The sequence below is a fragment of the Mesocricetus auratus genome, unplaced genomic scaffold (genome assembly GCF_017639785.1).
Source record: "Mesocricetus auratus isolate SY011 unplaced genomic scaffold, BCM_Maur_2.0 Super-Scaffold_100676, whole genome shotgun sequence".
NCBI classification, from domain to species: domain Eukaryota; kingdom Metazoa; phylum Chordata; class Mammalia; order Rodentia; family Cricetidae; genus Mesocricetus; species Mesocricetus auratus.
Genome location: NW_024429266.1, coordinates 99,515,697 through 99,587,785, shown reverse-complemented (window position 1 = coordinate 99,587,785; position 72,089 = coordinate 99,515,697). Strand labels below are relative to the sequence as shown.

Genomic DNA, 72,089 nt, shown 5'->3' with positions numbered 1-72,089 from the left:
CTTTATTTCAATCCTCGCCCCTCGCCCAAATCTGTGAGAAGTGTTGTTGAGCAGGGGCTACAAATGGAGGTCCCACCAAGATCAGGAAAGCAAGGATGTCCTGAGAGATCACCCTCGGAGGTTATGAGGGTGAACTGAAAAGGGCTACCAAGTTAAATCTCCAGGCTTTTGTCTTACACCGAGATCGGGAAAGAAAGGGGAACCTGAGAGATCACCTTCAGAGGCTGGCCAGCAACTAAGGATTTATGAGGATGTATTAGAAAGCGGTACCGAGTTAGTGCTACCAGAGGTAACCTCCAGGCTTTTACCTGAGGGATTACCCTTGGTTGGAGGGTGGATTGAAAATGGTTTCATGGAAAATGAGTACCTCCGCTTCTAGGGCTGTATTGATAAAAGAATTGTTAAAGAGACAAGGTACCAATATTAAGCAAAAGACTGCTAAAGATTTATTTTATTTTAACCTTGAGAGTACAAATGTATATATTTAGAGATGAGACAGAGAGTTATTAGTCAGATGATTATATATTTACTTGGGTATATTTTAGTAGCCAGGAGAGCTGAAATAAAGCAGAAACAAGTACAGAAAATTTTAGGGTTTAAAACTTTAGAAAGGATTTTTTTCCCTTTTGCAGAAGCCACCACCACAGCTGTATCAGAGCTGCACCGGGGCTTGGGGAAACAAATGTTCAACTGCACATATTCAAAGGACAGCAGAAAGTATCTGCCCCTGAACCGGTTAGCAGTGCGATAGAAACCTCGGCACCTACTGAGCAGCTAGATGATAAAGAACATACTGGGCAGAAAGATTGGGATGAGCATGAAGAAAGAGTTACTAAGTATAGGATGGAGAGTCTTCACCTCCCTCATTTTTGACTAGAAATACAGAGAGGCAGAAACCTAGTGGTAAAATTCAACAGAGGTTAAGAGGATCGAAAGATTTAGTGGAATTGCTCTCACAGGAGATAAGAACTTTGCAGGTTTCTTCAGATCAGAGAAATATTCTTTTATCTATGACAATATCAAGCATATAACAGCTTAAGGTACAGGCACCCCTCCTGCGCAAGCTAGGGTTAGAGAAGCAACGGACGAAGGAGAAGACGTACAGGCATTTCAGACATTTCCTATAGGGATGCTCAGGGAATCACAGGCAGAGCGTGTACGCCAATACCATTTAAACTCAAGGGACCAAAGATGGCTCATATTCAATTATAGACCAACAGCAGTTTTTGCCCAGATGCTAATAGAGAATATCGCTGTAGAAGCTTTAGCCCCAGGAGATTGGAAACGGAGAGCCAAGGCCTGCCTACCAGAAGGAACTATTTGTTGTGGAAAGAAGAATTTACAGAGCACTGTTAGATCACAGCTGAGAAAGATATAGCCTAAAACCTTCCCGTTTCTTATGAGGGGCTCACCGAGAAAGGGCAACACAAGGATATAGATCAAAGTTGGGTTTTAAGATAGCAGTGTATAAGCAGATCGGCACAGCTGCCAAGAGAACTTAGAACAAGCTTTCAGCCGCTAGGACACAGGCTAAAGGCTTTATAAAGAGCAGGCAAGAAACTGAGGAGCTATGTCAGAATTTTGTCTCTAGGCTAATGGAGGCATCATCCAGAATAATGCGAGATAGAGGTGTTGAACTTTTGATTGAGGCAATTGGCCTATGAGAACACCAATGCAGCATGCCAGGCCTCGCTAAGAGCTTATAGAAAGTGACATAGGTGAGTTTATTAAGATTTATTCAGCTATCAGGCCAGCAAGAACTTCAGTTAAGGATATGTTATTCCTACAGAAAAAGAAAGACATAGGGAGGAATAGAGGCACAGAGCATTCTAGAAGTTACTTTGGATGTACTCAGAAAAGGTACATGCTCAGGCAATGTCCTAACAGAGGAGAAAATAGGGGACCAGGTTGGTGCCTGAGATCTAGGAGAGGAAAACAGCCACAGATGACTTAAAACAGGCCAGCCCAGGCCCAGAGGGGAAAGGCAAGGAAGTCCAAGGCCAAAACCTAGGAAGCTCGCAGCCTTGAGAGCTGCTGCCATGGCTGATGCCAAATGTATAGAAAATGCTATTAATACAGCCAGTCAGAAACTGTTTTAAGTTCTTGTAGAGAAAGAAAGACAACATGGATAAATTTGGATTTGTTCAGATTTTGGATGCACATGATTCAGGGATTGGCTATAGCTGCTGTATTACAAGAGATTTCAATTAAGGATGTTTCATTTCAATAAACTAATCATAAGCTAGGCAAAAGGAAAGATGAGAGATGTGTGCATGGTCTGTGTGTGTGGTGTGGTCACACCAGTATGTATAAAATACGATTGTGAATGTGTGAATGTGAACTACTTGGATTACTTTGGATATGATTAAAAAGATACTTAAATTGCTTCAGATATAGTTAAAAAGCTACCCAAATTGCTTTGGATATAGCCAAAAGGAGCATCCAGCCTGTCAGTGTCTTAACAGGAAAGGTTGGTGATTTGAGCCCTCAGAGCCAGTTGGTGAAAAAAGAGCAGAAGCCTGCAGCATGGCCAAAGAACAAAGGGAGTCTGTATGGATGATTCTATAGAGTTTAGCAGAGAAGATACAGGAATTCTCCTGAATTTTTATGGTCAGAAAAGGAAATCTAGAGAATAGAAGTTAATACATGATTTAAAAAAGGGTTTTTAGAAGAAGCCTCAGGGAAACTGCTGCCCTGTTAGACCCCACCTACAAAGGAGTCAGTGTAAATACAAATTAGGCCATGTCAGCTAAGGTACAAATGAGGCCTTGTCAGCTAGCGACAGCTTTACAAATTGGATTAGAAAGAGTACTCACAAACTTCAAGTAATTTTCAAAAGTTATTTGGAACATATGTTATAGCCTAGATAAATTAAGCCTCAAAAATTTCAGGAAAAGAATAAAGCTCGATGTTTGCTGAGATGCAAGGAGCAGAGAAAAACCGGACCTGAGATTGTGGGAGCCTGCCTAAGCCAGTTCGAGAGAGATCCACTGAACCAGTGCTCCTGACCCTTGATGTCATCGAATGTACAGTCCGAGGAAGAAAGGAAACAGTCGGTTTGAGATTTCCAGTTCCTCAACAGATCTACTGCCTCAACTTCCCAAACCCGGGAGTTTTCATCCCAGAGCCGACAAAGAACTGGATGACTAGCAGTTTGCCCTGGACACACCTTGAAACACAGAATTCATTTTGCCAGCTTTTCCCTTTGGGGAAAAAAAAGGACCCATTTAGAACAATTGGACACTGGTATGGACCGTGATGAGTAGCAAAAGCCCCTTTTCAGTATTTGAACAGAACATGGACAAAGAGTTTTGCAGTCAACATTCAAGGACTGGGCAGGATCCCTGTCCTTGGGGGTGCTCTGCACTGCTGGAGCCGCTGACATTACACAACAGCCCTCAGAAGACCTATTGGGCTTTCATGAGGAAATCTGCCTGTCCTGATGCCAGAATGCATCAGCTTGAGAAGATGTGGTGAAATATCAGCTTTGGTGGCCCGTGTTCCTGGTATCATGCCTATGCCAGTGGAACACCCGAGAGAACCAGCTCATCCTTACACGACACAGAGAGACTTTGACATCATGGCGGCCATTGTGGCCACTACTGCAGCTGCCACCACGACAGCCACACTTTCTGGCTTTGCTATCTCTCAGCCAGTTGACACGGCAGGCATGCTGAATAAACTCTCAGGGGAGGTTGCCTCTGCCTTAAGTTCCCAAAATAATATCAATTCTCTAGTACAGTTGTGCACTTTAAAACTTCATCAGCAAATTTCTCTCTTAATTTTCCCAAATCAAGATTTTTGAAACCAGGGTGTCTCCACTTTTGGGAGACTTCCTCTTAAAGGGACCACAGCTGACAGATCGATTAAGGTTTGGAATGGGTCACTAGTCCTTGGGATTATGGCCCTGGAAAGCTCAGCTTTGGTCTTAGTCTGCCTTTGCCACATAAGAAGGCCACAAGCCCAGCGACATTTTCAAACAAATCAAATCATGCTTTCCTTGGCAGCAGATAACCAACCCCTCAGTGCAGGCCTGGTGGAGCCTGCAAGACAAATGAGCAATCAATGACACTTAAGACTTGGGGACATCTGTCAACCTAACATAGAGGGTCTGCAGAGCATGGGCAGGCTTCTCAATGTCAGATAAAGCAGATGTCAACATCCCAGGCAACCTAAGACAGATGCTCGTTTTTGTTTATATATATAAAGAGGGGGGATCTGTTGGGCTCTTCCCCCATAAGGATCTGCTGACCAGCTTGTGAGTAAGAGCTTATCTAGCAAATACTTCTTGTTTCTCTCCTTCTAATAAGGTCTGAACGCAAGTTCCTGTTACCTGCCCATCCTTATTGCCAGAGGTGACTGAGAACGTGAACTTCTGACCGGGGATAGTTTTCCACCGTGCCCACTCACTAGTATGGAACTCTCCCCTCTTGTTGCAATAAATGGCATTCTCCTTGCGCGAATGACCCTCTGTCTCTTTTCTTTATTTCAGTCTTCAGGTCGTTCGCCAGAATTCGTGAGAAGTGTTGTAGCGCAGGCACTACAATTATACACATGAGTAATAAATTCATTATGAATATAGTGTATACTCAAGTCTATTTTCAAATACAAAATATTTTCCCTAACAAGTAGAAGGCACACTGATGTTTCCCAATTTTTCAAGTGGTCAGAAATTACACTACCTACAAATCAACTATCTGAAGGCTAAGGGAAACAGGTAATGTTGGGACTTTTTTTCCAAAGAAATTATAATTTACAAAATTGACAGTCCCAAACCCTTCTGCTCAAAGCAGCCTATAACCAAGTAGCTGTAACAAATATACTATGCCAATTCCATAAGACTATTTGACAAACTCAAAGGACTTTTCACATTCAACAATGTTACAAATTGTTTCCGAATTTTCAACTTCACTCCCCCCCACACACACATAAACACACAGCAAATTACTACAAACAAATAAAATGTGAAACAAATTAAAATTCTTTCTGGTAACTTTGAGCGACTGCAGTCAGGAGAAGCAGAAGAAAAAAGGTTGTACATACCCATTAAACAAAGAAAGGAAGGAAGGGAGGATAGAGGGTAAGGAGGGAGGGAGGGATGACATTTTGATACCTAAGAATCAGGAAAAATCAGTGTTCCTTGACTCCTGGAACTGTGGTTGTGTTTCTGTGACAATGGTGACACTACATCATTGTGTCCTTGATGTTGCCATGGTGATATGCAGTGTGCCCTGGTGTCCTGCACTGGCATCACTTTCTAAAGCACTGGAATAGTGTAGAAGGCCGGCAGCTGAGCATAACAATTCTGGCCCTGTTCTGTCCCAGGGAAACTACTGTGTCCTGGGTGAAGAGGCACCGGGAACCGGCACCTGTGCTGAACTTGCAGTACTGCCGGGCGGGGACACTGAGTCCAGACTGTGGTGTGAAGGCACCTGGGTGGTGAGCTGTCTCGATGGTCACCTTACAGGTAGGTCTGTGCTGCTTTAGATTTTTTCCTCCCGTTACCTTACTTTTCTAACTATAGTAAACGTACCCTAAACCAGGCCTGGCAAAAGTAAACAAAGGCTTTTCCTTAGGCTACATACCAATTCCCAACTCCTCATCGTGTGTGTGTGAATATGCTGGGATTCCCCCCCCCCTTTTTATCACGATGGGACAGAACTGAATTGTTCATTAAGAGGGGATTAAAATTCTTAGTCGCAGACAAAGAGACTGGCTGTTCTTGGCATTAACCGTTTCTGATGTAAAAGTTGAGTTTATTTGAAAGGCTGTGCCAGACTTGCCCTGTGAAGAGGATCGTGACCCTGGGATTTGCCAATTGCTTGTTTGGTTTACCCAGGCTGCTTCTTTAAGTAGAAGAAATTGCATAAGGGCGTGCTTATGCACTACTTAATATGTTTACTTTTTCTAATGAACCGCTTTGGAGAAGAAAAATTTATTTTCAATAGTGTTAGAAGACATAGTTGGTTATAAAGATGGAAGGAAGACGGGGAGAGAGGGACAGAGGGAGGAAGGGAAGGGCATAGCAAAAGAAAAAGACACCAGATAAAACTTACTTACATCATTTAGGAAATTTCCTGTATTAAATATATATTTAAAAGGTTCTCTTGGCCGTTTGAATAGCAAAACAATAAAACAAAAGGATGCAGCTCTAGGATGGACACAGGTAAGCAGGTGCATGTTTTCCCTGCAAACCTGAAGATCTCAGGTTCTGGAGAAACAGTGAGAAAACTGAATACTGACCAGTGACTTGAGTTTCACCTGCTGCAATTAGGAAGTGAATCCGTGTGAACTTGTCTCAAAGTGGAAAATAGACATTCTGTTCCTTCAGTTATACATCTCTCCACATGAAAAAGTCCACACACTACAGCATAAACACGCACTCATGGTCACTGCTGCTCTAGTCCAATAGTTAAAAGAATCAGCCTGGATGCTCCTCGGCTGATGTCCGGATGATGGAGATGCGGCAAATGTGCGCATGAGAATCCATGCATTAATGAAGAAAATTGAAGTGAAAATTTTAGGTAAATGGATGGACTGGAAATTAACTATACAGAGTCACTTAATTCAAGACCACAATGTCAAGCATGGTGTTACAAGTGTTTAATCCAAGAATGTTTGAGGCAGAGAAGAGTGATCTCTAAATTCAGGGCTAGCCTGGTCAAAGGATTTCCAGGGCTACAAAGATAAAACATGTCACTGAAAATAAATAAACTAACAAAATCAAGGAAAGGAATAATGCTATATTAACTGTAAATTAAAAATAACATGAAAGGACAGGCGGGGGTGGCGCATGCCTATAATCCCAGCACTCTGGAGGCAGGTCTCTGTAAATCTGAAGTCAGCCTGGTGTACAGAGATATCCCAGGGCTGAAAGGGGTAAACTAACCTCAAGGGCTTCACTTCTAATAGTTTAGAAATAAAGGGACCAGACACTCACTCAGCCCCTGCTTTAGCAGCCATGACAGGTTACAGAAAAGACATGTAGGCCTCTGGCCTCCCAGAACCTAAGGCCAAAACTGAACACAAAGAAACTCCAGACATCCACCGCCCCTGCCTCCTAGATAGATGTTTGGTTCCTGGGAACTGTTTGACCACAAAAGAAACTCCAGTGGGGAACAAAATCTCCCCTGTAGCCTCCAGGATACAGTTCTGAAAAACTATGAACAACTATCTATGAACAACAGGCCACATGTAAGCAACAAGACAATGCCATAGAAACCAGAGAATGTTCTCTTTCAGCACTACCAATGAAGATAATTGTTACACAGGTATTTCATGCCAAAATATGACTTTGAGAAGTTTTCCTAATTGTTCCCAATGTCAACCAATCAGAAATCAACCTGTACCCACTGATATAATCCTGTAACTTTTGGAAGTTCACTTTCTCTGGAGGCCGCTGAGTCAGCTTGCTATATGGGGGTCCCTGTCATGGTTGAACGAACAATTAAAACCTTGCTTTTGCAGTTTAGTAGATCTGTCTTCCTGGAGACTTTGCAACTTGAACACAACATTTGGGGACTTGTCCGGGATCCCTACCACCTCAGACCCCTAAAAGTTTAAGTTTCCAACCAGACAGGCAAATGTTCTGTTTGTTTGTTTCTGTGTTATATGTTGTGCTGGCCTGGCAAGTTCTGTGTCCTGAGTTCTGTGATAGGTTTATAATTTTACAGTTTTGTGATTTTTATGTTTCTGCTTTTGGTTTGATGGTGGACAATCTCAAACTGTAAGAAACAGATCAAGAAGACCTTGGCAGATGTGCTATAAGGTCAGATCTGGAGCAGCTGAGAGATGTCTCAGCTTCTTGATTTCTTGTCTGGGCAGGGATCCCGCCATCTGAATCAAATTGGGTATAAATCCAGCTAATTAATGCACCATCTGAATCTGAGTAGCTACTGGGGAGTTTGTGTCGCGACTGTAAATCTGAAACTTGCAAGTCTTTGAAATAGGCCCCTTTCATTTGTCTAAGTGTTGTGTTGGTTTGTTTGTTTGTCTTGTCTTGACAGTACTGACAATATGGACCTGACTGGGATGCAACCTAACATGGGACAGACATCCTCCTCCTCTCTAGATCTCTGCTTGACCCACTGAAAGGACATAAAACAAATAATCTAGGATTGTGGCTAAAAATGTTGGGAAAATTTTTTTCTTCCTTCAGGAACACTGGCAGCCAACCATACTCTGTGCTCACCAGCGCTGCTCCCCCTCCCTTCCAGTCTGTATACTTTATGCTTTTACTTCCACAAGGGGAAAAATAGGTTTTAGTCATTTGTGGTGACTACACACAGTGGCTCCCATAAAAGATGGATCACCCCAGCTGCTGGTTGCAGACCACCCCTGGTGCCTGGACACAGTATTTCTGCGCTGCACTGTGCCTTGGGTGGCTAGCAGCCAACTCAAGCAGAATGGCCAAGGCACAGGTTTTAATGGGTTAACGTGATGTTGCCATCCATACGTCCTTGGTAATAAAATGTTCATGGATTTTGCCCATTTTCTACTTGGATCATTTGTTTATGTCACTATTGAATTTTATACAGGTTCTCTATCAGACGTGTGGTTGCTTAAACTTTTTCACATAACTTGTACCAGAAAAAAGTAAGTACATTTTACCAGCCCTTCAGGCATGGCCAATCACTGACAAAAGAGATGTGGGGCTGTAGAGCAAGAGACTCCTGTTTCTAACTTGTGCCTTCCCCCTTTTAAGGAACAATAAAATCTACTCTGTTAATTAGAGTTTTCTGTTCTAAAAAATTATGTAAACTTTATAATTTAATAGTCACCCAGGTAAAAATGGTTTTAGACATAAAAGGTATTTTATGTTTGTACTCTATAAGTTACTCCCTTCCCTCAGCCTAGACAGAAGGACAATCTAGTCAGCTTCTGCCAACAAACTCTGCTACCTAACATAATTCATTTACTTTTTTGCCTTTTGTTTTGGTCACTGACAGTTTTCTTCTTTCACTGGTTCTGCTATACATGGCTTGTTTGCGAATGTCATGCCTTTCCAGGGCCTGGTAAGGCACATGTTTCACGAAAAAAATCCTGCCTGTTCCATCTACAGCGGATCGACATTCTTGTCACCGACAGTTTTAAGTTACTCTGTCTCTTTAAATGCCCTGTCTGTTTGCTAAGGTAAAACTAGTTACAGTCAGTCAGGAGGGCTCTGAGTAAAACATCCCTCCACAACCTCTCGGTTTGAATCCAGTTCTCCAGACAGATCCTAAACTAATGTCATTGTAGCCATACTAAGTACAGAAAAATTTTATAACAGGGATAAACGTTACTCAGTCCCCTGTATATGTTTTCAAAGGTTAAAATTAAAACAAATAACTGAAAACAAAGTTGTCTATCCAGATTTACCTAGACAACACTCTTAATACTTCCAGAAATCTACAGAAAATGGCATTTAAAATTTGACTAAAAAACTTATAACATCAGACAGAGAATCCCAGATCCTGACAGTGACCCAAAGTCTCCAAAGAAGATTACTGGACACCTTTATGTCTACACAATGCTGACCAGGGGGCAGGATGCCCTGATGAACACCTGCTGCCAGGACCTGGCCCAGACCATGGGCAAGTGACAGGACATTGGAGAATTGATTGCACTCCTTTTGCCTAGACAAAACAAGGTCAGTCTTCTCCGTGTCCCTCTTCTGTAGAGGGAAAAACTCTCACCTTGTAGGCCTGGTGAAGATTGATGTTGTGCTTTCATACTTCTGTCTGCTAATGGAGACTTGGGTATGGCTAACTGTATATGGACTGGACCCTGTCATTTTTAAATAGACTCAAAGCTGTATAAAATTTATCCTTCTCAGATCTCTGATAGTAGTAATGGTTAGACTGTAGCCAGCTTAATAGCTCATTTTATAAAGTTCTGATAAGCTGATAGAACAGTGACTACCTATTGTTCAGTCACAAGCTCAAGGTTTTTAGATTTATTTTAGTTGTCATCTAAATATAACCTAAAGGGCTTTTCATCAGACCAAAGGCACCTCTGTAAAATCTATACCTGACTCACTGGACAGAAGAAAAATGTACAAGCTTCTAACTCAAACCTGTAGTTTTTACTAGGACTCAAAGGTATGAGTCTGTTCCTGTTGCTTTACAGATACCTGATCTCTGCTTTTTCTACAATGTAGATTTTGGTACAGATTGATAATACTGGTATGTCTAAAACTTTTAAGTCCTTTTTTGGTTAATATTCCAAACATGTTTAATCAACCAATCAACATGGCCTAGTTTTTTTTATTGGTATTCACTTCAGTAACTTGAATCCACAGATATAAGCAGTATATAACCAGAGTCACAAGTAAACACAGATTATACACGCTCATAAAGGTCACATGTGCAGGTACATGAATTAGAAGCATGCATCTAGAATTATGGCCAAACTTTTTAAAATGCAGAAATGTAAAATCACATCCTGAAAATATAGAGGTGGTTCACACACTTCAAAACTCAAATGATGCTTATACCAGAGATGTATGACAGCTACAGGATTCAAGTGACAAGCAATAGGTTTTCAAGAAATTAATACTGGCCAAAGAGAACAGGAACATTTTTACATTGCACTGAAATAACATCTGACTACTAGAATATGAAACCTAGCAGGAACTCAGGGAGAAAAATTACAAATCTAAAGACACTTACTTAATATTTCTTATCATCTAAACTGCATTCAAATTGCCAATCTCACATGAACGAAGTTCTCTAAAAATGAAATGCAACCAAGACAGCTTCCAAAGTCAAGTGAAGAGTTTGCAAGGTTCAGATTAAAATGTGGAATGTTTTAGATGAAAAGTAATAAAAAATACAATTGGTTTTGTTCTTTATTGAATGGAATCAAAAGTTGACATTTCTTTGAAGCCTCAAACTACTACATTTCATTTTTCTGAATTCTTCTGTTATCTTTCTCTTAGTGGTGCAAGTTGTTTTCCATAGCTTACAACAGTTAATTTCTAGGAAGTACTTTTGTCTGTTGCAATTCTGATGAAACAAAAACTTTTCATTAACTTAACCATATATGTACTTTCTGATATAACACTTAAACACATGAACAGACATCTATTATTTTTTCACTAAAACAAAAGAGTACAATAGTTCTAACTATCAGTATTGTATTTAAAAAGGGTTAACATTAAAGTTACAGAACTTTTGTTTTCCTTGAAATAATTAAGCATCTTGTACATCTTAACCATTCTTCTGCCAATTTATTCAGAAATGTCTTTAATTTCTGATAATGAGGAAGGCTGCTGCAATGAGTATTCTTTGCAACTTCTTCGTTTGTATAAGAGTGAACACAGCTTAAAGTAATTAGTCCTTTTATATAACAAACTCCATATAGGCTTCAGAGGATCAAAAGTCATAAAGCTTAGATCCACTTCTCACAGGTCAAAAGGACTCAAATAAGTACAGCTTTTGTTATTCCACCTGTCTGTTCCTGAGGATGGGATTTTCCCCCTGGTCTTGGGACTCCTGCCCTTCCTAACAACTAAAACTATGGACCTAAGAGTTCTAATTAAGTATGTAAGTTTTAACTTCTGTTCTCAATTTAAACATGTCTCAAACAGGTTTCCACTTCTGGCAGACGCATCCAAGCATCAGTTGTTGACTACAGCCTGCTCCTAAAGACTGCGAACTCTAGATTTGCTATGGATGTAAACCAGTCCAGCCGATGTGAACGCTCCCTGTTTCTTCAACAGAGTCGGTCAACCAGATGCTTCTGATAAATACTGTCTAAATTCCATCTTTGCTTTTGACTAGCATTTCAGCCTGCTTGGGCCCCTGACTACGACACCCCAAAGTCAGCAGGAAGTGCCACAGAAAACAATACATCACCACTTTTCCCTTGAGATGTGAACTCAAAAAGAAAACTCCCTTACATAGGGGACAAAATAACAATAAAAACTGTCCACTTGTAACCCAGGATTGGGTTACGTATAAGAAGAGGAGGGAATGAAACAGGTAAACTAAACTCAAGGGCTTCACTTCTAGTAGTTTAGAAATGAAGGGACCAGACCCTCACTCAGCCCCTGCTTTAGCAGCCATGACAGACTACAGAAAAGACACGTAGGCCTCTGACACAAGGAAACTCCAGGTCCTCTGACCTCTAGGAGTCTAGGGTCAAAACTGAACACAAAGTAACTCCAGACCCGACCTCCCTGCCCCCGCAGCCTCCTAGATACTTGGTTCCTGGGAACTGTTTGACCACAAAAGAAACTCTAGTGGGGACCAAAACCTCCCCTGTAGGCTCCAGGATATAGTTCTGAAAACTATTTGTATCTATGTACAACAGGCCACCTGCAAGTAACAAGACAAAGCCATAAAAACCACAGAATGTTCCCTCTCAGCACTGACCAATGAGAATAATTGGTACAGAGCTATTTCATGCCAAAATATGACTTTGAGATGAAGTGACCAGCCCCCACACCGTTCTAGCAGCCATGACAGGCTAACATGTGCTTGCATGACCTTGCTGCTCCTGTCCTGGTCACTAGGAGGTCAGATGCCCTCCTTGTGGCAAGGAACCAATCAGAAGTAACTTGGCAGGGCTGTGCTTTACGTCTCTGGGTGTGCTTTACGGACAAGTGCACAACAGTGACATGCAGAGCATAGCAACTGCCCTGGGAGGGCCTATGGGCCATAACAACCAGTTGACCAATCAACACAGGGCAGGTTGTTCAAGCCTGGAAGTGCACCAATCCTGAGACTGTTTCATACCCCTAGACATTCCCCATATGCTGCCCTTTAAGATGTCTGCCTCAAGGTTTCTCGGGATCTTTTTCCAGCCATCTGCCACATAGAATGGATGAAAGGCCCGAGCTAATGGGGTTAACTCATTAAACAACTACAAAAAAAGACTCTGCTTTTGCATCAAAATGGGTCTCTTGGTGATTTTGGGGTTCAGACTTTGGGCACAACAGAGAAATTCTCCTAATTATTCCCAAATGTCAACCAATCAGAAACCAATAGGTACCTACTGATGTAATCCTGTAACTTTTGTCTTTAAAACCTAGCAGTAGACAGGGAACTTCCCTCACTTTGGAGGCTGCTGTGTCAGCTTGCTAGACGGAGTCCCTGTCATGGTTGAATAAAATAATAAAACCTTGCTTTTACAGTTCAGTGGGTCTGTCTCCCTGCTGGTTTTTGGGGATCCTCACAACTTGGGCACTAAATAAATAAATAAATAGAAAATTTAACCACACACACAAAAGTAATAATTATATTACAAATTTTCTTCACTCAAGTCAACTTTCAACTAAAAAAAAAAAAAAAACTCCACGGGGTAGAAAGCACATTTGTCTTTATCTCAATGAACATTCTGAAGTTTCCCAAGTGGACAGAAATTACACTGTCTACAAAAGCCACCTACCTGGAAGCCAAAGGAAAAGAGATAAAATATTGGTATTTTCCCAAAAGTCTGTAATACTATGAAGTACTTGTTACAGAATGGACATTCCCAATCCCTTCTGTCTGAAGCAGTCTATAGCCAAACAAGCAGCAGCAACAAAAACACACAGCCAATTCCATGAAGGTCTTTGTCCGACTGGCCTCTTCATGTTCTGCAACTTTAAAAAAAAAATGGGGGGAGGGGTTTTCAAGACAGGGTTTCTTTGTATTGCTTTGGAGCCTGTCCTGCAACTCGATCTGTAAACCAGGCTGGCTTGGAACTCACAGAGATCTGCCTACCGAGTGCTGATATTAAAGACATGCACCCCCAGTGCCCTGCATTTTTCAAAATTCTAACTGGGGGCTCAAAGAAGAAAAAAAATACTGCAAACAAAATATGAAGCAAATTTAAATTTCTCTTTTTTTCTGACTGGTGATTTCGAATAACTGCCGTCAGGAGAACTAGAAAAGAAGTCTTCTACAATATTCCTTTTTTAAAAAAGGGAAAACTGCAAAAAAATAAATAAATAAATAAAACATGCAGAATCCCAGCACTCGGGAGGCAGAGGCAGGCAGATCTCTGTGAGTTCGAGGCCAGCCTGGTCTACAAGAGCTAGTTCCAGGACAGCCTCCAAAGCCACAGAGAAACCCTGTCTAGAAACCCCCCCCCAAAAAAAACCATGCAGTATGTGGTTATAAGGCTTACAGACACAGCTCTGAGTAAACTCCTCTAACACCAGGAAGCTTGGGGATCAAATCTGAGGGAGACCAGATGGGGGAGGGGGGTGCAGCACAGAGGAAAGCTCCAAGGAGACAATGAAAACGCTGAATCAGCCCAAACTGAGGCACAAAGGGGGAAGGGAAACTAAGGAAAATGCAGGAACACACAGAGGACAGTCTGGACTCAGCATCGCCAGCTGCCATTGCTGGGAAATCTGAGTAGGCAAAGATTCAAGGGAAGGGCCGGGCGTTGGTGGCTCACGCCTTTAACCCCACCACTCGGGAGGCAGAGGCAGATGGATCTCTGTGAGTTCGAGACCAGCCTGGACTACCAAGTGAGTTCCAGGACAGCCTCCAAAGCCACAGAGAAACCCTGTCTCAAAAAACCAAAAAAAAAAAAAAAAAAAAAAAGAAAGAATCAAGGGAAGGACTAAACCAATGTGACTGGGGGTTCCCTGGAAGCAGTGTCATCAGGACAGAAAAGTGAGGACAAGGGCTCAAGGCTGCCGCCTGTGGGGTGCTCACTTCAACAGTACGTGGGCTCAGGCAAGCCTGGGCCAGACCCCACCTTCCCATGGAATGCACAGCTCCAGGGGAAAATGCAGCTGCTGGTGCTGCCTGCAAAGGAGCTCACGTCCCAAACCCACCTCTCAGGATTCCAGCAGCCCAAGGCACACTCACCATTTCCTGCTTCTGATGTGTTTAGGAGTCTCCCGAAGAGGCCTGCGGTCAGCAAAAACACACAGTTGCCAATACAGATCCTCAGAAGGATTCCCTCAGCTAAGCCAAACTTCACAAAGGATTTCTGGGAAGAACACTGTGACTATCTGTGCTACTCATTGGACAGTTCATTCCTCTTAGTAATGTTGTCCCTGATTGGCCACCTCTACTCACTCCGCCCCCTTAGTCTAAAGCTTCTAAAACTTTTAGGAAGTGGCAGGTTTAAGCCTTTGAACCCTGAAAGTAAAGTCGTTCAGGGATGGATGGTGAGACCCTGCCTCAAAACCAAATGAACATTCCAGACATAGTGGCAGGGATTTTTAATTCCAGAGAGCCTAAGCAAGGAAGTCAGTACAATGGAGACTCTCCAGAGCCAGAGCACTAGATCCAGGACAGCCAATCAAACACAAAGAAACGTTGCTCAAAAACCAAAACAAGCAAGCAATCAAGCAAAAATAAGGAAACAAGCAAACAAACAAAAAAAGTAATGAACTCAAAAGAAAAACACCTTAACATTGTGCCCTGGGATAAACCTATGCCATTTTGGAATTTAATTCCTTGGCAAATACATGCTCTGGGGTTTGGAGAGTGCTCACTCCCTCCCACATACAGTATTCCCCACCTGCCTTTTCCTCAAAGTTACCCCTGAAATTTGTTCTGTACATTTCAATCTCTTACCCCAGTGAGAGAACCAGGTCTTAGCAGAACGGTAGTCATAGCACAAACACCCGAGACGTATGCAGTCCCACACCCCTTAATCAATGTATAGGACTGCCCATGACCTTAGCCCTAGTTACAGGAAAAACCCTGAACACCTCGCCCACAGGGAGAAGCCAATCACAAATGAACAAACAACTGCAGGGGTCCTTCTGCTGAGTCTAAAATGTTGCAACTTCCCTGGACCAATAACAACTGATCAGATCGGTCCATATTCCCTAATCTGTGCTTGAGCCAAACCCAATCTGTAACTATGAGTTGTGGAATCCCCCAAGTGCCCGCCCTTGTCCACCCCCTATAAAGGCCCCCACCTCATGCTGCCAAGTGTCTCTCCTGCTCTGCTGTTCCTGGTGCTGGATTTGCATCAGATTTGGTCTCTTGGTGGTCTACGCGGGTGGACATTGGGCACAGCATTTGGGAGCTTGCCCAGGATCCCCAAACCTGTCAAGACCATCATTTGCTGAGTCTTGAGATGACAACTAACAGGTAAATTTCTGAATAGCCAGGGAAACTCTGTATTCTGCTTTCTGTTTCTGACTGTTAGAGCTCCCTCTGTGAAGCCTGTTTAAGATCTAGGCAGATCTGCTCAAGTATAACAGGCTGGGAGACTGGAGGATGCCCAGGGAATCTTGCTGGTAGATCAGGGGTCCTTTTGGGGAGGGATTGGATCCTCTTAGTTCCTTTGCAGAGAGTGAGAAGTTGGAAATTGCAGACCTTTAATCCAGTGTCTCACTTTGAGATCTGGTACAGCTGTCTGTTTGGTCTATTATCGTGAGTGTCGTTGGTTTTGTTTTTATTGTTGTTGTTTTGGTTCTGTTTTTTGTTTGTTTGTTTGTTTGTTTGTTTGTTTTGTACACAGGGTTTCGCTGTGTAGCCCTAGCTGTCTTGGAACTCAATGGGGACCAGGCTGGCTTCAGACTCACAGATCTGTCTACTTCTGCCTCCTAAATGCTCGGATGGAAGGCCTGGGGAGCTGCTGCTTTTCAAAGACAATTTGTTGCTATTTTTAAGTTAAAAGATCATATAAAATTGGTTTTATCTATAATTTCCCATAAGCTCTTGTAAGAGTTTCTTTGGTAGACCAGAAAAGAGGCTGACTCTTTGTTTTATTCTACTTTACCTGAGGTAAAATGATTTTGACACGGATGCTCACCAACTGTCTCAAAAAACACGCAAGCATTTCTGGAACACAGAGATAATCTGCATAGCTGTTTGCGTGAGGAAGTGATCGATTCTGTTGAAGTCCAAATATGTGAAAGTTCTCTGGACCTCACTATACTATAAATTGTTAAATTAATTTCACCTAAGTCCTTTGGCTAAGCTCAGTAGGTCATGAAAGAAACAGAAGAATCTAATGATGGCAAGGGGCTTGTAGAGAAGAGATGAAAGAGAATTAGTGTGAGAGTACTAATACTTTATTACATGCCTGTGTGAGACTGTCAAAGAACAAATGTACTTGAAATGTACAATGGAGTAATGTCTGCCATCGCATCAAATCAGTGAAATACATGTAGATATCAATAGTAATGAAAGCTATAAAACCTCCACAAATACATGCAAAATGAGCAATGCTGTTTTCTAAGTTTTTAAATTTTATTTTGAATGTTACTGTTTTGCCTGCATGTATGTAAACACAGAGTGTAAGCCTGGTGCATAGAGAGGTCAGAAGAAGGCATGAGATTGCAAGGAGCTGGAGTTACCAATGGTTATAAGCCACCAAGTGAGGGCAGGAACTAAATCCAGGTAAGATCTTTGCAAGGCCAGTGCTCTTAATCACTGAGCCATTTGTTTAAAGCAGCCTGCAGCCAAACAAGGAGCAGTCACAAAACTGCAGTCACAAAAATGCAATGCCAGTTTCAATTCCATGAAACTCTGCCAGTTTTCCCGGCCTTTTTCACATTCAGAGAAGTTTGGGATAATTTCCAAAAGTCCAGGTTTTGACTTCAAAAATTATCTATGCAAGCAAATAAAATTGATACAAATTTAAATTTATCACTTTCTTCAGACTGGTAAATTTGGCCTACTGTAGTGAGAAAACAAGTGAAAGACCCCAGACCCACTCAGTTATATTTTCAGCTTCACAATAGATTAGCCACCTGCAAAACTTTTCACACAAACAAGTACAGGCACCCGGGTTCAGGGTTCAGGGTTCAGGGCGAGGTCAGTCTCGAAAAGTATGCCAAAACAGGATACCTGTGGCTGAATATCTGGCCCGGGGAAGGAACGGGAAGTTCTGGGAAAAACCCTAAGTACCCCAACAGGAACCAAGTCAGCTATTATCAGATTTCTGTGCACCTGGGGGCCTTGGCCTCGAGTGACACCATCGCCTCATTCAAAGCAACCAATGAAATCCCTGTGACCATGCATCTGCTTCTGTACGTCTCTTCTGCCTTCCCGAATCTAACCCATAAAAAGCGCCCTCACCACGTCTGAGGCGCGCAAGTCCCCCGGAGGTCTTGCTGCCCGCAGGTACCTGTGTGTGCCGTGGTCTCGCCTGGTCTTTGGGTCCTGGGGTCTCCTCTGGAGGGAAGGTCCTCCACGACGGTCTTTCACAAGAAAACTTTCTTTCACATTAACATTTAAGAGAAAAAATAAAAGAAAAATCCAAAATGCATACTAGCTGGGGTGTTTAGGGGGAATAGTTACAGCTTTATGGAAAACCTCTCCACCATCTAGAGTCATGGGGAAAATTCTGAGCAAGACCAGATGGGAGAGAAGAGGAAAGAACAACAAAACTCAAAGTAACAAACCAGTGGGGGATACTGGAAATCAGTTAGTGAATCCAAAAAAACCAGAACATGTTATCTTACAATGCAATGAATTAACAAAATGGAATCGGGCTTTTTGTTTTTGTTTTTGCTTTTTTTTTGTTTTTTTCAGAACACAAAGATGATGCATCAAAGTATTTGTTCATTTTTTATTTTATTATATATGCCCTTGAGTGTCATGACTGATGCTAATGTATCCATGGTCTGCAAATTAAATTCCTCAAAGGATGAGTAAAATAGACATGCATACCAGGAGTACTCCACGAAGGATTCAGAGTTGTGAAAAGCAGCCCTTTAGCTTCAGAAAATGTTGCCTTTCCCAAAGCCATGCAGAAATCCTCCATTCAATAGAGTTAATATTCACAAGTATCATATCACTGTGCCTGCTGAGAAATAACTCCAAAACAGTCATTCTGAAATGATGATGAAGATGTAATAAATGGTTAGTGTTGGGACCTCATAATGCCTGCTCTTGCTTCCATGGCCATAAAATAATTCTTTTAACACCATAGAATTTCTCAGAGCAGTAATGTCACTGATATGCTCATTAACATTTATTTCATATCAGGAGTATTTGTGTTTTCCTTGCATGGCCATTGGTGTATCTCATTGTGTTTTGTGCCCTGGGATGCAAGATGATATTGGATAGCTGAAACTGGAGTCACATACTGTTGGGGGCCATGATGATGGTGTTAGGAATCACCCATTGTCCACAGGAGTTTGTGCTCTTAACTCCTAAGGCATCTCTCCATCTGTTATTCACATTACTCTTTAACAGAAATGAACTGTAAAAATCCACCAATATTTTTTTCCAGGAGTCTACCATATTGTGTCTCTAATGGTGACCAACATGGATGTTCTTCATGAGCAGAGCTGTTTTGACTAATTTTAGTCATGATGTGAATGCCTTTCTCACTAAGCAACCTCCATCTTGGGGAGTTCCAAAGTCACCTCTTAAAAAGTTTATCAGGGCTGGGATTGTTGACTTTCTAAACTCATATATAGGGACGGAGGAAGGCATAGGACTTTAATCTGAGGATCCAGGTGAGTGTGATCTGGAGAAGGGATAGAGTGTATGGAGTCATGTTAGAAGAAGCAAGGGAGAGGGGAGGCTCTACAGTTACTGAGAAGTTCTCATCTGTTACGTGTAATCTTCCCACCAGCCACCTGGGTCCTGTCACTGCTTTAGCTCCCAAATAAAACACAAGACACTATATTAATTATGAAGCTGTTGACCGTTTGCTTTGTTTCTTATTAGCTATGTCTGACTTAATTATTAACCCATAATTACTAATACATATGTTTATAAGGTCTTACCTTACAAGGAAGCAACCTCATGTGTCCTCTCCCCTCAATCACATGGCAAAGACTCTCTATTCTTGACTACATTTCCCAGAATCTTCTACGACTCCTAGCCCCACATATCTTACTTCCCTATTGGCCAACAGTGCTTTATTCATCAACATATACACAGAAGGATGACTTCCCCCATCATTAATCTATGCTAGGAATGTAATGTCTTGTGCAGCTGAATGAGGAAAGAGAGTTCAAACCACACAACATAATCCAGATCCTATGCTCATTAAGAAATGCCAATCAACCCATGGTTTCCCCAGAGGGATTGGTGGAAGAATTTCTGCCTTAGTTTGTTGTTTGGGCCCTTGGAAGAATTGTTTTGCATCTCTTCCTGGGATGCAAATTTAGCAACATTAATAAATTAACATTAAAAACAATAGCATCACTAAAGAATAGACATTCTTTCTGGAAGCCCAGTAGAACTTTCTCTAAATTGATCATATTTTAACACACAAAGTCAGCGACAATTGAATGAACTTGGATAACATCAGCAGTAGAAACTAAAGAGCGCAAGCTTTGAGACACTAAATTCTTCTGAATGACCTTTGGGAAAAGAAAGAAATCAAGAAGGAAAACAATTGATCATTTGACATGGTAGTGCATGTCTTTAATTCCATGATGGGAATTTATCCATCAGCATGAAAACATAAACAACATAAACAACATAGTAATATTGTAAAATTACAAGCGATAATTTCAGATGTTGCACTTAGGTCATGTATTTGATCTTCATATTGAGTGAACTCTTCTTCATCAAACACTTTTGAAATGCTGGGTATCATTCCCAGAACTTGTTTACATGTGACGATCACTCTAGGAAGAAAGTTCCCACTGAAGTTTCCATTTCAGATAATTTCTTACTATGTAGTTTATGGCACTTTGGAGGTTGATAGATGTGTTGGTATTTCTGGAGTTGCAGTCCTCTATTAGGATCCTGTGTTCTGAATGTGTGGCATCATGTCTGAATTTCATCTGGGAAATATTACTTTATAATATAAGAATTTCCACAGAAAATGTTTGCATTTTGTAATTCTATTTCATGTCACATTGTCAATCTAAGCATGATTATTTCCATGTATCTTGGCAGGGGAAATGTTGCCTATCACGTCCTGCTGAACAAGATGGTCTAATTTGCTTTGATGACACTTTTCAATTCTTTTGCCCTTTGGCAGTACCTTTCTTTGATGACGAGGTGTGTTTCTTGATTGCAGCAGAGATATTCTGGACAATGTTTTTGGAGTCTCTTTATTGGGAAGTACAGATACTAACATTAAGAGGCATTAGTGGATAGACATTGTGGCATCTGCCATTAATCAAAGTATTCTGGTGTAAGAGGCAGAATGATCTCTGAAATTTCAGGCAAGATCATTCTGCCTTCACACTAGCAGTACTTCCTGGGTTACACAGAACACCACATCTTTGAAGTAAAGGAATGTCAAGCTTTGAAATTTGAAGTTAGACCAATTTCTTTGAATTCACCTTTCACAATTCAGAATGACCAAGATTAAGACAACAAATAATATGAAGGGGAAAAGACCAAATAACATAAAAGGGAATACATATTAGAATAAGAACTATTTTCTCAACTGAGACTCTAATAGCCAGACAAATATTGTACAGAACCTGGTTAACAGATGCTTTTCAAAACTAGTGTACTCAGAAAAACACTGAAGCACAATCAATGGTAAAAATAATACCTACAATAATGTAGTACTCAGTGTTCTCTAGAGAAGTAGAACTGATTAAATGAATCTCAACCAGAGAATGTTGGTTTGAGTAGAAGTAATTCAGGCAGGAAGGAAAATTCATAACCAGAACACGTGTTTACTCTAGTAAGGACAAAGTATTGTCCTAAGAATGATGTGGTCCGCCGGGCGTTGATGGCGCACGCCTTTAATCCCAGCACTCGGGAGGCAGAGGCAGGCGGATCTCTGTGAGTTCGAGGCCAGCCTGGTCTACAGAGCAAGTTCCAGGACAGCCTCCAAAGCCACAGAGAAACCCTGTCTCGAAAAACCAAAAAAAAAAAAAAAAAAAAAAAAAAAGAATGATGTGGTCCAGTCAATCTGCCATGAAATCTCTACAAAGTCACCAGAGGAATGTCCCACGTTACCGTCTTGCCAGCAAGAACGACACGGCACACTTAGGATCCTTCTGCAGAACAGCTTTAATGCGTCTTCAGAGGGAGAGCATAAGCTTACAGAGCGGAGACCCGGGGAGCGAAAAGCCCAACCCTTATATAGCTCAGCAGTCCCCGCCTCGGACGTGTCATCTCCTGACTGGCTCCTGCTCGTCAGCCCATATGACGCCACGGGAGAGGCAGAGAGTAAGGGATGGAAAAGTACCAGGCATGTGCGCACTCTGCTTGTTTGCAGGGCATAACGGCTGGGTGTCGGCGCCATCTTGTAATGGAGAATGTGGGGGCGGCTCCCCACAGGGGAATGGTACCATATCTGTAGCGCAGTGTTGGTTTCTGCTCTTGGAATACCTCAAACTCAGAAGCACCTACATCCAGGTCACCAATGATAAGTGGGACTCCATGTTGTCATGTCAATGCATAAACAAACCCCATTTCTACCACCATGACCATTCTTTTCATTGCCCATTGAGCAACGCCATGAAAGTCTGGGGAAAGGGCCAACTTTCCACAGAATGGGTCAGCCTATCAACTTGATTATTGAATTCTTCCACAGCTGAAGCCACCTTATCAGGAGCCTTTCCATGGGACACAATAATCTTCGCCGTGTATACTGCTCAAAGTTCTGGCACTGTGAGTTGTCCCTTCACTGGTGTCTTTCAGGGTTGTCCCAGAAAAGGGTTGTAATGCTGCAGCTGTGTACATCTGCATAGTGCAACCATGTTGTGGTGAACCAGCAGTAAACCAGGCCCCACTCTCCTCTTACTCAGTAAGCAGATCATGGGAAAAACCCCATGCTACTAATTATACATACTAGGTAGCAGATATCATTGTAATGGAAATAAAAACCATAGACATTGAAGATATCATTATTTTAGGGACCATAAAATAGATTTTTATAAGAAAAACGTCAGGAATTTTCCATATGGTCTTCACACCTTTAATTTCCACTATCAGAAATTTCTAAAGAATACTTAATTATGTGAAAATACATGTTATTGCATTTGGGCTGATCAGTTAGATTAGTCCAACCAAAATATCCTCCATTAGTGTGCCTAAATGTTTGTACCATCTTTTTTTCCAAACAACTTGGCCTGAAGGATAAAGACAATGCTTATCATGCCAAAACAATGTCATACTCTCTCCTATCACATGTATACCTTTTGTTGTCCCCCCAGCAAAAGGTATTTGAATTCTGCATTGACAAGGAGAGAGTTAACATGAAATACAGCCAGTATACATAATAGTAACATTATGTAGGCCATATTATTTCCTTGTTGTGTCCCCAAAATCTCAACTTGATGAGGTAGAGTTGTGATATCTCCCCAAGTCATCAGCTTATACTTCTTTTTGGGATGTCTCCTCTTAATAGGTTGTGTCTATCTTTAGACATTTCACTTGCATGGGACTTTGGGGGATGACCTCCTGACCATATGAATTGAAGCAGGAACCATCTAGCACTTAGGTCAGTTTCTAGGACACAGGCATAACTTCACCCTGAATACTTTGAAGAGCTACCATGGGTCCTCTGGCTTCTTCTGCAAATAAAGTTATTTCAACCCCTAATAGTCAAAAGAGGAACAACATTATCTGCACCTGCATTATTGTTATAGATGAGGTGATCCAAGTCTACAGGGCAAGCATGCATTCCAGGGTCCTATGCCTCTTTACAGTGACTTGTACAGAGACACAAATGAGGATATAGAGTAGCTTGAGTGTATTGCATATGTTGACTGTTTCTTGGCTCCTCAGGGGACAAACAAGATGGGGGTTGTTCACCAAAGGATTCTCATGGATCATTACTTTAGTATTCATCTTGAAGATCTCACGATGGTGTTTCCTCACAGTGCTAACTTTGCTGAATGAAGAGCACTTAGTTGAAGACATCCATCCCTAGAACCACCTTTTCTAACCATTCCTTCCATCCTTCCTGTCTTTCCTCGTCATTTTACTGCTGCCCATTGTAGCTGCAGACATGAGATCTCCTGCTCCACATTTCCTAGTTCTGGGATTCTAAGTGTTCTATAGTAAATTGTAATTATTATTTTATTTTACATAGAGGATTTACTAAAATGGCTTGCACGATGTGGTCCAGCTAGTCCAATAATGACTATCTACCAATGGAAAGTCCAAGACACCAGTAGTTGTTCATTTATGAGGCTGCATGTCTCAGCTGGTCTTTAGTATATTCCAGAATCCTGGCTATAAGTCCAGTAAAGTAATGCACTTGCTACTGAGAGCAAAAGCAAGAAGACAATGTAATTATTTTTTATAACACTTAGTTCATATAAAAATAGTCTGTGGATATAGTTGCATTTTAAGAACAGTAATTACTTGCCAGTTTGGGAGTTCATGTAAAGTATGTTAGAATCTTCATTATCTTTCTTATAAGCAAGCTGTTGGGGAAGCTTATGATTTTTCTTTAAAGACTTGGAGTCAACATCTGTCTCTTTGAAATTATCAAAGTTAGCATGGAATAAGTCAGCTATCTGTAGTAGTGCCTGGCTGACAGTCCCGAACCTTAGGACCTACCTTTAGACTAAAAAGAGGTTGAGCCGGGCGGTGGTGGTGCACACCTTTAATCCCAGCAATCGGGAGGCAGAGGCAGGTGGATCTCTGTGAGTTCGAGACCAGCCTGGTCTACTGAGCGAGTTCCAGGACATGGTCCAAAAAACAATACAGAGAAACCCTGTCTCGAAAAACCAAAAAATAAAAATAAAAAAATAATAAAAAGAGGTGATGTTCATTTAGCACTTAGTCACCTGTAAGTACTACAAAGTAGGAAAACCATATATGGGTATCATGAGTTACCTGTTCTAAAATATATGTGGATGGTGTATTAAATGTATTTGTTATTGTAGGTTTTTGCATGTGTTCCTGTGATGGGGGAAGTCCTTCTGTGTATATGTTGTCTTATTGGTTAATTAAATAAAGCATTGTTGGCCAATAGGGACGTAAGATAGGTAGGACTAGGAGTCTTCTGGGATTCTGGGAAACAGGCACAGTCAGTCACAATGTAGGACACAAAAGAGGTCTGGATCCTTTCTCCAGTAAGAGAAGACCATATGGAAATACTCAGATTAGCAGTTATGGGTTAATAATTAAAGCAGAGCTAGCCAATGAGAAATGGCCAACAGCTTCATAATTAATATAGCATCCTGTGTGTTCATTTGGGACTGATGCGGTTCTGGGACCAGGCTGGCAGAAAGCATGCATGTTACATATGGCACCCAGACTTGGGGCATAAAAGGGATTTTAGAAACAGAAGAACAGAGAGAAGCACAGCTTCTTGGCAACAATATTTTCTCGGGCGGGCTCTGTTTTTCTAGAGACAAGTTTTTCTAGAGACAAGCAGAGACTTGTGTGGCCAGTGCTGGCAGTAAACTTATGCCCATCGTCTTGGAAAGACAGCAGTTAAAACAGCCATGACTTTTAGCAGATAAAAGAAATGTGGCAAGAAAAACATAAAGATTTACAGTAAAGACAGATTTTGCTTAAAAATATACATAGGCTTGGAAGAGAAAAAGAAACAGGATAAAGTGGTTTAAAAAAAAAGAATGGCTGAGTGTGGTGGCACACACCTTTAATCCCAGCACTCCAGAGGCAGAGGCAGGCAGATTTCCATAAACAAACCCTGTCTCAGAGAAAATAAATAAATAAAAGTAAAAGAAATAGAGTAATAAAAAAGCCACATAAAGATGAAAAGTACAAAGAGAGTCTGGACACTGTGTGTTGTTGTGTCATCTTTGAGTTGTTTGACTGCTGAGGAAATAACAACTGCTAAAAGAAATGCTACTGAATTAATCCAATTTATATTTTAAAAATGCTTTGACTTCTAAATTTAAATATAAGGAGACTCCAAAGCTACAGAGAAACCCTGTCTCGAAAAACCAAAATAAATAAATAAATAAATAAATATAAGGAGAGATTACTTAGTAAAAGAGTCTTTACTTGTGTTTTCCTCAATTTCTCTCCATCATTGTATTTGAGACATATCCTCTTATTGAACCTGAAGCTCATTAATTGTTGAGATGTGCTGGCCCATAAGCATTATATATCACCTATATGTGTCCCCATTCCATAGCCCTAGGTCTAGAAGGGGTCATGAGGTCAGCCCAGGCAGAGACATGTTGTAGGCCTAGATATGCAAACTTAAAGAGTTTGGGATGAAGACAAATAACCAAGTTTTCTCACATCTTTTGTTTTACATTTTACATTTTTTTGCCATGACAATTAAAACACATCAAAAAGGAAATACAAATATTCAATGGACAGATAAAATAGCTACATGGGGGTAATATTCCACAAAGTATTCAAGTGTTATATAACTTTACATCGATTGCTATAGATGCTCCCTCTACCTCCTCCATGTGGGGATCATATCCTTGTGATAACACAAAGACGCATAACAATGTAACTCTAGGAGATCCGCATTCCTTGTGCTGCTTCCTTTACCATAAAATCTCTCAACATCTTAATATTGAGAAGTGGGCAGTGACATCTACAGTCATTCTGAAGTTTTAAACAAAATTCACAAAACTTATTCAAAGGTTTGGATGAAATGCATCTCTAATCTTGACCACCACAGAAATTCAACATTCCCTGTGTTACAAAATCCAAACACTATGCAGAAAGAAATGTGGAAACAGCTAATATTACAAGCTCAAAGAAGAGCTGGTAAAAAAGGGTTGATATAAATGTCCTGTTTATCCTTCATGAGGACCTGCATTTGCATCCGAAGAACCCATGTTAAAGGTAGGATGAGCCTCTATCTCTAATGCTGAAGATAGGGTTGTCATCAGCTTTGTCCTTCTGTCACTGAACCCTGAATATGCCTGACAAACTAGTGTGTGTGTGTGTGTGTGTGTGTGTGTGTGTGTGTGTGTGTGTGTGTGTGATTGTGGGGTGATGGCATGGTGGCAGGAACAACAAAGGCCTCACATGATAATCTATAATCAGGATGCAGAGAATACTCTGTGAGTGTCAGTTTCTTGAATACTTATGTTTGACCAGAGGGACAGATATTCACCACATGCCATACCTCCTAATCATCCTCAAACCATTCCACTAATGAGAACAAAGTTTCAAATAGCATATGAGGCTATTTCCAAGTGGAACAGGACTACTGTTTTTTCAAAGCTACTGTCCTAGCCCTAGTTACAAAAATAAAATAAAAATAGAAGAAAAACAAGGATCATTGCACATACTGCAAAGGGGTTTTCATTCTTTATATAGTAAAATATTGGGAGTCAAAATTTCACATCTGTAGCTCTCTCAGTGTTTCTTTCTTTCTTTTTTCTTTTTTGGTTTTTACGAGACAGGGTTTCTCTGTATTGTTGTGGAGGCTGTCGGTCCAGCCTGGCCTCGAACTCACAGAGATCCGCCTGCCTCTGTCTCAGTGTTTCTTTACACATTAAAATATTGTACTTGTTCGTTAAGTCTACTCTTATGAACGTACTTTACTCATTAGTATTCCTGTGTGTGTATTCATTTGGAAGTGTGTATGTGACTATCAGAAGACTGCTTTCAGGAATAGGTTCTCTATTGCCAACATAGAAGATCCAGGAAGGTAACTGAGATAATCATGTTTTCTGGCAATAAACCATTACTAGCTGATGCATCTCACTGTCCAATCACATTCATCTTTCATACCTCACAATAGAAGCAATTTAACCAATGCACTGTCACATAGCTAATACTCGTAAGAGTTCCACACACTGTAGTTTTCACTGTGAGATCATTATGGGTTTGAGCAGAATGAGAAACACAGAAATTTGGGAACATGATGCTTAAATTGAGTTTTAATTTTATTCATTCTAAGCACTTTGAGTACTTCCCCACATTTATTCCAAACAAAAAATTCTTTTGCAAATGGGGAAAAAAACCTGACTATAATAATAGTAACTATAGCCGCTCAAGGATTTGTCACATAGCCCCACATGTAAGGACTCTCACCAGGGTGAATTCTTGAGAAGATCATGACAGCAGCAACTGGGGAAGGATTTTGAACAATACTTAAATGCATACATGCAATGGGCTTCTTGTCAGTGCAATTCTTACATGAGGGTTACAGAAACTGGAGTGGTCAAGGCTTTCCCACCATGCTGAAACTGATAAGGCTTCTCACCAGTGTAAGGTCTTTTATGTTTGAGAAAATGACAAGAACAAAGAAACACATTCCCTAATGTTTACAAAGGATTTCTCTCCACTGTAAATGTTTTAATTACTCTAGTGCCATGTAGAACTAGTGGAAGCTTTCCCACAATGCTAACAAGCATGAGCCTACTGACTACTGTCAACTGTGTCATGTCTGTTAAGATGACCAGAGCAGGTGAAGGCTTTGTCAATGCTTCCATGCATACGGCCTGACTTTTGAGTGAACTCTTTCATGTCTGTTAAGATCACTAGAATGAATGAACAGTTTCCCACATTTTACATATAAAGGGTTTCTCTCTATTGGGATTTTTTTCATGCAAGTTGAGGACAAGTAGAAATGTTGGAGGTTTTTCTACGTGTTTACATGCGTAAGGTTTCTCTCAAGTGTGCTTTCTTTCATGCCTGTTACGACCCCAGGAGTCCCTGAAAGCTTTGCCACAATGCTTGCAACCATAAGGCTTCTCTTCAGTGTGAGTCCGTTCATGTTTGTTACGATTACTGGAGTCACTGAAAGCTTTGCTGCAGTGCTGGCACGCATAAGGCTTTGATCCGGTGTGCTTTCTTTCGTGTCTGTTACGACTGGTGGATTCCGTGAAAGATTCTCCACAATGCTTGCATGCATAAGGCTTCTCTCCAGTGTGCCTTCTTTCATGCGTGTTACGACTACTGGAATCACTGAAAGCTTTGCCGCAATGCTTGCATGCATAAGGCTTCTCTCTAGTGTGAATCCTCCCATGAATGATGAGATCACTGGAGCACGGAAATGCTTTTGCACACTGCTTACATGCATAAGGCTTCTCTCCAATGTGAACACTCTCATGCCTTTTTTGATGGCTGAGTTCACTGAAGGCTTTTCCACAATGCTTGCATGCATAAGGCTTCTCTCCAGTGTGCTTTCTTTCATGTCTGTTACGACTGTTGGAGTCCGTGAAAGATTCTCCACAATGCTTACATGCATAAGGCTTCTCTCCAGTGTGCCTTCTTTCGTGTGTGTTACGACTACTGGAGTCACTGAAAGCTTTGCCGCAATGCTTGCATGCATAAGGCTTCTCTCCAGTGTGAATCCTTTCATGTATGTTACGACTACTGGAGTACCTGAAAGTCTCTCCACAATGCTTGCATGCATAAGGCTTCTCTCCAGTGTGAATCCTTTCATGTATGTTACGACTACTAGAGTCCCTGAAAGCCTCTCCACAATGCTTGCATGCATAAGGCTTCTCTCTGGTGTTAAAACATTCATGTCTCTCAAGAATCATATAGTCAGGAAAATCTTTTCCACAATATTTACATGGAAAAGGCTTCTCTCCAGTATGTTTTCTTTCATGTCTGTTACGACTACTGGAGTCCCTGAAAGATTTGCTGCAATGATTGCACGCATAAGGCTTTTCTCTAGTGTGAATTCTTCCATGAATGATGAGAATACTATTGCGTGTAAATGCTTTTCCACACTCCTTACATGCATAAGGCTTCTCTCCAGTATGAAGACTCTCATGTCTTTTTTGACTACTGAGGTCACTGAAGGCTTTTCCACAATGCCTACATGCATAAGGCTTCTCTCCAGTGTGAGTCCTTTCATGTTTGTAACGGCTACTGGAGTAACTGAAGGCTTTTCCACAATGCTTACATTTATACGGTTTCACTCCAGTGTGAATCCTTTGATGAACATTCAGAACACTGAAGCTGGTGAATGCTTTTCCACAATGGCTACAAGCATAAGGCTTCTCTTCTGTGTGAGTTACTTTATGACTCTCAAAGCATTCTGTATATGTAGATGTTTTGCCACACTGCCTACCATTGTACCTTTCCTGTCCAACATGACTATTTTCATGGATGTAAAGGTCACTGGGATCAGTGAAGGATTCTTCACAGAGCTTACATACAAACTGTTTCACTTCATTATGGATCCCTTCATCATTCTGGTCATGTGTGTCACTCACAGAATCACTGTCATTGACATTGTCTCCAGTGTGACTTCTCTGCTGAGGATGATCAGAAGAGACACTCCTACAGACTTCATCACATTGCTGACATTTCCAGGGTTTCTCCTTAGAAACGTCAAGTACCTCATGTGATTCACAATGATTGATATCTTGCCAATGTCCCTGATATCTGTAAGAATTTACCATAGCTTTGGTATACACAGATAGTATCTGTGTAGTTAGGTCTCTGAGAGAGTCATGTGAGGATGAATGGCCAATGATGTTTCTTACAAGCAATGGGCTGTCATGAACTCTTACTCCAGGAGACATATCTTTACTGGTGATATTCTCTGTAACAGCTTCCTGATTTTTATCACACTCAGTATCACATTCATATCCACAGTCTTCCTCAAGCACTGGACTTCTACAAAATATGAGAAAAGCATTAGTGCAGCCAAGGCAACTATTGTTGATCAAGGATCTCTTGCTTTCTTCTCTCTTTCTCAAAAGGTATTAGCCCAGTTCGTGTGCACAAGAATACATACACATACACGAACAGGTAAAATAATTAAGAGATATAAAAGGAGTGGAAAACAGGTGGCGGCGGCGCATGCCTTAAACACCTTTAATCCCAGCACTCAGGAGGCAGAAGCAGGTGGATCTCTGTGAGTTCAAGACCAGCCTGGTCTACAGGAACTAGTTCCAGGACAGCCTCCAAAGCCACAGAGAAATCCTGCCTAAAAAAAAAACAAAAACAGAAAAAACAATACAAAACAAAAAAAGGAGTGGACCAGAAGGCAAAAGTCCTGGTGATAGTAGACAGTCATAACAATCACATAGGGCAGTGAAATACCGCGGCCTCTGGCATTCAGCATGCTAAGCATGTGTTAGTGAGTTAGTTATCAACTTGACCAATTGAGGGATATTGGAGAACAGGGATCCTCAAAGGAGAAAATGATTCAGGTTGGCCTGTAAAGAAGTCTATGGAAGCATTTTCACATTCCTGACTGACGATGGCTTAAATTATGATGTGTATTGTTACCATGGTCAGGAGAGCATGAGTTGTACCAGAGAGGTACCTGCTGAATAGTTTGGGAAACTTGACGTAAAGTAGGACACACAACTGAGAAGAGGGAACTAGAAAGGAGAAAATGGCTGCATCAGATTGAATTTGAGGAACGTCTTCGGGGGCATTCTCCTGATCACTCACTGAGGTGGAATACCCCAGGCCACTATGGGTGGGGTTACCCTACAGATGCTCGGCAGGGTTTAATAAGGCAGGTGTCTGAATAAGGGAAAAGGAACACGCCAGGAAATAGCATTCCCTTATCACCTCTAGTTCAGTTCCCGATTCCAGATTCCTGCCAGGCTTGAGTTCCTGTCCTGGCTTCCCTTTATGATGGGACTGAGACAAGGATGTGTAAGTAAAAGTGAGCTACACCCTAATTATTTTTTTGTTGTTGTTGCAAGAAAAGAAACAAAAAAGCACTTACATTCGAAGGCTCAAAATAATACACAGACATGTGGTAAACTTGTTTGGATATGATTTTTGTGTAATAAACCACTGTAAAAGTTCTTTAAGAACAAAATGTTACATGACCCACTAATGATATTAATAGATTACACAGATGAGATGCTCACATATTGACTAACAATTCATTGCTCCATTACAGGAGAATTTGTGGAGAATCATTTGTCAATAAGGTATATTTAGAATTATTGGTAAGTTCTCAGTTGTCCCATGATTCCCAAATGTTTGATATAAATTCTGTTCTACTGAATATAAATTACCCCGTATTTCTGTTGAGATTTTTGTAGTCCTCTTCAATCCTTTCTTCTAGTGTCTTCTCTAGAAGAAAATCCAGAGAATACATTATGACATGTTTATATTCAAGATAAACAGTTTGACAAACTAAGTCTTATTATATGGGTACTCACACTATATTCACCACATATTCCCTTCAAATACCAACACTACACACATAAGCAGGGCCCAGTGTTCTCTGACTGAATGGGCGATGGGAGCATGTTGAGTTTTGTTACCTATGGAGATCAGGTTGAAAAATGTCTCCTTCATCACATCTCTGTAGAGCTTCTTTTGACTGGAATCCAACAAAGCCCATTCTTCTAAGGTGAAGTCCACAGCCACATCCTCAAAGGTCACTGTCTCCTAGGAGTACACATATCAGGATGGTTAGTTCATGACTAAGTAGCTCCTATAAAAGAAAGCATTTAATTAGGGCTTGTGTACACTTTTAGAGGGGTAGTTAATTACTTCATGGTGGGCAGGAGACAGCTGTAGAGCTGGAACACATTCAAAACCAGATGAGCGGCAGGAAGAGTCATTTTTATTCAGTAGCATAGCTACTATTAGGTTGCCCATGATGGTGTATATGTCCACACACATCTGAACAACACTGAGCTCAGTGGGTTAGTAATAAAAGAAGGACAAACATGAAAAAAGACACATGAAATTAAGAGTCAGGTGTGCTTGTTTTATAAGGGGAATATATGAATAATATACATCATTTATATGTTTATAATAAGCATATATTTAAAGCTTCCTCCGTATTTAGGGATGGAGAGATGGTTCAGAGGTTAAGAGCACTGGCTGCTCTTCCATAGGCCCTGAGTTCAATTCCCAGCAACCACATGGTGGCTCACAACCATCTGCAATGAGATCTGGTGCCCTCTTCTGGTCTGTAGGCATAGATGCAGGCAGAATACTGTATACATAACAAATTATTTTTTTAAAAACAAGGTTTCTCCGTCTATAAATAAGAAAACAGTAAACGTATATTTGCAGGTCAAGGATACTGACAAGTACGTCAAATGCTTGCCATGTAAACCTGAAAGATGTGTGCTAAAGTGAGCACTTACCATTGGTGGGAATATAAAGTGCTACAGATATGTAGCTAATCAGTGTGAGCTAGCCTCAGAAACTGAAAACTGGTAACATCATCTCACCAAGAGACATCTCTCTGGACTTTACTGAAAACACTCCAAAGACTACAACAGATGCATGCACTCATGGTCATTGCTGCTGTAGTCTCAATACCTAGAAAAAGATTCAGCCTAGATCTCCATCAGCGGATAGCCACATGAAGGAGATACAGCACATAAACACAGTGGTCCCTACTGAGCAATGAAGAAAACTGAAATGAAATTTGCAGCAATGGATGTAACTGGAAATGTAATTATATTGAGTCAGGTAACCTAAGCCCACAGAGTCAAACACTGTCGGTTTCTCTTACACCGGCTTCCATCTGTCACCTCTTACCCATTTGTTTCAAAACTGGAATGAGCATGAGAATAGAAGGGGGAGAAGGAAGGAGCCATGAGACCTGTGAGTTTAGAGGAGAGGATGGCAGGGACAGTAGAACACACGTCTATGCTGGTAGAGAGGTGAATGTACTCAGGGACGGATGTATAAACTAGGAATGGGAAAGAGAATAGAGGGGGTCGTGGGATTAGCAAGGTTCAGGGTTTCCTCAACTGTACTGTCATTTCCCAGTCAGCCTGAAACACAAGTGTCCCTATAACAAAGACAAAACAAAAATAAAAAATATGGGCATGGTCATGGGAGCCTTCAATCCTAGAATGCACGAGGCAATGGATGTTGATATCTGAGCCCAAGGCTAGCCTGCTCAACACAGCAAGTTCTAAGGCTACATGGAGAAAACTTTTCACTAAAAACAATAAAAATGTAATAATTATATTTTAAAATTAAATGTGTATTAAAATACTTTCACACATGGGCAATAAATTCATTATGAATGTATTGTATACTCAAGTCCATTTTCAAATGCAAAATATTTTCCCAAAAAAGTACAAGGTACACTGATGTTTCCCAAGTTTTCAAATGGTCAGGAATTACACTACCTACAAACAAACTATCTGAAGGCTAAAGGAAAGATTGGTAACATTAAAATCTTTTCCAAAGAAATTACACTCTACAAAATTGTCATTCTCAGTCCCTTCTGCTTAAAGCAGCCTACAACCAAACAAGCAGCAGTAACAAATATACTATGCCAATTCCATGAAGCTATTTGCCAGTCACAAATGCCATTTATCATTCAACAATGTTACAAATAGCTTCCAAATTTTCAACTTCACCCCACACACACACATAAACACACACACACACACACACACACACACACACACACACACAAAATCACTGCAAACAAACAAAATGAGAAATAAATTATATTTCTCTCCTTCTTGAGACTGGTAATTCTGAGCAACAGCAGTCAGGAGAAGCAGAAGAAAAACAGTTGTACATATCCCTTAAACAAAAGGAAAAGGGAGGGAGAGGGAGGGAGAGAGGGAGGGAGGGAGAAAACAAAAGAAAAAGACACCAGAAATTAAGATTAAGGTTTTCAGAGTGGAAACATTGGATAAAATTAACTTACATCATATATTTAGGAAATTCCCTACACTAAACATATATTTAAAAGGTTTTGTTGGGCTTTTTAATAGCAAAATAATAAAACCAAAGTCTGCAGGGCTAAGTTGGATACAGGTAAGCAGGTACATATTTTCCATGCAAACCTGATTATGTCATACACTCTTTAGAAAGAGTGGAAAAGTGAACACTGACCGCTGACTGGAGTTTGAATCGCTGCAATTAGGAAGCAAATCCGTGTGAACTTGTCTCAGAGTAGAAAACAGACATACTGTTCCTCCAGTTATACATCTCTCTACATGACAAAATCCACACACTACAGCATAAACACGCATTCATGGTCAATGCTGCTCTAGTCCAATAGTTAAAAGAATCAGCCTGGATGCTCCTCGGCTGATGTCCGGATGATGGAGATGCGGCAAATGTGCTCATGAGAATCCACGCAGCAATGAAGGAAACTGAAGGGAAGATTTCAGTCAGATGGATGGACTGGAAATTAATCATACAGAGACAGTAGATTCAAGGCCACTATGTCAGGTATGGTGTTACAAGTGTTTAATCCCAGAATGCTTGAAGCAGAGAAGAGTGATATCTGAGTTCAGGACTAGCTTGGTCAAAGGGTTTCCAGGGTTGCACAGATAAAACCTGTCACCCAAAATAAACAAATAAAATCAAGGAAAGGAATAATACTATATTAACTATAAATTAAAAGTAAAATGAAAGGCTGGGTGGTGATGGCACATTCCTTTAATACCAGCACTCAGGAGGCAGAGGCCTGTAGATCTCTGTAAATTCGAAGCAAGCTTAATCTACAGAGCCAGTTCCAGGACAGCTAGGGCAGTTACACAGAGAATCACTGTCTGGAAACACCAAAATGTATAAACCACATATAAGAGTAAAATAAGTTTTTCTTCAGTCATATATAAGGGTAATAAATATAAATTTTTCTTCACTCAAGTCAACTTTCAACTAAAAACATTTTTCCATTGGGTAGAAAGCACACTTGTCTTTCTCTCAATGAATACTCTAAAAATTTCCTGAGTTGACAGAAATTACACTGTCTACCAAAACGACATATATAGAGGCCAAAGGAAAGATGAAATATTAATATTTTCCCAAAGGGTTGCAATACTATGAAGAACTATTTGTAGAATTTGCATTCCCAATCCCTTCCATCTAAAGCAGCCTACAGCCAAACAAGCAGCAGCAACAAAAACACACAGCCAATTCCATGAAGCTCCTGGTCGTCTCGACGGCCTCTTCACATTCTGTAACTTCAAAATTTTGTTTTGTTTTATTATTTGGCTTCGGTTTTTTGAGACAGGGATTCTCTTTATTGCTTTGGAGTCTGTCCTGAAACTCGCTCTTTAGACCAGGCTGGCTTGGAACACACAGCAATCCGTCTGCCTCTGCCTCCCGAGTGCTGGGATAAAAGGCGTGCGCCACCAACTCCCAGCACTTTTAAAATTCTAACTGGAGGCTCGAAGGAAAAACAAAAATCACTGCAAAACAAAATATGAAGCAAATTTAAATTTCTCTCTTTTTTTTTTTCCTGATTGGTGATTTTGAACAACTGCCATCAGGAAACTAGAAAAAAAAATCTACAATATTGTTAATGAAAACAAAAAGGAAAAGGAAAGGAAAAACTGGGGGGGAAACCATGTAGGGTGTGGTGATAAGGTTTACAGAGGTATCTGTGTGGCAAACTTCTCTAACACCAGGAGGCATGGAAAGAACTCCAAGGTGATAATAAAAAAAAAAAACTAAATCAGCACAAACAGAGGCAAAAAATGAGAAGGGAAACTAAAGAAAATTCAGGAACCTACAGAGGACAGTCTGGACTCAGCATCGCCAACCCGCCAGCTCTGGGAAATCTGTGTAGGCAACATTCATTTCAAGCACTAACCCAAGGGGGTGGGGATTGCCTGGAAGACATTTTATCAGAACAAAAAAGTGGGGATCAAGGGTGCCTCCTAAGCAGTGCTCAATTCAAGAGCACAAGGGCTCATGCTTGCCTCCTGGGCCAGACCCCATCTTCCCCTGGAATGCACAGCTCCAGGGAAAAATGCAGCTGCTGGTGCTGCAAAGGAGCTCATGTCCCAAACCCACCTCTCAGGATTCCAGCAGCCCCAAGGCACACTCACCATTTCTTGCTTCTGATGTGTCTAGGAGTCTCCCGAAGAGGCCTGCGGTCAGCAGAAACACACAGTCGCCAAACAGGTCCTCAGTAGGATTCCCTCAGCTAAGCCAAACTTCACAAAGGATTTCTGGGAAGAACATTGTGACTCTCTGTGCTACTCATTGGACAGTTCATGTTGTCCCTGATTGGCCAACTCTTCTCACTCTGCCCCCTCAGCCTAAGGCTTCTAAAACTTTTAGAAAATACCAGATTCAAGCCTTTGATGGAAGGCAGACCTCTGTGAAAGTAAAGCCATTCAGGCATGGATGGGGAGACCCTGACTCAAAATCAAACAAACATTCCAGACATTCTGGTCTTTTTGGTTGGTTAGAAAATTAGTGCTCTGTACATTCCAAAGGAGAGTACCTTTCTATTGTACTTTCCAAAAGATTTACATAATAGAAAGTCATTAGGTCAGGTACATAAGATGGCCACAGATGCTATTCGGAGGGCTAAGAAGGGCCCAAGGACTTGTAACACTCCAAACGCTCTCCCATCCCTGTGTTCTGATCTGTGAATCGACCTTACAGAAGGTTCAGCTTTAGTTCACATACATCATCCTGGAGCGTGCATACCAGGCCATTCTTCCTGATGCTGTGTCCAGGCTGAGCTAGGGACCTCTCCCAGGTCATCATCCTTGTGTTCCTAAGCTGCTGAATGTGGTTGCTGCCTCATCAATCTCGTGGCACTATTTCTAAGTGAAAGAACCCATCGTGGCCCACTAAATACACCCGGGAAGCCGCTCTAAAAATTCGAACATGTTTTCCTTAAATGCGAGGCTACTCCAGGTTGGACCAGGTTTATTCCAGGAGGGAAACCTGTCCTTACAGCTGCAACCTGCAGGGAAGGCGTGTTTTCCAGGTTATAAAACGCTTCCTCACCCACAATCCCTCCCCCATCCTACAATCTGCAACTCTCCCAAATCCCCATCGCCCCCCCTTATCATCCCCCACCTCACCGCGCGCGTCCTTCGTCAACCAGGGACGCGGTTATGACTTCGCGTTAACTGCCCAATGAGAAGCACGGGTATTCGGAAGGTGGGGCCGTTAGCGCCATGTTTGAGTCCTGGAAGCCATTGAGAGGTCTCCCGACCTTGGTGACCATGCCTCCAGCTGATGGTCGGCCCTTTACGGGCGACACCTGCGTGCATCAGAAGCAGGAGATGGTGAGTGTGACCCAGGCCTCTGGAGTCCTTAGTGGCGGGGTTGTGACGCTGCTGTGGCTCTGGTGTCTTGTGCACCACCGCCCTGAAGGTCCCCTGGCGCTGAGCAGCTGAGACTGCGGTAAAGGCCCTGCATCGTCTCACCTCCTGCTCTTATAGTGTGAGCCGAGCAAGCGGCAGGGAGGCTGGGATCCTGCCCTGCCGTTGTGAAGCTGCGTCACTCCAGTCTGGTTCTTGTTAGGATGAGTCGGGGTCTTGAACTTGAGCCTCCGTAGACTTTGCTGCCAGCAGTTAGCGCTGCTGAGACCCAGGATGTGCTGTGAAAGGGTGTGGGTGCTGAGCTCTGTTGCTGGGTCTGCCCTGCGGTATTTTCCCTGGGTCATAATATCATTTGGCTTTTGTGTTTTGTTTTGCTTTGCTTTTGATAATAGTGCAGTAAGTTCCTGGCTGAGAATGGGACAAACTTTACAGCTTTGTAGGAAGGAAAGAAATTTAAACTTGCTTTAGAATTGTTTTAGTTTAGCTCCTACTTTCTGAGGCATGAAGTGAGATTTTGGAGAAGCTCTTCCCAGCTTAGCTTATAGTGAAGAAAGCCTGGGCAAGGGTATCAGATCACTTCTAAGTAACCAGGTCTGTACCCCGGAGGCACACGCCTTTGCCTTCATACCCTGGGCTCTCTCTGATAACAGTTAACTGTCTTTTCAGACTCCTCAGGGAAACTGAGATTAAACCTCTGACACTGTAAGTCTCCACTTCAAGATATGTTTTTCTTTGTAAGAGTTTGCCATGGTCATGGTGTCTCTTCACACAAATAGAAACCATAACGAAGACAGAAGTTGGTACCAGGGACTGGGATATTGGTGTGATGGCCTGACCATGGTTTTGTTTGGAGGAATTTGGACTTAGGAACTCTGCATTAGGTACCAGGGACTGGGATGTTGGTGTGATGGCCTGACCATGGTTTGGTCTGGAGGAATTTGGACTTAGGAACTCTGCATTAGGTACCAGGGACTGGGATGTTGGTGTGATGGGCCTGACCATGGTTTTGTTTGGAGGAATTTGGACTTAGGAACTCGGCATTAGGTACCAGGGACTGGGATGTTGGTGTGATGGGCCTGACCATGGTTTGGTCTGGAAGAATTTGGACTTAGGAACTCGGCATTAGGTACCAGGGACTGGGATGTTGGTGTGATGGGCCTGACCATGGTTTTGTTTGGAGGAATTTGGACTTAGGAACTCTGCATTAGGTACCAGGGACTGGGATGTTGGTGTGATGGGCCTGACCATGGTTTGGTCTGGAAGAATTTGGACTTAGGAACTCTGCATTAGGTACCAGGGACTGGGATGTTGGTGTGATGGGCCTGACCATGGTTTTGTTTGGAGGAATTTGGGCTTAGGAACTCTGCATTAGGTACCAGGGACTGGGATGTTGGTGTGATGGGCTGACCATGGTTTGGTCTGGAGGAATTTGGGCTTAGGTGCTTTTGCATTAGGAAAGCAGTTGGAATGCTTTAAGCGCCGCTTTTTGGGCAGTGCTACTGGCAGCAGAGAAGACAGTGGTAATTATTTGGACTGTGGGTGTTGGCTTGTGAGGTTTCACAATTATTTGGACTGTGGGAGCTGGCTTGTGAGGTTTCACAATTATTTGGACTGTGGGAGCTGGCTTGTGAGGTTTCAGATTAAAGAATATTAATGCATGGCCTAGAAATGGATTTTGTGACATTTTGGATGAGAGTGTGACTGCCTTTTGACTTTGGTTGAAGTCTGCGTGAGGCTAAAGTGAAGGGATTTGGATTAATGCCGCTGGCAGAGGGAATCTGAAGATAGTCTAGTATGGAGTCTGTCATGTGGTTACTAGTGTTCAGGTTTATAAAGATTTGTAACGAAAAGGAGCGAGCTGAGCAAATATATAAATAAAAGTGAAAAGTGTACAGATTGAGAAAAGGGATGTCAGGAAGTGGAACAGAGCTAAATGCTGTGGTTAAGGAGATAAACAATAGGAAATGGAATAAAGGGAGTGATAATCTCAGGGCAAGACTCCACCCAAGAGCACTTGGGAGGCAGAGGCAGGTAGAGAGAGAGAGAGAGAGAGAGAGAGAGAGAGAGAGAGAGAGAGAGAGAGAGAGAGAGAGAGAGAGAGAGAGAGAGAGAGAGAGAGAGAGAGGAGAGAGAGAGAGGAGAGAGAGACAGAGCAAGTTCTAGGACAGCCAAGCTCAGGCAGTGAGAGTAAGAATCAAAAACAGAAAACTGGTGAAGATGAGTTGAACTAGAGAACCGATGAATTGAACTAGGGAATCATGTTCCAGCCCCAGCAAGCAGCAGAACATGTCAACTTTGGCCACATGGTTTTGGCTCTACAGTTAAGGACAGAAGAAACAGGTTATGGAATTTGCCTCCACTTCCAAGGAAATCATAAAATAGCCAGATATTGTGGCACATGCCTCTAACCCCAACCCTCAGGTATAACACAACTAATAAAACCCCAGAAAGATATTGGGGTTCAAGTAAAGCAGCTGGCAAATAGCTCTTACCTCTACCTCAGACTGATAGAGTGATCTGGCTAGCTCCACGAATCCCGAGACTGCTGTCCTGGACGGCTGCCTCTCCTCAACTTGCCTGGAGACTAATTCCCGAGACTGACTTTGTTCTTCCTTTTATACCTCTCAAATCCTGGGAGTAAAGGCGTGCGATCCCAAGTGTTGAGATCACCTTTGTGTGAGCTCTTTCTCTTTAGGACTGGATCAGTTTCGTGTAGATCAGTGTGGCCTTGACTAACAGATCTGTCTGCCTCTGGCTCTTGAGTCCTGGGATTAAGGATGTGTGTCATCACTGGCTGGCTTGCGGCTTGCTAGTGTGGCTGCTGGGAATAAGGATGTGTGTCACCACTGCCTGGCTCTGTGGCTTGCTAGTGTGGCTGCTGGGAATAAGGATGTGTGTCACCACTGGCTGGCGCAGCGGCTTGTCTTTAGCTTCCCTTTCTGTACCCTCAGGCAAGCTTTATTACATCATATATATCGCCACACTCAGGATTTGAGGCAGGAGAATTCCAACAAATTTGAGGTCACTTTTGTCTCCCTCACAACTTGAAGGCCAGATAAAACAAAAATGAGAAACTAACAAAGACCATTCAAAATATATTTAGTAAAATTAACAGTGAATATTTATTGCATGTATTAATACAATTCATTACGACACACTATGCTTTCATCATATCCACCCTTCAAGATACAGTTTATTCACTCATCTTTTCTTTCACAGAGCATCCCCATGTCCTCCAATAGTCTCTCTATTAGCTGTCATGAATTTTTTGTTTGTTTGTTTTGTTTTTGTTGTTGTTTTTTGGTTTTGGAGACAGAATTTCTCTGTATGGCGTTGGAGGTTGTCCTGGAACTCACTTTGTACACCAGGCTGGTCTTGAACTCACAGAGATGGGCCTGTCTCTGCCTACCGAGTGCTGGGATTAATGGTGTGTGCCACCAATGGCCCGAATCTGTCATGAATTTTTGTTGTTGTACTGTTCCTGTATTGTACTTCCCACATATGAATAAAAGCACATGACAGTTTTCTTTGTCTGGATGATTTCACTTGGAGACGTCATAGTGTAATCCATTTTCCTAAAAATTTTTGCACTTGCTTATGGGAAAATAATAGCCAATTGTATGTCTGTAAGCATGTATGTATGGGTGTCTATCAGTCTGTAGATATGTAGTACAGTACATATACCATATTCTCTTCATTTGTTCATATGTTGATGAAATCTAGGATGATTCCACATCCTAGATCTTTTTGAGCAATGTTACAGTAAACATGAATGGGCATACATTTTTTATGTATACTTAATTCTTTTCCTTGTATAGCAAAGAGGGCTATTTCTGGTTCATTGGGTGGTTCAATTTAGGGGTGTGTGTGTGTGTGTTTTAATTGGGCAACTACTTTACTTTATTTTCATAATGCTTATGTTACTTTACATTCTTACTAACAATTTGTAATTGTTCCTTTTTCCTATATCTTGGTTAACATTTTTATGTTTTAAAATAATAGCTACTATAAGAATGACAAAATAGGATCTGAATATAGCTTTGGCTTCAATTTCATTGTTGGTAAATAATGTTGATCATCTTCCCCCAACATTAAGTATTTGTAATTAAAAAATAAATATTTTTATTGTGTATGTGTATGTGCATTCATGTTTATACACATACAGAGGCTGAAGGACAATTGGAAGTCAGTTCTCTGCTTCCACTGTGTGAGTTGAGTATAGGTGATTAGACTAGCTGTTAGTATTGTTGGCAAGTCTACACACTGAGCCATGCCACCTTAATGATCCACACAAATAACTGTGTTAAACTGGGTTTTAGATGTAGGCTGTACATGCAGCATTCACAGTTACTATGAATGAAAACATTAGTTACAAAAGGACATATAGGTATTTTTCAAAAGTACTTTCTGTTATTATTATTGAGACATAGTTTCAACATGTTGTTCAAGCTGGTTTCAAACATGGGGGCCACTCAGTCTCCCTGATTCAGTTTCTTAAGCAGATGGAAGCGCAGATCTATGTAACCATACCTAGATTCAAATGTACTACTTTTTAATTTTTAGGGTTACTTTATTATATGTGCATGAACATTTTACCTCCATGCATGCATGTGCATCATGGAAGTACCTGGTGGCAGTCATATGAAGTGATGGAATTCTTGGAGTTAGGATAGTTGTGAAACAACTTGTGAATGCTTGGGATCCCTCAGGTCCTCTGTAAGAGCAAGTGCTCTAAACTTCTCTTTCCAGCCCTGAAATGTATTTATTAATAATATTCTCAAATTGAGTATACGTGCTCACCCTCTTCATCAAGAAACTTAAGAGTACAGACTCTCAAAGAGCCCATCCTTATCCTTTTGTCCAAAATTCTTTCCATACAGAAAATTTTGTGTGCTGACATTTGGGATAATAATTCCTTGCATTACTTTTAGTACTTTCTATGTGGGAAAAGTGTGTGTGCATCTCAACTATTGTGTGTGTGTACGTGAACTTTATATTAGTTCAACTGTATTCAGTTCAGGCTAACATAAAGTCATTTTTTAAGATTTATTTATTGCCGGGCGGTGGTGGCGCACGCCTTTAATCCCAGCACTCGGGAGGCAGAGGCAGGCGGATCTCTGTGAGTTCGAGGCTGGGCTGGACTGATAGCCTCCAAAACAATACAGAGAAACCCTGTCTCATAAAAACCAAAAAAAAAAAAGATTTATTTGTTATGTATATAGTGTATACATGTATTCTTGCATGCCAGACGAGGGCACCAGATCTCATTATAGATGGCTATGAGCCACCTTGTGTTGCGAGGATCAAACAAAGGACCTTTGGAAGAGCAGCAGAGTCTGAGCCATCTCTTCAGCCCCCCATAGAGCCTTTCCTAATATTGTGTTCCACCACAATGCTATGAACAGGGACTCTAGCTCTTTCCCTGTTATCTAATTCAATATAATATCATAATCCTGTAAATGGAATTCTTAACTGGTCTAGATAATTACAAGCCAGAGTCAGATATAGAGGGAAATGCTGAGAGATCAGAGAGAAGGAGCGAACCACAGCAAGCACACCTTACCTCCTTAGCATCTCAGCAGACCATAGAGTGATTGCCTGTTTCTGCCTGGCTACCTCACTTCCTGTCTGTCTGTACAGACCTCCAGACCTCTATGGTTAACTAGTGGCAAGCTCCATTCTCTGACCCTCAGACATGCTTTATTTGTACAAGCAAGATATCAGTACACAATCCCACTGTCTGGGGAAAACACTCTATTGGTGTGATGCTCATGTCCTCAATGCCATCTTATTCACAACAAGGAGGGGAGGAGAAGAAAGAAGACCTTGAGGAATTCCTTCTTCCTGGAACTCCTCCCCAGACCTCCGGCAGGACCTGCTTTTGTGACAACAGATAATAGATAGCAGCACTTCAGTGTCATGTAGAGAAGCCCTGTCTTCAAAATTCTGTAGTCATTTTCTTGAAACCCAAAGCCTTTTCTAATCCTTCCTTCCATCCTTCCTGTCTTTTCTCGTCATTTCACTGCTGCCCATTGTAGCTGCAGACATGAGATCGCCCTGCTCCACGTTTCCAAGTTCTGGGATTCCAAGTGTTCAGTACTTAATTGTAATTATTACTTTATTTTATATAGAAAGAGGATTTTTTAGAAAGCCGGGCGTTAGTGACACATGCCTTTAATCCCAGCACTCAGGAAGCAGAGACAGGCGGATCTGTGTGAGTTTGAGGCCAGCCTGGTACACAGAGCAAGTTCCAGGACAACCTCCAAAGCAATACAGAGAAACCCTGTCTCAAGAACCTTTGGAAGAGCAGCAGTCAGTGATCCTAACCCCTGAGCCATCTCCCCCCCCCCAAAAAAAAGAAAGAAATAGTTTGTGGATATTATTCCATTTTAAGAACAACAATAACTTGCCAGTTTGAGGGTTCGTGTAAAGTATGGTGTAGAGTTTTCATTATCTTGTTTATAAGCAAACTGTTGGAGATGCTTATGATTTTTCTTTAAAGTTGGATTCAACATCTTTGCCTCTTGGAAATTATCAAAGTTGGCTTGGAATAAGTCAGTAACCTAGTGTGCCTGACTCACAGTCCCTAACTTTAGGACCTACAAAGAGGAGATGGTCACTTAGTACTTAGTCGCCATTAAGTACTACAAAGTAGAAAACCATATGTAGATGTCATGAGTCACCTGTTCTAAAATAAAATGTATGTGTTTGAATGGTGTGTTAAGTGTGTATGTTAAATGTATTTGTTATTGTGGGTTTTTTGAATGGTATGTTAAGTGTGTATGTGTTAAATATATTTGTTATTGTGGGTTTTTGCATGTGTTCTTGTTTGTTCATGTATGAGAAGGCCAGAGGTACATTCAGGATGTTTTCCTCAATTGCTCTCCACTGTTGTATTTGAGACATAGTCCCTCACCAAACCTGAAGTTCATCAATTGTTGAGATGTGCTGGCCCATAAGCATTATAGATCCCTTATATGCATCACCATTCCATAACCCTAGGTCGAGGAGAGGTCATGAGGTCAGCCCAGGCAGAGACATGTTGTAGGCCTAGATATGCAAACTTAAAGAGTTTGGGATGAGACAAATAACCAAGTTTTCTCACATCTTTTGTTTTACATTTTCCATTTTCTGCCATGACAATTAAAACACACCAAAAAGGAAATACAATTATTCTATAGACAGAGATAATAGTTACATGGCGGTAATATTCCACAAAGTATTCAAGTGATATAAAACCTCACATCTGTTGCTGAAGATGCCGCCTCTACCTCCTCCAGCTGGGGATCAGATCCTTGTGATGACACAGAGACGCCTAACAATTCTAGGAGCTCACCATTCCTTGTACTGCTTCCTCTGCCGTCAAATCTCTCTACATCTGACTATTCAGAAGTGGGGCGATGACATCCACAGCCACGCTGAAGCTCTAACCAAAATAAACCACCAAATTCACAAGTACTTATTCAAGGGTAGGATGAAATGCGTCTCTAATCTTGACCACCACAGAAATTCGCTTTGAAGGTACATTCTGAGCTCAACATTTCCTGTGTGTTACATAACCCAAACACTTTGCAGAAAGCAGTGTGGTGACAACCACTATTACAATCTCAAAGAAGAACTGGTGACATGGGTTGATAAAAATGTTTGTTTCTTCCTTCATGAGGACCCGACCTGCGTTTGCATACCCATGACCCACGTTAAAAGCAGGGCAAGCCTCTATCTCTAAAGCTGAAGATAGGGATGTCATCAGCTTTGTCCCTGTGTCACTGAGCCCTGAATGTTCAGAACAAAGTAACAGAGAGATGTGTGTGTTGGTAGTGGAAAAGCCAACAGCATTTCTCTGAGTACACGAGGAAGCAAGCGTGTGTTCAAAAATTCCCAGAGCATATTCTCTTTAAATAGATTGATACCCCAGTATATCCCGGGTTTACTCCAGCGAAAAGAAGCCAGAGTTAGGGAGGTTTTTTCAGTCAGTTGATCTTTTGAGCAGAAAAGAACGATGTGCGGGTCGATTTAAGGAGGAGGGTCGGTATCATTCACCAGTCAGAGACGCTGTTACTCTCCTGCACGGACTGTCCAATGAGGAGCACGGATAGTCAGAGGGTGCCGCCATTGCCGCCCTGTTTGAGTCCTGTGAAGCTGCAGGGAGGCCGGTGGGTGATTGTCCTGGGTGCTGTGCCTTCTGCTCTCTGAAGGCCCTTTAGGAAGGACACCTGCCCACGCCCGAGGCAGAAAATGGTGAGTGGGCCCTGGAGTCGCGCGCGGCGGGTGTGTGACCCTGCGGAGGCTTTGTCACTATGTGACGCCGCCGCCCAGACAGTTCCCTGGCGCTGCCCTGCAGAGTCTGGGGAGGAGACTGTCACCATCGCCCTCAAACCCACGTGCATTTTAATTGATGGTACCACCCGCCAGGGTGAGCCTGAGGTCCATGGGCCCCGCCCCTCCCCGCCCCGCCCCGCGCTTCTGAAGCCGCCTCATCTGGTCCCCAGACGCGGATGCTCGATGCTCTGCAGCGTCCAGTCTGCTGTGAAGGGATGGCGGTAATGAGCGCTGTTACCCTTTAAAAAACACTGGGCATTGAACCTCACTCTAAACAAACCTTTTATCTCCGAACCGTAACCCGGTCCCGCATCCTGGTTTTTGCTGTTTAGTGTTAATGCAAGTGGATTTGTTTGCTCTCCCGGCTGAGAGGGGGAGAAAATACCCAGGCTTTAAAGGAGGGGATTTTCATTTTGCTTCAGAATTGTTTGTTCTCACCTATCAGTTTGGCAACTGTCTAGGCAAAAGTGGAATTTTTGAAAGGTGTTCCCAGCATTGCTGGCTGTGGGGAAAAAAAGAGCATGAGATGAGGATAATAATTTAAATATATAAGAAAGAAATGTTATTTGTTTTGCTCTAGACTTGAACAAAGGATTGTGGGGTGGGAGTTTTTCTTATGTATGTTTCAGCCTCGTTTATTATGAATATGTTTAAGTTATTTATATCCTATTCATTTAATTTTAGCATGTTGTATGTGAGTCAGAATTTAACCGCTTAATTTAACACATACTTTTTCTTTTATTTTGATATTTCACTAGACTCTCTTCTAACCTCCCCTAGCTTATTAATTTGTATCCTCCTCCTCCCTTTTTAAAGATTTATTTATTGATTATATATACAGTGATTTATTATATATGCAATATTCTATCTGCATGCATACCAGAAGAAGGCATCGGATCTCATTGTAGAGGGCTGTGAGTCACCATGTGGGTACTGGGAATTGAACTCAGGACCTCTGGAAGAGCAGGCAGTGCTCTTTACCTCTGTGCCACATCTCTCCAGCCCTGCTCCTTCCCTTTTTTTGTTAGCTTGACTAGAATTTTGCCTGTCTTACTGTTTTTTAAAAGAACCACCTGTGAAATTTGAGGTTGACTATATTATACCTTGAGTTTCTATTTCATTCATTTCTCCCCATATCTTTTCTATTTCTTGCTGTCTTTGCTTTTGAATCTGGCTTGTTCTTGTTTTCCTAAGACCTTGTGTTTGCATCAAATTGAATTGTTTGTTTCACATGTCTCTGAGTTCTCAGTGTGTCTCCCTGGAAGCTGAGGCTACTTTTTTTTGTTTGTTTGGCTCTTTAGTCTCTTTACTTAACAAATAAAATAAGGATGGACTTAGGAGGTAACCAGAGAACAATTTAATAGAGTTTGAAGGGAAATGCAGGCTCTCAGCTGCCCTGGCCACAGCGCCACCAGGTCTTGAGATGCCACTCTGGTTAGCAACCCTGGGGATCACAATTTGTGCCAAGTGAAATAAAAACAAACAAAACAATGAATGAATGAATCAATAAATAAAGCCATTGTTCTTTTGCTGAAAAAGAAAAGAAAAAGAAAACCCAACAGGACAGTCGATCTTTAAATATTGGCGTCTGTCATGAGCTAGCAAAGAGGACAAAAATTATGCCTTTTAATTTTGATGTGGAGATGACAGAAACAGTGAGGAAGCCCAGGGTGTTAAGGGAAGCATACTTTCTAAATGTTGGGACCTGGATCTGAGTTCAGAGGGAACCCCCCCCCCATTCTAAGATCTTGATTCCCAGAGGAAAGGGTTACACTAGAGACACATGGTTAGAAACAGAATATACATAACTTACTGAGAAAGGGAGGGAAGGCACTCCCAAGAATAAGAGTGGCCTAGTGAGCTAAGGAAGAAGCCCCAAAGGCTGAGGAAATGTGCTCTGTGGCATTCTGTGAAACATTTGCACAACAGCTGCCTCTCCATGGTTTGTACGCCAGGAGCTGCTGTTGAGCATGCTCTGTTCCTTAGTAAAAGTGCCAGTAACAAGGCCTTCGGATCTTCCTTTAGACTGACTTCTTCCACATAGTATTCCTCATGTAGCGTTGCTCAGCCCCTATTTTGCATATAAACATTTGTAGCTATAAACTTACCTCTTTTACTGTCTTTTTTACCCACTTGCATTAAAAATGGATTCCCCACCACATACACAATGTATGCTGGTTGTGGTTTCTCCTCCCTCTACCCCTCCCATTTCCTCCCCACTTCCCCTTCCATCCCAATCCACTCCCTTTCTGTCGTATTAGAAAACAAACAGGTTTCTAGGAGAAAAGATAAAACAAAAATTAACACATCTGAATTGGACAATTCAAAAAGAAAGAAAACTCAAGAGAAGGCCCAAGAATCAGAAACCCACTCGTTCACACACTCAAGAAATACATTAAAAAATAAAATCTGGGTGGTGGTGGTGCTTGCCTTTAATACTCAGAAGGCAGAGGCAGGTGGCTTTCTGTGAGTTTGAGCCAGCCTGCTCTACAGAGCTAGTTCGAGGACAGTCAAGGCTACGAAAGAAACCCTATCTTGAGAAGGGAAGGAAGGAAGGAAGGAAGGAAGGAAGGAAGGAAGGAAGGAAGGAAGGAAGGAAGGAAGGAGGAAGGGAGGAAGGAAGGAAAGGAAGGAAAGGAAGCAAGCAAGCAAGCTAGCTAAACTGGAAGCCAGAGAACTGTGCAGGCCCTTTCTTTACATGCTGCTTCCGTCTCTGAGCTCGCTCGTTCATAACACTTTGCTCGGGTTGGTTTTAGAGGGTCCTGTTTTCTTTGTTATCCATCTCCATTGGGTTCTATATTCTTTCTATCTCATCTTCCAAATGGTTCTGCTTCTCTGAACTCTGGGGGAAGGAGTTTTATGGAGACATTCCATTTTGGGTTGAGTGCTCCAAGGTCTCCTTCTCTGAGTAATGTTTGGCTATGGATCTCTGTTTGTTCCCATTTGCTGCAGAAGGAGGCTACTCCAGTGATGGCTTAGCAAGGCAGTGATCACATGTCTCTTTCTGGGTCTGGGGTACCTCACTCGGGATATTTTTTTTCTAGTTTCATCCATTTGTCTATGATTTTCATTGTTTCTTTTTGTTTTTTGAGATAGAGTTTCACTGTAGCTTTGGAGTCTATCCTGGAACTAACTCTGTAGACCAGGCTGGCCTTGAACTCACAGAGATCTGCCTGCCTCTACCTCCTGAGTGCTGGGATTAAAGGCGTAGGCCACTACCACCTGGCTTACACCACCATTGCTTCTTTTTTTTCTTAATGGTTGAGTAATACTCCATTTTGTCAATGTACTGCAATTCTTTTTATTCATTCTTTTGTTGAGGGACATCTAAGGTGTTTTAGATATCTGGCTGTTATGAAGAGAGCAGTAAAGAGCATGGTTGAAGAAGTGTTCTTGTGTAGGATAGATACAGTGTCCATTGAGTATATGCCTAAGAGAGGAACGACCACACTGCTTTCCATCGTGGCCATGCAAGTTTGCCCCTCCATCACCATCTTCTCAGCACGAGCTGTGCCTTCTTTTATTGATCTTAGCCATTTTGAGAGGGGAGATAAAATAGCAAAGCAGTTTTGATTTGCATTTCCCTGATGGCTAAGGATGTTGAACATTTCTTTAAGTGTTTCTCAGCTTTTTGAGTTTTCTCTGTTTTGAGCTGTACCTGATTTTTAGTTGGGTTATTTTTTTATTTTTTTGAGATCTAGTGTTTTGAGTTCTTTGTATATTTTGGATATTAGTCCTCTATCAGATGTAGAGTTGGTAAAAATCTTTCCCATACCCAAGATACAGCTTTGTCTGAATGTTAGTGTTCTTTGCCTCTCAGTTTCATGAGGTTCATTTATTAATTGCTGTTTTAGTGCCTGTGCTAATGATGTCTATTCAGAGAGGTTTTTCTTTCTTTCTTTTCTGTGCCAATGAGTTCAAAGCATTTTACTATATTTTCTTCTGTCTGGTTCAGTGTATCCGGTTTTACAATGAGATCTTTGACCCATTTGGAATTGAGTTTTGTGCAGAGTGATAACTATGAATGTGTTTAGATTTTTCTATATGTAGTCATCCAGCTTGACTAGCACTATTAGTTGAAGATGCTGTCTTTTTTCCAATGTATGTTTTTGTCTTCTTTATTAAAAAATAAGGGCCTTCATTGATCAACAAGTCTTTCCCAATATTATGTTGTTTTTATTACTATAGTTCTGTAGCACAACTTGAAATTGGGGGTGGTGATACTTCTGAAGTTCTTTTATTGTTCAGAATTATTATTTTAGCTATCCTGGATTCTTGTGTTTCTATATGAAGTTGAGAATTGTCCTTTGAAGATCTGTAAATAATTGTGTTGAAATTTTGATGGGAATTGCATTGAATCTGTAGATTTCTTTTGGTAAGATGACCATTATGAATCCTGCTGATACTTGGGCATGGGAGACCTTCCTAAGTTCTAATATTTTCTTCAGTTAAAATTTTTATCATACAAGTCTTTCATTTATTTGGTTAGAGTTACAATTTTTTTTATTTGTACATAGAAAGCTACTGATTTGTGAATAAATCTTGTATCCAGCTACTTTGCTGAGAACATATGTTAGCTGTTAGGAATTCCCTGGTGGAATTTTTAGGGTTACTTATATATACTGTATCATATTGTCTGCAAATAGAGATACATGGATTTCATTTTCAACTTGTATATCCCCTTGATCTCTTTTAGTTGTCTTACTGCTGTAGCTAAGCCTTCAAGTACTATATTTAATATGTTTGTCTTGTTCCTGATATTATTGAAATTGCTTTGAGTTCTCCATTTAAGTTGATGTTGGCTATGGGCTTCCTGTAAACTGCCTTTATTATTTTGAAACGTTTTCCTTTAATCCCTTATCTCTCCAGGATTTTTATCCTAAGGGGTGTTGGATTTTGTTAAACTCTATTTCTGTATATAATGAGATGATAGTGTGGTTTTTAATCTTTCAGTTTGTTTGTCTGGTGGGTTAATTACATTTGTTGATTTATGTATGTTAAACTATTGCTACATCTCTGGAATGAAGCCTACATAATCATGGTGGATGATCTTTTTAATGTGTTCTTGGATTTTGTTTGCAAGTACTTTGTTGAGAATTTTTGCATCATTGTTCATAAGGGAAATTGGTCTGTAATTTTCTTTATTGGGACTTTGTAAGGTTTAGGTATCAGGGTAATTGTGGCCTGGTAAAAAGAATTAGACAGTGTTCCTTCTGGATCTATTTTGTGGAGTAATTGGATCATTGGCATTAATCCTGTTTTTAATGTCTAGTAGAATTCTTTACAAAAACACTAGGGTCTGGGTGTTTAATCGAAATATATCATTGTTATTTTCTAGATTTCCTCAATGTCTGTTGTTATTGAGGAACAATTAGATATGTTATTTTCATATCTAATTTGGTTAATTTGGATCTTCTCTCTGCTTTTTACTTAATTTGGATAAGGATTTTCCAATCTTACTGATTTCCTCAAAGAACCAACTGTTGTGGAATATTTGTACACTATATGAAGGTGTATTGTTGTTATTGGTGTAATAAAACGCTGAACGGCCAATAGCTAGACAGGCGAGTATAGCTGAGACTTGCGGGCAGAGAAAGAACTCTGGGAAGCAAACAGTACAGAGGCGAGGTAGAGAGCCACGTGAAAGAACGTAGATTTAAAAATGTGGGTTAATTTAAGATATAAGAACTAGTTAAGAACAAGCCTAAGGTAAGGCAGAGTTTTCATAATTAGTAAGTTTCCATGTCATTATTTGTGGGCCAGGAGTCCTGACAAAAAAGTACTACAACAATCATCTCTCTGATTTACTGATTCTTTTTATTTTTTTCCCCAGAGGGATTGTTATTTATTGTTTTCAGCCTTTGTTTGATTATCTCCAAGCGTTTGTGTTTATGTGTGTGTCTGTGTGTGTGCTCTGATAAGTTACTAGTATGACATCTAGTCAAGTGTTTGTTTGTTTGAGACAGGGTTTCTCTGTAGCTTTGGAGCCTGTCCTGGCATTCACTCCATAGACCAGGCTGGCCTTGAATTCACAGAGATCCACCTGCCTCTGCCTCCCAAGTGCTGGGATTAAAGGGGTGTAACACCATCTCCCTTCCCTATTCAAGTTTTTTGTGTAGGCACTTGGTACTATGAACTTGCCTCTTAAAACCACCTCTAATGTGTTCCATAAGTTTAGATATGTTGTGTATTCATTCTTACTCAATTCTACAAAGTCTTTCATTTCTGTCTTGACTCATTTTTCCATCAGTAGACTTGTTCAGTTTCCATAAGTTTGTAACATTTCAGTTGTTTCTGTTGTTGGTATGGTCAGATAGGGTGCAAGGAGTTATTTCAGTTTTCTTGTACCCAATGAGACTTGCTTTGTGTCCAAGATGTGGTCAGTTTTGGATATTGTTCTATGTGATGCTGAGAAAGTGTATTTTGTGTTTGGATGAAATTTTCTATATCTGTTTAGTACATTGGTTTATAATTTCAGTTAATTCCTCTATTTCTCTATTTAGTTCTTGTCTCTTATGTCTGTTGCCAAGAGTAAGGTATTGAAATTTCCCACTATCAGTGTGTGAGGCTGCTGTGGAATACTTACTTACTCCCTTTGTAAGGCAGTGGTGGCACACACCTTTAATCCCGGTGGTGGTGGTGGTGGTGGTGGTGGTGGTGGTGGTGTGTATATGTATTGCTTGATGATATGGGATTGATTCCCAGTGTTTTCTTGGATATGATTAACTTTATATTGGAGTTTGCCTTCTAGTGTTTTCTGTAGGCCTGGATTTGTAGATAGAGATTGCTTAAGTTTGGTTTTATCATGCAAAGTCTTCCTTTCTCCATCTACTGTGATTGAGAGTTTTACTGGGTATAGTTGTCTGGTCTGGCTTCTGTAATCTCTTAGAGAGAATATCTTATGGAGAACATCTGTCTAGGCCTCTCTGTCTTTTAGAGTCTCAAAGATAGGTGTTACTCTTATAGGTCTGCCTTTACATGTTACATGTTACTTGCTGCTTTTAATATTCTTTCTTTGTTTTATACATTACTGTTTTGATTATTGTGTTCCAAGGGGACTTCCTTGTCTGATCCCATCTATTTGTTATTCTGTATGCTTCTCATACCGTTATAGGTATCTCCTTCTTTAGCTTAGAGAAATTTTGTTGAAAATACTCTCTGTGTCTTTGGTCAGGGTTTCTTATGCTTCTTTTATTCCTATTATTCTGAGGCTTAGCCTTTTCATGGTGTCCCAGATTTCCTGTATGTTCACGTGAGTTTTTTAGATTTAACATTTTCTTTGACCAAGGTATCCATTTCTTTTATTGTGCCCTCAGTGCCTGAGATTCTCTCTTGGCATCTCTTGTATTCTGTTGATGACCTCTACCTCTGAAGTTCCTGTTCAAATTCCTAAAATTTTCATTTCCAGATTTTATTTAGTTTGCTTTTTTTATTGATTGTTTCTACTTTCAGTTCTCGAACTACTTCATTGATTCCCTTCTGTGTTTTCATAGATTTCTTTAAAGTATTTATTCATTTCCTCTTTAAGGGCCTCTATCCTATACATAATGGATATTTTAAAGTCTTTTCCTTGTGCTTCAGCCGTGCTACAATAATCAGGGTCTTCTATGGTAGGGTTGCTGAACTGTAGTGAAAACATATTGTCCTGACTGTTATTGTGATTTTATGCCGGCATCTAGGCAGTTGGGTTTGGGGAGATTGTAATTCTAGGTGCTGATATATCTGGTCTTATTTTTGTTGGATGGGTGTTTTGTTTCTTGGTTTCTGTTTCCTCTCTGGTTCTTCGGAGAGTGTGATGGCTGTGTGTTGCCTGATAGGAAATTCTTCTGGGATCCTGATAGGTGTGGTCATTAGGGATGCCAGTTGAAGTGTGTTTCTAAGTATTGTGATCTAACAGTAATGGGGTGAGCTAGGAGGGGGGAACTAAGGTGTCCACTGAAGGGAGGAATGCAGGGTCTGCTTTCTCCCCTGGGAATGGGAACACAGGGGGAGGAGAGGCCCCAGCAGAATGTCTGCTCCAGAGCTGGGGATAAGAGGAGGGGTTGGACTTAGAAGAATGAAGGCAGAGATGAACACCTGCATTTAGCCTTCCTACATTGCTGGCTGGAGTGGCCTGCTGGTTTCCAGGGAATGTCTATTGGATTTGGGGCCTGGGATGAAACAATGAGTCGGAGCAAGTGTGGAGAGGAAGATCTCTGAGATCTCCTGCAGCAGAGGGTAGGAAGGAGGGGGCGGGGACTTTGGCAGGTTGAATGAGACTGGATTTGGAGGAGCACAGAGAAAATTGAACATCTGCAGTTAGCAGGTAGCTTTGCTTCTGACTAGAGTGGCTTGGGATTTCCAAGGAAGGCTGCTGGGCTTGGGGGCTGGGATAAAGCAGGGACTTGGAGAAAGGGAGTTAGGAGAGGAAGATCAGTGTTATTTTTGGGGAATCGTAGGGGTAGGGAGGCTGCAGCAGGGTGTCTGCTTCGGAACTGGTGATGTGATGGGGGATGGGATTTGGAAGACCAGAGAGAGGTGAAGCTGTAGCTAGCCTACCTGCTTCCCTGGCTGTAGTCCTTACTTGTAACTCTACTTCAAAGGTTCTGGCAAGTTGTGTGTTCACTTTCATGTTATTAAACACTTAAATTTTTCTTCCTAATCTTATCTATGACCCACTAAACATTCAAGATTGTAGTATTCATTTTCCATGAATTTACCTATTTCTGTAGTTTTTCTTGCTGTAGGTATAGTTTTATTTTGCTATGATTTGAATACATACAAGAAAGGATTTCTATTCTTTTTAAATGATTGAATATTAGAGAAAAACCTAATTATATTGATTAGGTGAACATTAAGAATAACACAAACAGGATATTTTCTTGGCATGTAATCACCTACTTTCCTCAGTTGTTTAGCTCTCGCTCTCTCTGTCTGTCTCTCTGTCTCTGTGTGTGTAGACAAACGAGCATTTTTCTCCTCTCATATGCATCCCCTGATCTCACTGGACTGAAATTTATTCTCTTGTGCGCTGTCGTTAAAACTGTCTTTAAGTAAATTCTGTCATGTTAGTTTGGCTATCCTGAACTGTGTTGGATTATACATGTGTGGAACAGACTTCTCACTCACTTCATAAAGATACCTTTCATGGATTTAGCCATTTCACTGAGCAGTTCCCATGGTTTGAAATGCACCATGACATGCTTTTCTGGCCTTGGGGTTACTAATGAGAGATACGATATTATTGTGATAAATGTGAAGTTGTAAGTGGAGTTAGCAGTTTCCCCTTACACCTTTGAATTTTTAAAAATGAAACAGTTATTGGACTGCAGAGATGGGGAAGTGGCTAACTGTACTGACTGCTCTTCCAAAGGACCCAGGTTCAGTTCCCAGCACCCATATGGCAGCTCACAACTGCCTGTAACTCCAACTCTGGGAGATTTGATGCTCTCAGGTAGATATTCAGACAAAACACAAATGCACATAAAATAAAAATAAATCATTTAAATATTAAATAATTGCATTTATTTATTTTGTGTGTGTGCATGGATGTGTGTACCTGTGTGCCATAGTGTGCTTGTGAAGGGACTACAGACTGAAACGCCAAGAAAAGATTGCTCACAAATAAGTTGCTTAAATAAATATGGAAATTTCCCATATGTATATTAGCACCTTGTGGCAAGCAGAAAGTGGCAGCCCTGCTGCTGAGGATCTTCGGCTGCCAGGCTCCACCCACAGATCATTCTAACGGACCCAGCCCTCCAGACACAGGTGGCCAAGCTCTGGACTTGAAAACTCACCAATCCCCACCCTGGAAAGTTCCCCTGCCAAGAAATGCTATTTAATGCTGTCTTCTGCTCAGTTCTTGGATGCTTCTCATCAGAACAAAGAGCTGACCCCCTGGATTTTTTTCCCTCCCAAGAAATCTGTGTGAGGTTTGTTGTCCAGCGTGACTTTGATATTCCTTGGCTCCTGACTGCCAGGAAGCCTTTTCCCTCAGAGTTGTAACACCTGCATTGAGGAAGCCACCACCACGACCCCCACTCCCAGCCCCAAACACCCCATCAACAGAGCTCTAACAGTTACAATTTATGTATGCAAAGCTAAAGCTTGACAATAAATATGAAAAAGAAATCAGGTGGAAAACGAGCCACGCCAAGGACACCGGGACGGGGGTCGTATGGTACTTTAGAGAGAAAAGTCACTTACATGAGAAGCCAAGAACTGAGCTAAGTAAGCACTCTGTTGGTCTCTGACCACGATCCTGGTAGTTTTTGAAGATCACTAAGAGTGTGGTAACTATCTCTCCTGATCTGTACTTTTTGTGGTCTAATTTTCTGTAGATCTATTTTATAACCTAGTTAATAGAACCTCCTCTTTGTATTTCTTGGGGGGCAATCTGTTATCCCCTGTAAGGTAAAATTTCCTTTACTGCTTCAAACATCTTTTCCAACGTTCCTTCTTTCGAATCAGCCAGCAGTATGTCATCCATATAATGGTAGATTATGGGTTGTGGAAATTGTTTGGGAATTATTTCTAAAGGATTTTGCATAAAATACTGGCATAGAGTAAGACTGGACACTCACTCCAAAACCTCTGCGAGAACCGGGCTTGTTGGGCTAGCGCTGTGGTCTCTGGGAATGCTGGCAGTCTTTGGCCTGGTGGCGATGCTTGCAGCTATTTCCAGGCTGGCTGAGCCAGCGTAGTTCCACGGTGGCGGCAGAACTGGGACCCCGTCCGCTAGCAGGAAGCAGGGACTCTGGGAGCAATAGCTGTGGCGGTGCGCTTGCCCACCAAGCTCAAGTGTGGGGGCTGGGTGAATTTACTTCCCCACAATTCTGACACCAGGTGAAGATGGAAAATGAGCCACGCCACAGATACGGGGAAGGGTTGGTATGATACTATGATACCTTCCGAGAGAGAGAGAGAGAGAAGTCACTTACATGAGAAGACGAGAACTGAGCTCAGCGCTCTGTTGGTCTCCACAAAAGCAGCCCCAGGAGAACTTGGAGCAAGCGAGCCCCTTTCATCACTGCTCTCCCCAGGTACCTGTGACCAGGCCGGGGCATGGTCAGTGTTGCGGATATGTGAGGTATCTCCCTACAAGTATAACTTCCAGAAGTTCACAGCTCTTTACTAGCTGAATCCAGACTTACCATATTGGATAAGATGTTGAAGAAAGAATTAAGATGTCTCATTTTATAATTTTTGTTGTTGTATTGTTTTGGGTTGGGTTTTTTTTTTTTGATTGGTTGGTTGGTTTTGTTTTTTCAGCCCTGGCTGTCCTGTATTGACTATGTACACCAGACTAGCCTTGAATTCACAGACATCTGACTGCCTCAGCCTCCAGAGTGCTGGGATTAAAGGCTGCCTACCACAGCCCAGCCTGTGTGTGTGTGTGTGTGTGTGTGTGTGTGTGTGTGTGTGTGTGTGTGTGTGTGTGTGTGACCAAAGGATTATGTCAGTTTGTGCCATCTGTTCTTTGGTTCCAAAAGTCAGATTCTGTCACTCTACCTGTTCAGCTTGGATAGTTGGTTAGAGAGCCCCAGAGTCAGCCCCCACCCCCAGGGTTAAGATTACAGGTACCTAAAGCCATACCAGATTTTTTTTCTCCTCATGCTTAAACAGCAAGTACTGTTTTTATTTATCTCCTCAGCCCTGAGATAAAGATCTTTAGAGGTAAGTAAATTTTCAAAATTAATGATGAAATAAAGCAAATTTTAAAAATTAGTCAAGATGTTACCCATATCTGGGAGTGGTTACATACAGCTTTGGTGCTAGCACTTGGAATCAGAAGCAATGAGTTTGTGGGGGGCTGGTCCACATAGCAAATTGTGCCACTTAGTGAGACCCTGTCTTTAGAGAAAATAAAATACAAGACAAACAAAAACCCCATAGACTATACCAACCAAAAAAGCAGAGTTTCAAATGCTATAAGCAAGGTTGATGAATTAGTACATGCGGGAAATAAAGGGGTGACGGGGATATTCTTCTGTTCTGTGTTTCTCTTATTGGTTGATGAATAAAACCCTGTTTGGCCAATAGAGGCAGGAAGATAGACGGGGCTAGGAGACGAGGAGAAGGCTGGGAGAAAAGTGTCAAGATGAGACGCCATGTAGACACCAAAGGGGTGACAGGTCAGGCATTCTCCAGTAAGCCAAGACCACATGGAAATACATAGATTAATAGAAATGGGTTAATAATTAAGACAGAGCTAGCCAATAAGAAGCCCTAGCCATCAGCCAACATTTTATAATTAATATGTCTTTGTGTGCTTATCTGGGACCGAAGCGACTGTGGGACCCGTCGGGACAAGAAACTGCAGTTACAAAGGAAGAATACTCAGAAAGAAAGAAAGAAAGAAAGAAAGAAAGAAAGAAAGAAAGAAAGAAAAAGTTAGAACCATGATGACTGAGACCTGTTTTGCATGCTTAAGAGACCAATCCAAAAGGTTTTGGCATCTAAGGGGGAATGCATGTATTTACAGAAAGTACACCAAACCTTTGTATTCAACTTGGTAGTATGGATATATCAAAATCACACTTCGAAGATTTTTTTTTTTTTTTTGGTTTTTCGAGACAGGGTTTCTCTGTGTTGTTTTGGAGGCTGTCCTGGAACTCACTCTGTAGACCAGGCTGGCCTCGAACTCACAGAGATCTGCCTGCCTCTGCCTCCCAAGTGCTGGGATTAAAGGCGTGCGCCACCACCGCCCGGCTAAGATTTTTTAAATAACTGATTTTCTAAGAATTCCCATCAAAATTAATGACTAGTGGTTGTATATGTCTGCAGTAACTACTGAGGGGATGGGAAAGGAATGTGGTGAAATGTAACACTAACCTGGGCTATGTATTGGGGTGCCACCTCAAAAATAAAATTTCTATCTTGACGTTAGGTATTTGTTCATGTCAGCCTGCTTGATTCATCCTTGCTTATCTTTGTTTGCTTTTCTATGTCTTCTAAGTGTGCCTTTAAAAACAAATGTTACTACATTAGCTTACTTATTTATTTGTAATGTAAATGTGAATTTGTATTTAGAGGTCAGAGGACAGTTTATAAGACTTGGTTCTCTCTTCCCTGTACATGATTCCTGGCATTAAACTCAAGACACTGGGCTTTGTGACAGGCACATTTACCTTCTGAGGCATTTGTGCTGGTCCCTGCATGTGACTTTATACTATGCAGTGTTCCTTTTTTAAACTTTTATTACGTGTATGTGTGTGTGTGTGTGTGTATGTGTGTGTGTGTGTGTGTGTAATGTGTATATGTGTATACACATTCCACAGTATGTATGGTGGGTTCAGAGGATAGCTTGCAGAAACTGGATATCACCTATAACATGAGTCCCTGGGGTTGAACTCTGGTCATCAGGTATGGTGGTAAGCACATTTACCCATTAAGTCACCTTGCTGGCCAACACTCAGCATTGTTCTTAGAGGTTTAACTTGTAATGTTCAGCATGCTTTACAAACAAAAGCACCCTGGGCTTTTTCTTTGCTTTGATATGTTTTATGCATGCTTATATCTGAGGTTAGATTCAAACCGCTTCTTTATATGGTTTTGTGTCTGTGTTCTTAGGACATTCTCAAGGTGACTTTTTAGAAATGTAAAAAGTCGTGCGTGTGGCAACGGATATAAATAGAAACTACATTTACCAGACATTAGAGAAATATGTATCAACTGTAGATTGTATTGAAGTTCATATTACACAAAATGACAGTGGTGTGAATTTTATACATGCATCAATTCTTTCTGTCCGTTAGTTCTCAAAAGAAAACACTTTAGGTGCAGGATAGATGGCTCAGCAGTTAAGTTTGCTTGCTGCTTATCCAGAAGATCCAAGTTTGGTTCCCAGTGTCCATATCAGGTTACATGGGGATGCTGGTGGGTACCACTTTCCTCTGACACAAGACACCTCATCTTGGATGGAGGAAGCTTATTAAGAACCAGGATGCTCTGAAAACAGGTGAGACATTTCATCCCCCTGGGAAGCCCATTAAAACAAACAATGCTAAGGCCTCAGGACCTTCCCTAAACTGACAAAACTCGCTAGGCCCCTTGTTCTCCAAGATTATATATACAGTAAAGACTGCAGAAAACTACTTAGTCCAGAGATGCCTGGTAGAGGCTCAGACCAACTAGTGAAAAGATACTGTTGAGCTGCCTGTGCCATGCGCAGTATACTACAGGTTTCCAACTTTTTTGAGCCATCACCCAGGCTGGGATGGGCTTTTGGTGATGCAAAGGTCTTTTGGGCATTTCTGCTCACACATATTCCTGTAAGTAATCCCAAAAAACTGCATTGGTTCATCAAGTTTGACTTTGGTGAGATCCTTGCTTGGGGCAGTCATCAGTTCCCTGTCTGGGGTGAGTAGACATTTGTTCATGTCTCTTCAGAATTGGTGCCGCACAACAGATCCAACACCCTCTTCTAGCTACCAAAAGTGGGCACACAACCACACCAGTTTTTTAAAAAGAAATATATTTTGCATGTTGCTTTCTTTACTCGGGCCTAAGAATCTTAGTTCCTATATGTCTTAAGATGATTGGTTGCAGAAGTCATCATTGTATAGCACTCCTCTCTTCCTCTGGCTGTAAAATTCTCTCCACCTCTTCTGGGATGTTTCTTTAGCCTTTGGTATGGGGGCACTGATTCAATGTTCTGTTTAGGGCTGACATTCACAGTCAGGATCTCACTACATATGTAGGTCTGGCTATCCTAGAATTTGCTGTGTAGACTACGCTGGCCCCGAATTCACAAGAGAGTCATCTTCCTCTGCCTCCTATGTGTTGGTTAAATGTGTGTACCACCATGCCTGACACATTCATAGTCTTGATAGGACAGAATTCGTCCAAAGTTCATTGGGGTTTTAATCTCTTAGTGTTTTAGAAATAGGTGAAAAGTTGGAAAGATACTAGTAGTATATAAAATACTATGTTGTTATAAAGTATTGCATGGCAGTGGTTCCGCCTTTACAGTTATGCTGTTTGTGTCTATTTCAGGAGATGTCTCCAGGGTTCATAATTCACTTCTATTGACAAATAGACATTTCTAAAATCTATACCGGCTCCCTAGAACTGGTATCCACTCTGGTGGGTACCAAATTACTAAAGATGCAGTGTACAAAGAGTATCAAGGGAAATATCACAACAGGTGGTCATGTTCATTTATCATACAGTTCCATACTAGCATGAGAATTATGTGATAATGTGAGAGTTAGAATAAATAGGAAATGTGTATTTTCTGTTTCTAAGTGGTAAAAAGCAGTGCCCGCTGTGATGTATAAGGAATAGATGAAGAATGAAACATGAAGTGGAGCAATCAAGTCAGTCTGTCCCTCCAGGGTTTTTTCACCGTTACTCTTGTATGTGGATTATTTTAGGAGCCAGTGACCTTTGAGGATGTGGCTGTGAACTTCACCCTAGGAGAGTGGGCTTTGTTGGACTCTTATCAAAAGGAGCTCTACAGAGATGTGATGAAGGAGACCTTTAGCAACCTGATCTCCATAGGTAAAAAAATACAGCATGATTCTTTTCCTTGTTCATTCAGAGAAATAACTGTTTCTTGCCCTTCTCTATAATTGCATAATTTGAAATATTAAAAGGAAAGTCACTGGTGAATATTGTATGCTTTGTTACATTATGTCATGGGCGGCTAAAAGGTATTGATATTTAGTGTAATATTTAATAATACTTTCCTTGGGTTTACCTTTCAGGGAAAACCGAAGAAGAAAATATTGGAGAGGATTACCAAAATATTAGGAGAAATCTGAGGTAATTTACACTCAAAGAAAGACGACTTTACATTGCATATGAAAATGGTAGGAAACCTGAGACCCAAGTAAATAATCCAAGTACAGCTAAATGTAAATTGATTTAATCTAAAACTACATTGAACTTCAACATTCAGAATTGAAGGACCCCAACTCTGCAGTGTAATGTTGTGCAATACCGTGCAACTTTAAGCTATAGAGACATTTTTCCGATTCTTTCATTATACAAAAACTTCCCTTTGTGCACAAAATTATTTAATATATTTTTGCCAAGTTACCTTTAAGCTTTGAATATAAGATATATGTGAGCAGAAGTATGTTTCAGATATATTGTAACCTACCTTCAATAGCTGCATTAAAAAAACTCAGCTATCCCAATTCCATAAAACCTGACCCTGCGCCATTTTGCATAAAAATATTCACATATGGGCCGGGCGTTGGTGGCGCACGCCTTTAATCCCAGCACTTGGGAGGCAGAGGCAGGCGGATCTCTGTGAGTTTGAGGCCAGCCTGGTCTACAAGAGCTAGTTCCAGGACAGCCTCCAAAGCCACAGAGAAACCCTGTCTCGAAAAACCAAAAAAAAAAAAAAAAATCACATATGAGCCAACCATGAAACAAGAATAGTTAAAGAGCAAAGCATGACATGAGCTGAACATGGTTTCTGCATGTTTTTCCCCATTCTTTTTTGTAATGATATTAGAGAAACTAAGATTGTATGTTGTTCTCAGGTCCTGTGGATAATTGTTCATTCCTTTTAGGTTCATAAATTCTTGTGGCAATAGTCAGCATTCTTGTTTCCCTTAGGATGAGGTCTTTCTATGTGGTCTCTGTTGGCTTCGAACTTGCAGTCCCTCTGCTCTTGCAATCTTTCTCCCTGGCCTTCTAAATGCTGCAGTAGCAAGTGTGTGCCCAGATACACAGCCCCCGACACCTCTCTTGACTAGTCATAAAACCGTAGTAATATTCTTCCCGTTTTCTTCTTCTTTTTTTTTTTCTTGCAGCACTCATGAGGTTAAAGGATTCTATGAGTTTCAACATGGCGTTCAGTATGGAGAAGCCCACCAACGGATTCGAGAGCATATTGTTAATGAGTACATGCCTCCAGGAATAGTAGTATATGAAAACAGTGTGTGTGAAAATGATGCCATTGGTCTTTCACAGCCAGATATGCACCTGAGAGGTTCAACTGTAGAGAAACCGTATGAGTATCAGGAACATATGGAAAAGCCTTTTAAACATAAGAAATTTTGGAAAAATTTTACATATTTTGAGTCCTTTCTTACCCTTGAGAATCCTTCCAGAGAGAACCCCTGTGAAAATAAACTATCTAATAAACATTGTAGGAATCTCATTTCTGAACAAGATTATGAGACAACTCATAATGGAGATAATCTCCATGAATATAAGCAGTTTGAAACAGCTCTTATGACATGTAGTTATGTTCAGTCATATGATAAACTCCAAACTGGAGAAAAACCATTTGTGTGTAAGCAGTGTGGAGAAGCCTTCATTAATTCCAGTCACCTTATCAAACATCATAAAATTCATACTAGAGAGAAGACTTTTGCATGTAAGTATTGTGGAAAGGCTTTCATCCATCCAAGAGCCTGTTACAATCATGAACGAACTCACACTGGAGACAGACCTTATGTATGTAAGCAGTGTGGGAAAGCATGCATTCATTCTTATCACCTTCTACAACATGAGAGAAGTCACACCCGAGAAAAACTTTATGCATGTAAGCAGTGTGGGAAAGTATTTGGTCGTTCTTCATACCTTCGTAAACATGAAAGAATTCACACTGGAGAGAAACCTTATTTATGTAAGCATTGTGGGAAAGCCTTCAGTGATCCCACAACCCGGAACAATCATGAAAGAACTCACACTGGAGAGAAACACTATGTTTGTAAACAGTGTGGGAAAGCCTTCATTCGTTCCTCTCAGCTTTTGATCCATGAAAGAATTCACACTGGAGAGAAGCCTTACTCATGTAAACATTGTGGGAAAGCCTTCACCTATTCCAGTGCCTGTTATATTCATGAAAGAATTCACACTGGAGAGAAACCCTATGTTTGTAAGCAGTGTGGGAAAGCATTTACATGTTCCACATACCTCCACAAACATGAAAGGATTCATACTGGAGAGAAACCTTACTCATGTAAACAATGTGGGAAAGCCTTCATCCAACATAGGGCTTGTTACAATCATGAAAGAATTCATACTGGAGAGAAACCATATGTATGTGTGCAATGTGGGCATGCATTCACTTTTTCAAAGTCCCTTCAAATACATGAAAGAAACCACACTGGAGAGAAACCATACGTATGTAAACAATGTGGCAAAGCATTCACATGTTCTACATATCTTCACCAACATGAAAGAACTCACAACGAAAAGAAATCCAGTGGATAGAAGTAATACCAATGTAAATCATGGGAGTCTTTGTAGCCAGCTTACTGTTATTGCAAGGAATGAAAAGTATAAAGAAAAATCAAGAGAATATGAGACCAGCAGTTACATAATTTTACTTACATATGCAAGTGTACATAGGATAAAACCTTTTGTTGTACTAGGCTTGTTGGTGCATGCCTTTTATTCCATCACTAGGGCAGTGGAGGTTTAGATGATTGCAACATTGAGTAAACTTTAGGCTGCATAGTGGGTTTGAACTCTGCTTGGGAGATTTAAGGAGAACCATTTCTAACCAAATAAAATTGTCATTGTAAAAAGTAAATTAAAATTATGTTTCAAATAAGAGTCATTAAATTTTCTCATGTGGTTGATTATTATATAATCAAGAAACATGAAGAATTGGAAGCATTTTTATAGAATATTACTGAGAACTTGAAATACACTAAAAATTTTAATAAATATTTTAATTTTTGTGCCATTCTTATGCATATACAAGACCTCTTGATTTAGAAAACTTTTAAAGTGTGGTTTGGCAAGTAAAATAATTTTGACATTATTTCACCTGCCTTGTTTTCTGTTGGGGACTGCTAGAACCTTGAACAAAATGGAGTCTGTCAACCGTTTCTTGGCCTTCTGACTACGTGACTGCGAGCACACATGCCCTTGAGACAAAGGAAAAGGCTAACCATAAAAGTTAAATTTACACAGGGCAGCCCACCCGCCTAGCCAGAGGGAAGTACCCTTACAGAGTAATTGTCTTTGTTAACAAAATTATAGTGTTCTGCTGTACACTTCCTATCCTTCCCTAATTCTTGCACCTGACTTACACTGACAAGCATTTGTGGAATGTAACTAATGACTGATGGAAAATTACAACTTTGTCTTTACCGTATTTGGTGTATATTTGAATTGAGACTTGATTGACATGCTTGTACCACCCCCTGAGGTCCTTCCTCTATAAATTCCAGCGCGCCCCAAAAAATAAAGGCTCTTGATCAGCAAACGTTGTCTTGAGCCTGTTTCCATTAACCTCTTGAAGTTCACTTTCCAGATCGGATCTGCTCGTGAAGACCCACTAAATTAGTAGCGACCCTCATCACCTCACCCCCGCGGGTCGGGGGTCCCTTCCCGGGGGTCGCAACTGGCGCCCAACGTGGGGCACGAGTTACAGACCACCGATCGGACGGCAGAGGCGCGACGAGTCCGGAGCCCACTCATAAGGCGTCAGGTAAGCCCCATCCGGGTGGCGCAGAGTAGGGTTAGTCTAATGACCTAGGTTAACACCGCCGTCCCATCCGTCCCGCGAAAATGGGGACTAGTATCAGCAAAGAAGCTAGATTTATTAAAGGAATTCAAGAAGAATTAAGAGATAGATACACTGAGGTTAAAAAAAAATAAGGAAGCCATATTTATTAAAGGAATTCAGAAAGAATTAAGAGATAGAAACATTGAGGTTAAGAAAAAAGATTTACTTAAGTTTTTGCTTTTTGTACATGAAGTCTGTCCCTGATTTGTCATTACCTGTCCAAAAATAGTTTGCAGTACTTGGGAACAAGTCGGGGCCGAATTAACTAATTATTTCGAAACCAAAGGCTCTGAAAGCGATAAAAAGATTTTGCAGCAGTATTGGGATCTCTTAAAAGGTATCATTGTTAACGCGGAGGAAAGCCCCCGAAATGAACAAATTCTTAAAGATGCCCAACAACATCTAGAGGTTGCTTCCCGAGGGTGCTCTCGTGCCAGCTCCAGAGCAAGTTCTGTCGCTGATCTTTCTAAAGATTGTTCCTCTTCCTCTGCTAATTCTGACTTTGATAAGCTTCCTCCTTCTCCTTCTGATCAACCTACTTCATTTGCCCCTAAAGTTCGATCTCTAGCCACCTGTATCTACCCCTCCCTATGGGCTGTCGCCTCTGCTCCTCCTGAGGAACCTCTCGATCCTGGGGACGCCCAGGAGCTAGAGGAAGAGGCTGCCGCATACCTTCGGGTTCGGGCGTGAGGTCTCTCTGGCCACGAGACCTCCTGCCTACGATCCTTCCTAGGTCCCTGATCTTCCTCAACCTTTTGCTCCCAAATACTCCTCCACTGTTGATTCTCTTGCTTCCTCTCTCGTTCAAGCTCTCAGCTCCTCTCCTCGGCATCACGTAAACTCCAGTTCCCTCTTTTTGACCCTGAAGGGTAGGGAGCTGAACCGCCTCTCCCTGCTAGACCTCTTCCTGCGCCACAGGGGCAACCACGCACTAGACAGGCAGCTTGAGCCGAAGAAGCGGCTCGCCAAAATCCCGATGATAGAGCGGGCCTTGGCTATAGCCCACCTGCTCAAAATTCAGTAGTGGTTACTACCTCCCCTGTACCCCATCCCACCCCATCCCCGCCCCGGCAGATAAAAATCACCTGGATAAATGATGATTCTGTCTGGGTAGGACAATAGCCTCTAGTCAAAAATAAAAATTAGAAGCAGCCCAGCAGCTTGTGCAGGAGCAATTCAATGCTGGCCATATAGAACTCTCCACATCTCCTTGGAATACCCCTATTTTCGTTATCAAAAAGAAATCAGGTTTGTGGATGCTTTATTTTTGGAAGCCACAGATGTAGTTTTTCTGGATGAATTGTTTTTCTTATAGATGTATCGGTGTGGTATGCTTTTGCATTGATCTACAGGGTGATTTAAATTTTATTTTTACAAGCAGTTTTTCAATCAAATTCTATATTTGATACAATGTGTTAAAGGTAGATCAGCCTAGAGTCATTCAGCTAACAGCTGGGACCCCTGAGTGTCTAGGAGTCCTTAGAGGCTAGGTAGCCTCTCTTGGTAGTCCCTGTGGTGGTAGCGCTGGCTGGTCACAGGAACGAACCTTCAGGGCCCTCAGCATGGCCCTGACCTCTTGGATTGTTACAAGGACTTTTCATGGGCATTTTGCTACACAGGCAGTGGACAATCCCAGTAGTCCCTGGCATGCCATAAGCAACCTTTCTGTGACCTCTCCCTAACTCATTTTTCACACCTATGAAAAAAGAAATGTGCCCTGAGTAGATGTTACACTCCCTTGGTGTTCATATGCCTCATTTGCAAATACAAACATTTTGTTTATGTTTTAAACCCTTCCCCAAAGTAACTGTGCTGGCTGGCTCACCATAGACAGTACACGTGTAGCTCTGTCATGGGCATCCTGTGGCAGGCATGTTGATCCTGTAAATTGCACTGATCTTGTGCTGGGACATTGCCTTGCTTCTACGATCCCAACACATTTCAGTATTATATGCTAGAGTGTGCGGACTAGACTCTGCTTTCTCGAGCACTGTGGACTGGCCTTGTCTGACTTTCCAACAAAAAGTTTTCCACCTCTGAACAGCATGCTCTTTAAGACCTAAAGAGAAGGCTTGAATGTAAACGTATTAGTTAGGAGTCTTTGTGGCACTTTTGGTCTGTTTAGTTTTCTTGTGATCGGTCAGGCCCCCAAAAGTATGCCATTCTAATTCCATGTGGCCTTTGTCAGGTTGGACAGCTTCTAAATGGCCCAGCTAGTGTTACCAGGCCATTGCTACATTTCTTTAGCCAGTCCTTAACTTAAACCTGTGAGGTCACTGCTGTGTCACACTGTCGTTTATAATACATCCGTGACAGGGGCACCTAAAGCCTTGTGACCCTGCTGGGTTCTAAATCCATGCTCTATTCAGCCCCACACAAACTGTCTGTGGTCAGGGTACCCAGTGTCTGAAACTAAAGGAGCTTTTACACTCAAACCGCTGTATGTGTGTGTATGTATGTGTGTATGTGTGTGTGTGTGATCAGTGCCATTACAGAGCCTTCACTTTATGTCTTTGGATTTGTTCTGCCATTTTATTGTCTCAAGTTGAATGTATCAGCTTAGCCAAATCACTACAGAAGGTGGTTTCTAAAAACCTTTCACATAGATGCATAAAAGCTACCTCTGACCTCTCTTTGGTTTGTGTTTGATCAGTCTAACTCTTTACAGTTAGCACAACAAGATCATAGGTTACATCACCTTAATGCACAAACACTTAGGCTACAATATTCCATCACTCGTGAACAGGCTCGAGAGATAGTTAAATCGTGCAAAGCTTGCCTCTCCCTTTTGCCTGAGCCTCATACAGGAGTCAACCCCCGTGGTCTTGTGCCTGGTGAGCTTTGACAATTGGATGTTACTCATTATTCTGCCTTTGGTAATCTTAAATATATTCATGTTACGGTGGATACCTTTAGTGGCTTTGTTTGTGCCTCTCTCCAAACAGGAGAGGCCACCAAAGACGTTATTGCCCATGTTTTACATTGTTTTACTATTATTCCTGTCCCTATCGCCATTAAAACTGACAATGGCCCAGGGTACATTAGTTCTAAATTTAAGGATTTTTGTAAAAAATTTGGCATTACCCACAAAACAGGAATTCCCTTTAACCCTCAAGGACAGGGAGTTGTAGAGCGAGCTAATCAGACCTTTAAAAATATGCTCTTTAAGCTTTCTTCCGAAAGTGAAACCCTGTACGCTCGCAAAGGCAAGCATCGCCTACTTTTAAATCATGTACTTTTTGTGCTCAATTTTCTCTCTCTGGACAACAATGGCCGATCAGCCGCTGATCAGCTCTGGCACCCTTCCACCCGTGAAAACTTTCGATAGGTACTCTGGAAGGATGTGCACACGGGCCAATGGCTTGGTCCTCACCCAGTCCTTATCTGGGGAAAAGGACATGCTTGCATTCATAACACCAGCAATGGAGAAACGCGCTGGCTTCCAGACAAACTGGTCAAGCTTTATAACCCTCCCAGGGAAAGAGCCCCTGAGGAATCTCTTGTTTTCTCTTTCAGATGCTGTTGATAACAAAAGATGACACTGCATTGCCTGCTACTTTTTCCATTTCTCCTTTTGATTTTTAGTTTCCCTCCTCTTCCTGGGACCTCATAACTGTAAGGCGATTTAATCCCCCTGCCAGACGGCTTACTTATGGCCCACCACCACTTAACCCCCTTTGTTCACGCAGTTGGTGCAACCTCCTGCATATCCAGTTTACAGCTACAGGAAAAAGGTTCCCCTGGGAAGGTCCCCGAGGCGCTTACTGGGGTCTACGCCTATATGTTTCTGGCACGGACCCAGGCCTCACCTTTTCCATTAGACTTTTGACAGAAATCCCTTCCTTTCGCCCTATTGCTGTTGGCCCTAATCCTTTTTTATACCCCTCTGGTGGTGGCTCATTCCGACCCAAGGCTGCCGCCCCTCGCCCTCTTCCTAATCTCCATTCTCCAGCTCCCGCTGCTGCCACCACTGTTTATCAACCCACCATGCCCGCCGGTCCAGTCTCCACCGCGGACCTCATCCTTCAGATGGTCAACGCCTCAGCCCAGGCACTCTCCAACACCACCTATGAGCGCTGCTGGATTTGCTATTCGCCCATCCCTCCATTCTACGAAGGAATTGCAGCCTTCGGCTCACCCATCTACACCAACGACACCAATCTGCTTCGCTGGGGCACGCAGCCACAACCACGTGGCATGACCTTAGGACAGGTCGTGGGATCTGGACTCTGCCTTTTGGGACCACGTATGCTTCCCCCCACCCCGCTGTTAGAAGCATGTACTCAAACCATGCAAGTTGCTGCTCATGCTTCCTTTCTTATTGCCCCCAACCTCACCTTTTTTGCTTGCTCCACAGGGTTATCCCCACATATTATTGTAGATGTTTTTCTTGCGCACAAGGACTACTGCGTCCTTGTTGTACTTGTGCCCAAATTGACTGTTCGCCCTGAATCTGATTTATTGCCCCAAAGTGATCCAACTGTAACTCTCTCTCGCCAAAAAGAGAGCCGGTCACCGCCCTCACACTAGCCATATTGGTTGGTCTGGGTGCGACAGGTGCTGGCACAGGAATTTACTCCCTAATCCACACAAAGGACTCTATTAATGCTCTAACCCGCACTGTTATTAGAGACGTAGATGAGCTAAAAAGAGGTTTAGATTACTTGGAACAAACTGTTGGTTCCTTAGCTGAAGTGGTACAACAAAACCGCCGAGGTCTCGACCTCGCCTTTTTGCGGGAGGGAGGAGTTTGTGCCGCCCTTAAAGAGGAATGTTGCTTTTTCAAAGACAAATCAGGATTAGTTAGAGATAGTATCAGAAGAGTTGAACAGAGTCTGGAAGAAACAAAAAGAAATTTGGATCAAAGTGAATCTTGGTACAAAAATTGGTTTTCTACCTCTCCCTGGCTATCGACTTTGCTGCCTAGTTTGTTAGGACCTTTTATTGGCCTTATGTTACTTATTTCCTTTGGTCCTTGGGCATTTCGTCGCCTTACTGGTTTTGTTAAAAATCAGGTTGATGAGGCTACCAAAAATTCAGTTCAGGTTCACTATCAGCAGCTCTCTCAACAAGACCCCGAAGAACCTGAGGCTGTAGACAAACCTACATTCCAGCCTTTGAGCTTTCAGGAGTTTGAGTACCTGGCCAACCGCCCGCGTTCACTCTGCTCCAGGCTGTGGAGATGCTTAAGACGGGGATAGCTTGGTGCCAGAATCTGGGAGCAAACATGGCTCTCTAAACATTGCCGGCAAAAACTTAATTCGTATCCTCTCTCGCCATGTCCAGAACTGGAAGCCCACCAGGTAACCTAAGCCAGGCACTTCACCCAACTGCTCTCTTCTTTTACTATATAGAAAAGGGGAGATGTTGGGGACTGCTAGAACCTTGAACAAAATGGAGTCTGTCAACCGTTTCTTGGCCTTCTGACTACGTGACTGCGAGCACACATGCCCTTGAGACAAAGGAAAAGGCTAACCATAAAAGTTAAATTTACACAGGGCAGCCCACCCGCCTAGCCAGAGGGAAGTACCCTTACAGAGTAATTGTCTTTGTTAACAAAATTATAGTGTTCTGCTGTACACTTCCTATCCTTCCCTAATTCTTGCACCTGACTTACACTGACAAGCATTTGTGGAATGTAACTAATGACTGATGGAAAATTACAACTTTGTCTTTACCGTATTTGGTGTATATTTGAATTGAGACTTGATTGACATGCTTGTACCACCCCCTGAGGTCCTTCCTCTATAAATTCCAGCGCGCCCCAAAAAATAAAGGCTCTTGATCAGCAAACGTTGTCTTGAGCCTGTTTCCATTAACCTCTTGAAGTTCACTTTCCAGATCGGATCTGCTCGTGAAGACCCACTAAATTAGTAGCGACCCTCATCACCTCACCCCCGCGGGTCGGGGGTCCCTTCCCGGGGGTCGCAGTTTTCCTCGATGACTGGAAATCAGGGACAGGACAAGAACTTTAGCCCACAGTTGAAAATCACTAGGACACTCTGCAAGGAACAGCAATAGCAACTGGACAAAGAAACTATTTGAATTCTGGTGATAAAAGTCTGTTTGGTAAATCAATTAAAATTCAATTCAATGACTTTTTAAATCAGATAATACAGTTTCCTTTGGTAGAAAACTGTACTGGTTTTGTTAAGTTCACGTGCATTTGTAATCATCCAGTATGCTTAATGTTTAGTAACATTTTGAGTAGTGTTTCCTGTGAGGTTGAAAACATATACTTGTTAAATGTTAGTATTTTCTGTCATTTTACAACATGTTCTTTTTTAAACTGTTATTATTAGTTGCTTGGCAAGTTCCTTGCATTTAGGTGCACACTTAGATTTTATCAGAAACATTCTTACATAGATTTTATACTTTGTAGTTTTAGTGTACATTTTCTACCAAAAAGTTTTCAGCGTTTTATTATTTATTGTGTGTGTGCCATTAGCACAAGTGTGGAGTTCACTGAAAAGATTCAAGCTTTTCTTCCCTACGAGGCTTCCTCAGCAAGCACTTTTACTTCCTCAGCAAGCACTTTTACTCCGTGAGTCTCATCGCCGGCCTCAAATGTCATTTTTGAACTGTTGTTGTTGTTTTCTTTTGTTATTGAGACATTGCCTTTCTACATAGCTC

The 72,089-nt window shown here is 41.6% G+C and overlaps 2 protein-coding genes across 2 annotated transcripts; one reads left to right on the top strand and one right to left on the bottom strand.

The window, feature by feature from the left end:
* Positions 1-27,595: 27,595 nt before the first annotated feature.
* On the bottom strand, positions 27,596-37,546 carry LOC101829018 (zinc finger protein 14-like). Its single transcript, XM_040737169.1, has 5 exons — positions 37,427-37,546; positions 36,434-36,475; positions 31,925-32,051; positions 31,673-31,730; positions 27,596-30,305 (listed from the first exon to the last, which is right to left on the bottom strand). The coding sequence occupies exons 2-5, from the start codon at positions 36,434-36,436 to the stop codon at positions 28,343-28,345; spliced, it is 2,151 nt and encodes a 716-aa protein (XP_040593103.1). The 5' UTR covers positions 36,437-36,475; positions 37,427-37,546; the 3' UTR covers positions 27,596-28,342.
* LOC101836475 (zinc finger protein 709) lies at positions 37,491-64,302 on the top strand. Its single transcript, XM_013121478.3, has 4 exons — positions 37,491-37,633; positions 61,348-61,474; positions 61,681-61,738; positions 62,740-64,302. The coding sequence occupies exons 1-4, from the start codon at positions 37,523-37,525 to the stop codon at positions 64,148-64,150; spliced, it is 1,707 nt and encodes a 568-aa protein (XP_012976932.1). The 5' UTR covers positions 37,491-37,522; the 3' UTR covers positions 64,151-64,302.
* Positions 64,303-72,089: the final 7,787 nt, after the last annotated feature.

Coding starts and splice junctions, on each gene's coding strand:
- LOC101836475 (XM_013121478.3), top strand. CDS start 37,523: ATGTTTGAGTCCTGGAAGCCATTGAGAGGTCTCCCGACCTTGGTGACC. Junction 37,634..61,347: donor TGCATCAGAAGCAGGAGATG/GTGAGTGTGACC, acceptor GGATTATTTTAG/GAGCCAGTGACCTTTGAGGA. Junction 61,475..61,680: donor TAGCAACCTGATCTCCATAG/GTAAAAAAATAC, acceptor TTTACCTTTCAG/GGAAAACCGAAGAAGAAAAT.
- LOC101829018 (XM_040737169.1), bottom strand. Junction 31,731..31,924: donor TTTCAACCTGATCTCCATAG/GTAACAAAACTC, acceptor ATTTTCTTCTAG/AGAAGACACTAGAAGAAAGG. Junction 30,306..31,672: donor AATCTCAACAGAAATACGGG/GTAATTTATATT, acceptor CATATTTTGTAG/AAGTCCAGTGCTTGAGGAAG.